Raw genomic sequence first — 72,089 nt, 5'->3', positions numbered from 1 at the left:
GTGAAAGCTATGTCTTGCTTGTGACGAGTAGAATCCGTCTTGCCTGAAGGCGCCTGCATATAGCGCCGGCCCATTACCTTAAGTGCTCGTTCGATTTGTTTTATATTATTTATTTGGTTTTCTTTTAAAAAAAATTCATCAATTTGGTTTTTCTCTTTGTTTTTTGATGGTTTTCTTAATTTCTTTCATGATTTTCGCTGGTTTTAATTTTCTTCCCTTTTTTTTCTTTTTTTCGTTATCTACTCTGGTTTTTATGATTTTTTTAATGTGAACCTTTTTACATACACATTCAGCATGTTTACAATACATCTGAAACATTTTTTGTATACATGTTTAACATCTTTCAAAATACATGATTAATTTTTTTGGAAAATTTGGTTTTTGATGTCTACTTTTCCTATACACATTGAGCATTTATTGTATAGACCAGGAAGGTTTTTTTATATACACCTTTAATATTTTTTAACTACATGATTGACAATTTCTAAACATATATATTCTCTATGTCTGCTTATACCATAAACATTGTACTTTTTTTATACATCAGAAATTTTTTATTTTTTTAATATTTTCCAAATACATGGTTAATTTTCTTAACTTATTTGTTTTATGCATACATTTTCAATAGACATTGTACATTATTCGTTTACAATAGAAACATTTTTTTATACATGTTAAGCATTTTTCAAATGCGAGATAAACATTTTTATACCATTGAATATAATGTGATTTTATCATAGATACATGAAAAATATTTCGAAAAAAAGTAAACAATAAAGGAAAGAATGAATGCAAAAAATGTGCGAAAAAGGGAAGAAAAAGGGCCCAGAGGGCCTTCGGTGCACGTTTGGGCCGGCCAATCTGAAGCCTGCTTGAGGCGAGATTTCCTACTATCTTGCGTCAAGCAAGGCATTGGCGTGCCATTTAGGCGTCCAGTATCCTTGGTTCTATACGAATTTTCAGTTTTGAGCGGGTGGTCTTCAATTGAAGAAAGAAGGGTCAAAATCACTAATTAAGGAGTACTCGTTGTAAAGAACATTTCATTTTTTCAGGTCACGACAAGTGGCGTACATGCGGCGCGCCATTTGTCGCAACCTGGGAGTTTTCCCTTTTTTTATAGATCCGTTTATTCAAAACGTGTTATCTCTTAAACCGTGCGTCCAAATCTTGAACCGTTTTCATCATTGGATTCCTCACGTCGAGATCTTCAAAATTAGATCCCAAGTTAATAGGTTTTGACGAACTCTTTTTCATGAAAAAACCGAGCGAAAAAAACCGGGCGAAAAAACCGAACCGGGAGCACGGTTTTTTTCCCTTTCCGAAAAAGTCACGCCCGTGCCTCTCGTGAAAGCAAAACCGTAACTCTCGTGGAAGGAAAAAGAACAGAAAACATTTTTTTTCGTTTCCGAGAGGCACGGCCGTGACTCTCGTGAAGGCACAACCGTGCCTCTCGCGAAAGCAAAACCGTGACTCTCGCGAAAGAAAAAATAACAGAAAACGCGTATTTTTTTCCCTTTCCTAGAGGCACGGCCATGACTTTTGCGAAAGCACAATCGTGCCTCTCGTGGAAGCAAAACCGTGACTCTCACGAAAGAAAAAAAAACAGAAAACGCGTTTTCTTTTTCCCTTTCCTAGAGGCACGGTCGTGATTTTCGCGAAAGGACAACCGTGCCTCTCGTGGAAGCAAAATCGTGACTCTCACGAAAGAAAAAAAAACAGAAAACGCGTTTTGTTTTTCCCTTTTTCGAGAGGCACAGCCGTGACTCTCGGAAAAGCACAACCGTGCCTCTCGCGGAAGCAAAACCGTGACTTTCGCGAAAGAAAAAAAAACAGAAAACGCGTTTTTTTTCGTTTTCGAAAGGCACGGCCGTGACTCTCGCTAAAGCACAACCGTGCCTCTCACGGAAGAAAAACCATGTCTTTCGCGAAAGGAAAATAAAAGAAAACGCGTTTTTTTCACGCAAAAAAAATCAAAAAAAAATTGATCGAAGAGCTAAGAAAGAGCGGGGGAAAACCAAAACGTCGAAAAAAACCTGAAAAAACCCGTTAAAAAAGCCGAAAACGTGTGCGGAAAAATAAAAAAAATGAAATCCGAAGGGAGCGTCCACAGCGCGACACGTGGCGAATGACTGAGAGCACGTCAAGTGGCGCTGATCGTTGCGAGGCTCCTGAAGGAGCGCTCGTTAACTAGTTGCTCCCAAGAAGGGTTGTATGATTTTCAATGTGATTTCACTTTTAACTTATCATTCCGCGTAGTTGTCTTTTCATTGTACTGCAAACTATTTCCTTTAATACTTATCATATCTAAAATGCTTTTGAGTGTCTTTCCTAAATACAGAATTGGACACTAGTGCAAATTACTTCCTAACCACCATAAGGACATTTCTTAGGTGGACCATTACTTATGGTCCGAATGACAGGCAGTGCTCCAACCAAATGATAAAAGAGCAGCGGTACTGAAAGTGCGTTATATCGACTAGAGGGGGGGTGAATAGGCGATTTTTATGAAAGTCTTCAAAACTTGGAAGTTATGAAGACAAACAGTGAAGATTATGCCTATTACTATGCAGCGGAAGTTAGATTACACTAGGCCAGCCATGGTCATGTATTCAATAGAGTGAAAGCACAGTGACAAACAGCTTCAGTGTAATAAGGATCAAGTAGGAAGAAGTTATGAAGCCAAACAGATCATGCATTCACGTTGTGAAGACAAATGATAAAGCAAGCACGCAATGACTTCACAATGAGTAACAGCAAGAGAAGGAAGTGAAGATGAAACCAGTGACTCGTTGAAGACAATGATATGTTGGACCAGTTCCAGTTGCTGTGACAACTATACGTCTGGTTGGAGCGGCTAGGTATTTAAACCTTAGGACACACAGTGCCGGACACCCAGTCCTGAACACACAGTTCAGGACACCAAGTCCTCACCGTAATCTCCTTGAGCTAAGGTCACTTAGTCCTCGCCCAATCACTCTGGTAAGTCTTCAAGGTAGACTCCCAAACCTTCACAGACTTCGTTCACTGGCAATCCACAATGTCTCTTGGATGCTCTGAACGCGACGCCTAACCGTCTGGAGGATTCACAGTCCTCAAGTGTAATAAGTCTTCAGATCACACAGACAAGAAGACTTAAGTGATGCCCAATTTACTCTGGCTCTGGGTGGTTAGGGCTTTTCTCCTCACTAGGAATTTTCTCTCAAAGGCTTCGAGGTGGGTTGCTCTCAAACGACAAAGCCGTGCACTGAAATCTGAGCAGCCAACTGTTTATGGTTGTGGGGGTGGGCTATTTATAGCCACTTGGCAACCCGACCTGATTTGTCCGAAATGACCCTGGGTCACTAAGGAACTGACACGTGTCTCAACGGTCAGATTTCGAACTCTCATGGCAACTTTACTTGGGCTACAAGCAAAGCTGACTTGTCCGGCTCTGGACAAGATTTGCTCTCATTGTCTTCACTCGAAGACATAGGTTTTTGATTTAGGCATCACTTAAGTCATTCTGACTTGTTCTCCTGGACCCCACTTAACAGTACGGTGGTTCCTATGACTCAACAAAAATAAAAAGAACTACGAAAGATCTAAGTCTTCGAGTTCCATAGGCTTCATAACGTGTCTTCTGTTGTCATAGTCTTCAATGTGAATATCTTCATATACCACCTTTGACTTCAATGTCTTCATTCATTTTTAGGGGTCATCTCTGGTAGTAAACCGAATCAATGAGGGACTTCTACCTGTGTTTTCCTGCAATTCTCACAAACACATTAGTCCCTCAACTAGGTTTGTCGTCAATACTCCAAAACCAACTAGGGGTGGCACTAGATGCACTTACAATCTCCCCCTTTTTGGTGATTGATGACAAACTAGTTGAAGTTTTCAACGGGGAATATAAAGTGTGAAGTCTGTAAAGGAATTGTCATCATAAGTTGCAAGTGCTCCCCCTGAAGATGTGCATATAAGTTAATTTGCTTTTGGAATGCAAATGCACATGGCAGGTTGTACTTGTGGAGATCAGCTTCAGCTTATGATGACAATCTACTATGCATGTGAAAGTATATGAAGATAATGACATGCATAATGGGAAATGGACGTCTGCAGAATGAGATGAGTGCGGAATTTATCGTCGCACATGCGGAATTTATCTTCGCAAAAGGAGTGGTAAAACAAGTAGCAGACGACCATCGAGTTTTCGTGTTTACAACTCAAAAGAACCAAATGAAGCAAAACAAGAGTTGCAAACACGAAGCAAGTATAACAAAACAAGGCACCCGCCCATATTGACCCGCTTGAAGACTATAAACATCATATGCTTCTCCCACTTTTGTCAGGAATGACCAAAAAGGTTTGAAGACATAGATTTTTCTACGCGTTCCCAGGCGCAGCAGGGTTGGTGGAGTTGTTTGGCGGTGCTGAGCTTTGACGTGCTGAAGCGGGTGGTGGTGAAGTAGCATCATCATCTTCATCAATGATCCTCGCAGTGACGGTGGCAGCAGATGAGGAATACTCAGAGTCTTCAAGTGACGGTGTGTTGCGCATCACAGCCCTCCTAGGAGGTGTGGTGTCAAATTTGAAGCGCTCTGTGAAGCCATCCTCTTCAAGTTCAGCTTCAGTGCAGATCATTGAGAGCCCTTTCCACGTACGACGGCAAGTCTCATGCGTAACGAAGGCATTCTTGGTGGCCAGGTTGCGAAGACGATTGACATCCACCAAGAGGCTCTTCATCTGACGTTTCAGCCAGTCGTGATGCCTATCTTGCTTTTGGTGAAGGGCCACAAGAAGCTCTCGGTCAGTGAGGACACGAGCACGCTTCTTGGGTCTTGGAGCGTTTGTGCTATCTGTGGCTTCAGTTGATGCTGGTGCACATGTAGTGCCAGCCATAGGATAGACCCTGGACATGGCTTCAACACCTTCAACATTCTGCGTGAAGCTCTGGTGTTCGGCATTCTGAAGACTTATTGGTTGCTTGGCAGGCTCAGGGTATATTGCTTCAGCAGAGATATCCACATCTGGCAGGAAGATGCGATGGTTTCGGGCTGAGGGCTGATACGAAATTGTAGAGTGCAGTTTGATCAGCCTCATCACCCAAGGGGCATAGATTTTTAGACCAAATAAGTCCGAGCCTGACGCAGCAAGTTGTCGTATGAAAAGATCCTGTGCATTGAAGCATTTGCCATGCATGATATAGAATATGAGAGTCTTCATTGCACTCTCAATCTTGGCATGTGGAGAGTGTCCCTTAATGGGCCAGAGAGTCCGTCGGATAATATGATATATGGTCCTGGGCAGGTACTCTAGGTCTTCAACGAAGAACTCAATTGGATAGGGTGCATCTTGAGGCAATGGCTTCATCATTGAGAGCATCTGACTCATATTGGGTTCAGGTCTCTGAAATATGCTCTCAATAGCTTCAGAATGAAGTTGACACCCTTCCTCGAAGAATTCGCCTGGAGTGGGCAGGCCAGTGAGCTCAATGATATTGAATGCATTGGCTTCATGATGGATATTTCCGGTCATCCACTCCAGGATCCAAGTCTTAGGATCTCTGTTGTAGCCTTTGATGTGGAGAGTGGCATAAAACTAAAGCAGAAGCTCTTCGTTCCAGTGCTCTTCATCAGTCACGAACGGTAGCAGACCCACTTGCCTGAAGCAGTCCAAAGCTTCCTCAAGACATGGCAGACCAGCAATAGCTTCAACCTCAAGGCGCTTGTGTGGGAAGATGCGACCTTGGTTGTATAAGATGCAAGAATAATAGCTGCGCTGTGAATAGCTCCAGAACCTGTCTGATATAATCCTTTCCCTTGAATAGGGGTTCTTGGAGCTATCGAAAAATGTGTTGTCTACCTTGAAGCTGTTTACATCAAAGGAGCCAGGTGCTGATGCAGGACCTGGGAACCTTGGAAGCCTTGGGACTGGCTTCTGGACATGAGGCCTGTGCTCTATGTGGTAGTCAAATTGTGGACCTGCAGCAGACTCAGGAACTGAAGTGTCTGGCTCAGTGGCTTCACTGTTCGCTGAAGCATTTGGTGGGGCGGGCTCCACATTGACTTCAGTGTTAGTAGTTTGAGGGACATCTTCAGGCACGTTCTCTTGGGGAACTGCATCTTGATGGAGCGAGGGAGTGAGTTCTGGAGGTGGTTCTTGATTGTCTTCGGCTGATGCAGCCGGAATTTCTGCAGACTGGACTTGAGGTCGTGGACCTTTGTGAAGCCTGCGGAACGCAGACGACGCTTGTGGTGTCGGAGTGGGCTGGGCCTGAATGTCTTCTTCCTCCTGAGGGCGATCCGCCCATGACTCATCTTGTGCAATTGGCGTCAGAGGACGACCAATGCTGATGGGTTCGCTTGTTTCAAGCTGAGGAAGGGCTGCATCACCTTGCACATTGTCCTGATGACCAATGTCTTCAGCAGCTAGTGGGTCGGCTGCTGGAATATCTTCAGCGTCAGGTGCCTCTGTGGGAGCAGGCTCATGAACTGTTAGTCTTCTTTCTGCATTGGGGTGAATGACAGAAAGGGGTTCAACCATCAAGGGCTCTGTGGGAGCAGCCCTAGACTTCTTAGTCTTGCGCTTCTTTTTACTGGGGGCAGAAGGAGAGGCTTCAGAGCTCTTCCTTTTTCTGGCTTCAGCTTCTGCAGCTCTTGTCTTCTTTAGCTCAGAAGCTGTTGACCGGCTCTTTGGCTTCGAGCCAGTCGTGGCGGTTGGGAAGACAATGGAAGTGGCTGCTTGTCTTGATGCCTCTGGTTCACTCACAGCAGGCTGCTTCTTCTTCTTTGCGGCCATCTTGGGGTCGATGCCTGGACGCCCAAGTGCCTTGCGCTTTTCAGCCTCGTTGTAGGCTTGAACACATTTGTCAGCCAATGACTTCATCCTTTCACGCGAGCCTTGAGCTTCAGCACGCTTCTTCAGAAAGTTTTCTTTGAGATCATGCAGCATGATTTTGAAGCTTCTCACTTCCTGCACGCTGAGACTGGCCATGTGCTTCTTGAACTGAGCTTTTTCGTGATCAATTTTCTGCTTCAGCTCAACAATGCGCTGAGCAATGGCCAGTTCTGAAGCAATTGCGCCTTGGAAGGCGACGCTGAGTCCAACAGGCAGCTGCAGATCATTGAAGCTTATATCTGGTGTGTCAAACCATTCATCGATGAAGCTGTGGATGATGGCGACATCAAAGAGAGGCAGATTGTTGAAGATTTCCGCTTCCTCCTTGCTTTTGATGAGCTGTTCTAGTGCGTCATCGCCCAGATCTTCATCGCTTGATAGATCAATGGCTTCACTGCGCAGAATGGCAGCAGCAGTGAGCTCTTTGCCTGTGTGTTGCTGGGGCTCCCTATCCTTCAGGGGCTTGGAGATGCGGGATACATCTTCAGACTGCACACTGACTTCAGGAGGTGCAGTTTTCAATGGCTTCGCCCTTGAGATTTTTGAGGCAGGGGCCGGCTTCGAAGCTTTTGGTTTCTTTGTCTGCTTTGGCTTCGGCACAGCAGGAGCTTCATCGGACTCAGAATCAGCTGGAGGGTCATTCACAGCAGTCCCTTGGACTAAGATGTGGGTGATCAGGCCCTCAAGATTGGCAAACGGACCGATGATATTGGGTTCCGTGTCGCGTGTGCCATCTGCCCTTGGTGAGGAGGGACCAGGATTGAAGTCAAGCCCAAATTTCTTCTTGTTTAGCTTTGCAGACTGTTGAGCAAACTAAAAGTTGCGTTTGAAGAGATTGTCGTCACGACACCAGAGAAGTGACGACGGATGTGCATCATCAGGCTGTGGTCCTCGGACCATGCATGGGTAGAAGCCTTGAGCAATGGCTTCATCTCTAGTTCTGGGTACAAGGTTCTTGTATAAGATATCCCCCCATGGACTCTTGATTGCATTCTTTTCAGCATACTCCTGGGTGACGAAGCGGTATTTGAACCACTGTTCTGCCCAATAGCGTCGAATCCATTGGATTCGGGTTTTGCGCTGCCCATAGCTCTCTTCTGGATCTGTTTTGTACATTTCTGCCAAGTCTTCAAGCAGATCCTTCGAAGTTCCCTCACGTCTCTGTCTGCCCCCCTTTCTTGCTGCTGCAACTGAAGCCATAAACTTTAACTTGAAAGGCTTCAAAACTTTCAAAGGCTTCAAAGGCTTTCTTTTTCTGGACAAACAGGAACTGGCTTCAGGAGAGTTTATGTGATGCTGTAGGAATTCTGCAAATGAATGCAGACTATGAGAACCGAAGGATTCTCCCACGGACATGTACCTGTGACAGCATTAAGGTGCGAGGGAAGGGGAAGAGGTCATATGCATTCTCAGAAGGTTTTGAAGATTAATCAGTTTAGAAGACATTGACCTCATTGTGCGAAGACATTCACTTATAGATAAGAAGTTGGTTCCAGATTTGTACGAACCCATAGATCAGTACAAGTGAGGAATCTAACTACTTTATGAAGCACAAGTGAATATACTAGGCATGTTATGAGATGCAGCGAGAGATCTAACTGGTGTGAAGAGAAACTTCTTATGGTTGAAAGTGACAGAACCAAGAGATCAAAAGAGGCTGTAAAAAGAAGTTTTATTTACCACACTGGAACTGCTAGACGGAAGGAAGTTGATGCCGAGCAGTTCAGTCCTCCGTGCCCTAACTTGGCGACGGAAAACACCTACGGCGACGGCGGAGAGGACGATGTCCGCGGTCGGCGTGAGGACGGCGTTGGAGAGGTTGCGGCAGCGAAGCGCTTCGTCTCCGGCGTCGTCGAGTGCTAGCGGTGGCGCTAGGGTTCGTGCGAGGATGGAAGAAGGAGATAATGATTGCGATAAGTGTGAATTTATAGACTCAGAGGCGGCACTGTGCTATTACGCAGGTGCCCCTGGCGGTTCGCATTTGAGGCACGCGTGGCCAGTTAGCGGAAGTTTGGGGTTTGTTCCACGTCCCACGCACGCCTAAATTGTCGGACGGTCGTTCCTGCTTCTCCGGATCTTATGTGGAGGAATGAGTATTAAAAATGGACTTTTATGGTTGTCTCTATGTCTTCAGCTGACAAGGACACAGTGAAGACATTCGACAGTTTCAACAGAATGCATATGACTTGGAGAGATAGAGTTTGAGATAGAAAGCATAGAGAGGTTAGGGTCCGATCACATTCACTTAGTTCAAAAGATTCAACCAAGAAGACATAGCTATAAGTGAATGTTGTAGAGGACAGAACACTTAGAGCATATATATATATATATAATCATCGTAGTGAAGATAATCATGAAGACATGTTAAGTTCGAAGCCAAACCAATGTGAAGATATTGCAAGGTAACGCCATGAGTTAAACACTTCAAAATGGAACGTTTGGTGGTGGCGTTACCCACCGTATAGGAAGTATTAGACCCAGACACGGCGCACAATTATTGTGGCGCTCCGAAGTCAAATTCCACATTAATGTATTCACACTTAGAATGTATGTCTTCATTGATTGAAGATATACTTTACTTTGTGCGTTGCACATCTAAGTCATCAATATGCATAAGTGTTAGGATGTGTGCCTGATCACAGGACATTTGAGGACTCCAAGATATTTAGCTCACACCGTAAGTTGCAAAACCTCTTCTCATCCAAGGGCTTGGTGAAGATATCTGCCAATTGCTCTTCAGTGTTGACGTGTATGATATCAATGTCTTCCTTCACAACATGATCTCTGAGAAAGTGATGGCGAATTTCAATGTGCTTTGTCTTCGAGTGCTGAACTGGGTTGTTGGCAATCTTGATGGCGCTTTCGTTGTTGCAGTAAAGTGGCACTTGCTTCAGATGAATGCCATAATCCTTGAGTGTTTGCTTCATCCACAGAAGCTGAGCGCAGCAAGATCCAGCAGCAATGTATTCAGATTCAGCAGTGGAGAGAGATACACAGTTCTGCTTCTTTTAAGACCAACATACAAGTGATCGTCCCAGAAAGTGACATGTGCCTGATGTAGACTTGCGATCAACTTTGTCACCAGCATAATCAGCATCCGAAAATCCAACCAAATCAAACTCTGAGCCCTTTGGATACCATAATCCTAGAGTTGAGGTGTGAGCCAAATATCGAAGAATTCGCTTCACAGCTAAGTGATGCGACTCCTTTGGTGCCGCTTGAAATCGAGCACACATGCAAACACTAAGCATGATATCTGGCCTAGATGCACATAAATAAAGCAAAGACCCAATCATGGAGCGGTATACCTTTTGATCGAACTCTTTACCACTGTCGTCAGGACCTAGATGATGTTTGGCTGGCATTGGTGTTGTGAAGCCTTTGCAGTCTTGCATACCGAACTTCTTCAGGCAATCTTTGAGATACTTCTCTTGAGATATGAAGATGCCATTGCGCTGTTGTCGGATTTGAAGACCAAGAAAGAACTTCAGCTCCCCCATCATGGACATCTGATATTGCTCTTGCATCATATATCCAAACTCTTCACTGTACTTCCGATTGGTGCGGCCGAAGATAATGTCATCCACATATATTTGGCACACAAACAGTTCACCATCGTATGTCTTCGTGAAAAGAGTGGGATCCAGGGAACCAGGTATGAAGCCTTTGCTCTTCAGAAAGTACTTGAGTGTATCATACCAGGCCCTAGGGGCTTGTTTGAGTCCATACAGTGCCTTGTTGAGCTTGTATACCATATCAGGATGTTTTGGATTTTCAAAACCAGGTGGTTGTGCAACATACACTTCTTCTTCAATCTTGCCATTGAGAAAGGCACTTTTCACATCCATTTGATATAGAAGTATGTTATGATGATTTGCATAGGCCAGCAGTATGCGTATGGCTTCAAGCCTAGCCACAGGAGCAAAAGTTTCATCGAAGTCAATGCCCTCTACTTGAGTATATCCTTGAGCAACGAGACGAGCTTTGTTTCTGACAACTTGACCATGCTCATCTTGCTTGTTGCGGTATATCCATTTGGTGCCTATTATGTTGTGCTTCCGTGGATCGGGACGCTTAACCAGTTCCCATACATTATTCAGCTCAAACTGTTGAAGCTCTTCTTGCATAGCTTGAATCCATTCAGGTTCCATGAAGGCTTCTTTAACTTTCTTGGGTTCTGATATTGAGACGAATGCGAAATGCCCACAGAAGTTTGCTAGCTGAGTTGCCCTTGAATGAGTGAGTGGACCAGGTGCATTGATGCTGTCAAGTATTCTGTCAATCTGCACTTCATTTGCAACACGAGGATGTATAGGGCGAAGACTTTGCTCTTGCTGATCTGCGTTGTTGTTTGGAGGAATGTCTTCATGCTGAGCATTGTCTTCATGTTGATCAGGTGCTGAGATGATGAGTTCTTCTTCAGGATGAGCTTCAGAAGGCATAATCTCTCCAGTTCCCATAAGCTTGATTGATTCACTAGCTGGGACTTCATCTAGCACATTTGGCAGTTGCTCTCTTTGTGAACCATTTGTTTCATCAAACCGCACATCCACTGTTTCGACCACTTTGTAATGGAAGAGATTGAAGACTCTGTAGGAGTGTGAATCCTTTCCATATCCAAGCATAAAGCCCTCATGTGCTTTTGGTGCAAACTTTGAGGTGTGATGTGGGTCCTTGATCCAGCACTTTGCGCCAAATACTCTGAAGTAACTGACATTTGGCTTCTTGCCAGTTAGGAGTTCATAAGATGTCTTGTTCAGAAGCTTGTGAAGATAAACACGATTGATCGTATGGCATGCAGTATCAATGGCTTCAGTCCAGAATTTTCTTGGAGTCTTGTATTCATCTAGCATTGTTCTGGCTATTTCAATGAGTGTTCTGTTCTTGCGTTCGACGACGCCATTCTGCTGTGGCGTGTACGGAGCTGAGAATTCATGTGTGATGCCTAAGGTATCAAGATATGTATCAAGGCCAGTGTTCTTGAATTCAGTGCCATTGTCACTTCTAATGTGCTTTATCTTGGCGCCAAAATTGTTCATAGCTCGATTGGCGAAGCGTCTGAAGACATCCTGCACTTCAGTCTTGTAAAGGATTATGTGTACCCAAGTATATCTAGAGTAATCATCAACGATGACGAAGCCATAGAGGCAAGCAGTAGTAGTAAAAGTTGAGTAGTGAGTGGGACCGAAAAGATCCATGTGGAGCAGTTCGAAGGGTTGTGTAGTAGTCATGATTGTCTTCGAAGGATGTTTTGCCCTTGTCATCTTCCCTGCTTCACAGGCACCGCATAAATGATCTTTCTTGAACTTGACGCCCTCGATGCCTATGACATGCTTCTTCTTCGCAAGGGTGTGGAGGTTCCTCATGCCAGCATGCCCAAGCCTCCGATGCCAAAGCCAGCATTCTGAAGCTTTTGCAAGAAGGCATACCGCAAGTTGTGGTCCTGCTGAGAAATCTACCACGTACAAATCACCTTTCTGATACCCTTCAAACACTAGAGATTTGTCAGATTCCATTAGCACCAGGCAGCGATATTTTCCAAACATTACAATCATATTCAGATCGCAAAGTATTGAGACAGACATTAAGTTGAAGCCAAGGGATTCAACAAGCATGACTTTATCCATGTGTTGATCCTTTGAGATTGCAACTCTACCTAGACCCAATACCTTACTTTTACCAGTGTCAGCAAATGTGATGTGGCTCTTGTCGGATGGACGTAATGTTGAGTCCATAAGAAGGCTTCTTCTGCCAGTCATGTGATTTGTACACCCACTGTCAATAATCCATTCTGAAGATTTTGAAGTCGCTGGTGTCGTACCCTACAGTACAGTTAGGGGGATAGGCTTCACGAAGAGAATTGTGAAGCATAAACATTTGACGAACCAGTGGGTTATGAAAACTTAAATCCAGATTAGGACTAATAGGGAGAGTAGCATGCGATTCAGGAACGAAGTACATATTGATCCCATTCGGGCATTTTATCTTGCGCCCTACAAGATTTTTAAGGTCCCCAGCAATAGCATCAGAAGATTTTGTTTTTCTGCTGGAGACCTTTCCCTGCAAAAGAGAGTTAAGCTTTCTTAACCACCCACATCTTCAAGGGTGGCTTAGAAGCAATAAGTCTAAGTGCAGCATCTGAGAATTTTGGCTTTGAAGCCTTAGCAAACAGTCTAGCAGGTGGACAATAATACTCATAGGAATAAGCAGAATAATTTTTGGTCACATGAACACGGTTCGATGAACCGTTCTCATACTCATGTGCCTGAGTATGGTTTCCCTGCAAAACATTTGTGTTAGTGTGACTCAGGTGAGTCCTCTGTTTGTATGAAGCCATTGGACCGTATGAAGCCTTTGGTCTGAGATTTGTCTTCTTCAAGTGAGGTGTCATGAAGACATTCACAGGAAGATTTTCCAGGCACTTTTTGGAAACCCAGATCTTCTTCATAGGCGGTCCATTCCTGCAGTTAGTACCAATGTACCTGGCAAACACTTCACCATTCTGATTCTTAAACAGTTTATAGTTTGCATCAAAGGATTCATCAATGATAATGGGGTTAGCACAAGTGAAGCCAGATAAGTTGGATGGATCTGCTGAAAGTTTCTTTGCAGCAACCCATATGGTTTTGGGGTACTGCTCAGGTTTCCAGTAAGAGCCATCTGCATTGATTTTCCTCACAAATCCAACACCCTCTTTCCTAGGGTTTCGATTCAGGATCTGCTTCTTGAGGACATCACATAGTGTCTGATGTCCTTTAAGACTTTTGTACATCCCTGTTTCAAGCAATGTCTTCAACATAGCATTCTCATCAGCAATAGCAGTGGTATCCTCAGCAGAGGGGTTAGTTACCACGTCAACAGTTGAAGATATTGCAACAGCAGTAGAAGTGGAACATTCAGCAACAGAATTAGCATTATCACGCTCAATGCATTTAAGACATGGTGGTTCAAATCCTTCCTGAGCGGGACTGATTTGTTTGGAGCGAAGTGACTCATTTTCCTTTTGAAGATCTTCATGAGCCACCCTCAATTTCTCAAGTTCTTGCTTCCTTTGAAGATAATCATAGGAAAGCTTTTCATGAGTTGTTGAGAGAGTATCATGACGATCTTCAAGTTCCTGATACTTAACGTGAAGGTTTTTTATGTCTTCAATTAAGGATTCAGATCAAGTCATTTCAGCACCCAACAGATCATCGCTTCTGTCTAACAGTTTTTGAATATGTTCCATAGCTTTCTGTTGTTTAGTTGCAATTTTAGCAAGTGTTTTGTAGCTAGGTTTTGAATCACATTCAGAGTCATCGTCACTAGATGTTTCATAGTGAGTAGTGCGTGTGTTTACCTTGGCACCGCGTGCCATGAAGCAGTAGGTAGGAGTGGAGTCGTTCTTGTCATTTGCGTTGGTGTCGGTGATGCAGTCATTATCTTCAGTGTTGAAGATGGACTTGGCGACGTATGCTGTAGCCAGACTCGCAATGCCAGAATCAGACTCCTCCTCAGACTCCACCTCTGCCTCCTCAGATGCGGACTCCTCCTCTGAATCCATCTCCTTTCCAACAAACGCACGTGCCTTGCCAGATGAGCTCTTCTTGTGTGATGAAGACTTTGATGAAGACTTAGAAGAAGACTTTGAGTATTTCTTCTTCTTCTTGTCGTCAGAATCATATTCCTTGCTCTTCTTCTTCCTTCTGTTCTCATTGTCCCACTGTGGACACTCAGAGATGAAGTGTCCAGTTTTCTTGCACTTGTGACATGTTTTCTTCTTGTAGTCATGAGCAGAAGCTTCATCATTCCTTGAGCTTGATCGTGAAGATTTTCTGAAGCCTTTCTTCTTGGTGAATTTTTGGAACTTCTTCACTAGCATTGCAAGTTCTCTTCCAATGTCTTCAGGATCATCAGAACTGCAGTCAGATTCTTCTTCAAATGAGGAGACAGCTTTTACCTTCAAGGCACGAGTTCGCCCATAGTTTGGACCGTAGATATCTCTTTTCTCAGAAAGCTGAAACTCGTGTGTGTTGAGCCTCTCAAGTATGTCAGACCGATCGAGTGTCTTGAAATCAGGACGTTCTTGAATCATCAGGGCCAGGATGTCAAACGAACTATCAAGTGATCTCAGCAGCATTTTGACGATTTCATGTTTGGTGATTTCAGTGGCGCCGAGGGCTTGAAGCTCATTTGTGATGTCAGTGAGTCTATCAAATGTGTGCTGGACATTCTCATTGTCATTTCGCTTGAAGTGGTTGAAGAGATTGCGAAGGACACTGATTCGTTGATCTCTCTGGGTTGAGATGCCTTCATTGACCTTGGAGAGCCAGTCCCAGACCAGTTTGGATGTCTTCAAGGCACTCACACGGCTATACTGTCCTTTGGTCAGATGACCACAGATGATGTTCTTGGCAGTAGAGTCCAGTTGAACGAATTTCTTGACATCAGCAGCAGTGACACCTTCTCCAGCCTTGGGAACGCCGTTCTCGACGACATACCATAGGTCGACGTCAATGGCTTCAAGATGCATGCGCATCTTATTCTTCCAGTAGGGATATTCAGTTCCATCGAAGACGGGGCACGCAGCGGAGACTTTGATTATCCCTGCAGTCGACATAGCTAAAACTCCAGGTGGTTAAACCGAATCACACAGAACAAGGGAGCACCTTGCTCTGATACCAATTGAAAGTGCGTTATATCGACTAGAGGGGGGTGAATAGGCGATTTTTATGAAAGTCTTCAAAACTTGGAAGTTATGAAGACAAACAGTGAAGATTATGCCTATTACTATGCAGCGGAAGTTAGATTACACTAGGCCAGCCATGGTCATGTATTCAATAGAGTGAAAGCACAGTGACAAACAGCTTCAGTGTAATAAGGATCAAGTAGGAAGAAGTTATGAAGCCAAACAGATCATGCATTCACGTTGTGAAGACAAATGATAAAGCAAGCACGCAATGACTTCACAATGAGTAACAGCAAGAGAAGGAAGTGAAGATGAAACCAGTGACTCGTTGAAGACAATGATATGTTGGACCAGTTCCAGTTGCTGTGACAACTATACGTCTGGTTGGAGCGGCTAGGTATTTAAGCCTTAGGACACACAGTGCCGGACACCCAGTCCTGAACACACAGTTCAGGACACCAAGTCCTCACCGTAATCTCCTTGAGCTAAGGTCACTTAGTCCTCGCCCAATCACTCTGGTAAGTCTTCAAGGTAGACTCCCAAACCTTCACAGACTTCGTTCACTGGCAATCCACAATGTCTCTTGGATGCTCTGAACGCGACGCCTAACCGTCTGGAGGATTCACAGTCCTCAAGTGTAATAAGTCTTCAGATCACACAGACAAGAAGACTTAAGTGATGCCCAATTTACTCTGGCTCTGGGTGGTTAGGGCTTTTCTCCTCACTAGGAATTTTCTCTCAAAGGCTTCGAGGTGGGTTGCTCTCAAACGACAAAGCCGTGCACTGAAATCTGAGCAGCCAACTGTTTATGGTTGTGGGGGTGGGCTATTTATAGCCACTTGGCAACCCGACCTGATTTGTCCGAAATGACCCTGGGTCACTAAGGAACTGACACGTGTCTCAACGGTCAGATTTCGAACTCTCATGGCAACATTACTTGGGCTACAAGCAAAGCTGACTTGTCCGGCTCTGGACAAGATTTGCTCTCATTGTCTTCACTCGAAGACATAGGTTTTTGATTTAGGCATCACTTAAGTCATTCTGACTTGTTCTCCTGGACCCCACTTAACAGTACGGTGGTTCCTATGACTCAACAAAAATAAAAAGAACTACGAAAGATCTAAGTCTTCGAGTTCCATAGGCTTCATAACGTGTCTTCTGTTGTCATAGTCTTCAATGTGAATATCTTCATATACCACCTTTGACTTCAATGTCTTCATTCATTTTTAGGGGTCATCTCTGGTAGTAAACCGAATCAATGAGGGACTTCTACTTGTGTTTTCCTGCAATTCTCACAAACACATTAGTCCCTCAACTAGGTTTGTCGTCAATACTCCAAAACCAACTAGGGGTGGCACTAGATGCACTTACAGGTACAAGGTTGATAATGCTCCACCTAGTACATAGTATATTAGATGCACGCCTTGAATGGGAAATGGGTCCATACAACCCTTGGTAACTTACCAAGCTGACCAAGCTGACCACTTGGTAGTGCTATATTTGCAGCACGGTGCTATGGTGTTTCTTTGCAATTTTTTGTTGATAGCTTACCAAGTTGACCACTTGGCAGTGCTATGTTGTTTCTTTGCAAGCAAAAACCTGGGCGCACCCCACCTGCATATTCTACCCATCAACTAATTTCATTTATTTTGAACAACACCCATCCAATGATCGGAGATCCATGCAAACAGTGAGTTATTTCACTTGTAAGTTTTGAGTGCCCTCAAAAGAAAATTGTAGTTTGATTTTCTCCACATGAATAATTGCGGACACCTCAATAGTGCTATACACATGTGCTGAATTTAATGCTTTGTCTTAGCAGTCGGTACTAATGAAAACATTAATGACGGTTGAGGAAGGTGCACTGATGGACAATTAAATTGGCCATTAGTGCAAAGTGCGACACAAATTTGACTAGGCTTAATTACGATACAAAATAGTTAAAACATCTTTTACATGGGCCCAATCAAACATAGATAAAACTGCCCCCCTCATAAAAAGTACAACTGTCCCTAAAAATGTAAATGCACCTACAACTTTGAAGTTGGGTGTGTAGCTTGGGTTTTCCTAAACTCTAGTCTGTGGCTCAGTCTACATGCGAGGCTATGGTGTCGGCGGCGTGGACTAAGATCACCATTCTGCCCTCCTCCCGGTGATGCTGATTGGTGTGAGCAGGGTGTGTGTGGAGGTTCGGTCAGGAGGGTTAGATCTTGGGCCAGGTCTTGGACGATGTTGTGGACAATGACGACTGTTTGCCTATATGCATGTAATAGTGTAGTTGTTTGCCTATATGCATGTACGTATGCATGCTTGTGATTGGTTTGTCAAAATCCTAGAGATCAAGTCCAAAGCTAATTACATGTTGCAACCTTCTATGTTACTCCCTCCATCTTAAAAATCAATTATTTATTAGTTTGACCAAATATATATAAGAAAATATGAACAACTACAATATTGAGTAAATATGCTATGAAAATAACTCTAATTGTGGATATGTCAATATTGATTTGGTATTGATTATCTTAATGATTTCGTATATATGCTTAATCAAATTTAAAAACTAGACTACTTCACTCAATGTATACACCATCTATTTGAGGACGGAGGGATTATTTGGGAAGATGTTGTGGGGCGAACAATTAGAAGTAAGCTAGGTGTCTATATAGTTACTTTATGAGAAGGTATTCTTCTAGTAAAAAATGTTGCTTCGAGAAGGAAAACACGCAACTTATAATTTTGGCCTTCTAAAACAAAGGTTGATTGGATACCTAATTTGATGTCTTGATCCACTAGTTGCAGTTTTATAAACTGCATTTAGGGTGACATATTAGGAGTCAGATTTATGTCAAAGATGGATGTTCACACCCATGCCAAAATTAAGTAAGGAAACTGCTTGAAAAAAATTGAATGTTTAAGTTAAGAGATTGTGCTACTTGGTTGATTTGGCAAAATTTTTGTTGATCCAGGATGATAAATAAGTACTTACCGTCATTGCAACTCATGCACTACCATAACTATGAGCGTCGAGTCGGTAAATTCCACACACAAAAGTTAGTACAAAAATAAGCTGCTAAGTTTCAACGTGATGTGGTTGCAAGAGAACTAATTACCAGGAGATGGTATGGTTGAATGTGGACCATCTAGACAACTAGTTTAAGATGATGTACCTGTATGTGAAGGCAAACACAAGCTAGTCTTAAGGGACGATTGTGTCGTTATATACAAGATTTTTATATATCCATGGACTATGTGACGTGTCACACATTCACATTAATTTGCATAAAGGTTGTGAATAATATCTGAGACATTCATTCTACTTTTAGGAAGTTGTGATCCTGTGAGAACATTTAGAAAATCATATCAAATATCAACCACTACACTTTACACCACCGGTAACAAAGCAACATGCCCAAGGCCACCATCTACTGAAGTAGTATATATACAACTACTCTACTATGTATGTTGTTGAAAATTCACTAGAAAGGATATATATAGATGAAATATGTGTTAGATGGTGTGTTTCAATATGGATGTATGGATGCGATGCATGTAGGGTGTTAATTTTATTTGTTGGAATTGTAGGCATTGGGAAAGACCTAGTAAGTGCCATGCAAGATCCTTGTAGTTGCTTGCGTGCATGAATGCTAGCATGCATGTGATTGGGTTGTGCCATTGATCCTAAAAGGGTCCAACATATATATTAGGTTACCAGCAATGCTGATGCTTGTGGAGATCCCACAAAAGATGGTTTGGAATTACGAATTGCTAGGATTTATAAAGTTCAACGGAGGATGTTATAGCATGACTAATAAAAATTAAATAAAGGAAAGGAGCTCTCTTGTGCTAGCTCATAGAGATCTAGTGCTTAAACATGCCGCCATTACACAATTTCTTTTTTGTCCATCCAAAATTCGGAAGTTGTTTAAGCTTTCATAATAGAATTAGAGGCGTTGTTTCTTCTCCAAAGAAGAAGAAGGAAATCCGCTAAAATTGACCAAACAATGAGAACCACGTCTAAACACGAGATTCAGCCACTAAAATTCTTCCGTCTAGCCAAACTTTCTCCATCAATTAATGTCGAGAATTAAGTAGGATGTGTCACTAAATTCAAGAGATGCCATGGGGATGGATGCACTACAAACCATCAATCGTCTTAAATCTGTACGATGCTAGGAAAGAGTCACCGCACCTCAATCAAACCAAACAAATCTAGAGTTTTTACTGGAAGCAAATCCAGCCGTCAAAAGGAGATTCGAGGGTCCGGTGGGACGCCAGCACTACTGTCTCGTTACGTCCGTCCCCACCCCCACGCCGCAATCAACCTCGCTTCCTCCGTCACTGTCGCTCTCCCTCATGTCATCTACTACGAGGCCGCAGCGCCGCGCACACGTGCCCCCTCCCTCCCATGGGTGACACTCTGGTCCAGCCCAATCGAGAGAGGAGTCAAGTAGGATGACATATTAGGAGTTATATTTATGATAAAAAATGGTTGTTCTCACTAATGCCGGAATCAAGTAAGAAAACTTCTTGCGAAATTTAAATGTTTAAGTTAAGAGATTGTGCTACTTGGTAGATTTGTTTGTTGTATTGGAGTGATAAATAAGTTGTTACCCTCATCACAACTCAAGCACTATCATAACTGTGAGCACTAAGTTGGTAAATCCCACAGAGAAGAAGTTAGTGCAAAGAGGAGCTGCTAAATTTCCACATATGTGATGGCAAGAGAACTAGTTTACGAGGAAATGTTATGATTGACTGTTGAGGAGCTAGGGTAAGATGACGGCCCCCCATGTGAAGGCAAACACAAACTGACTTGTAGGGTACCCTTGTTTATTTATATATAGTATTTTTATATATCCATGGACAATGTGATGTGTCACACTTTCACATTAATTTGGAAAATAGTTGTGAATAGTATCTTCGACATTCATTCTATTTTTATAGGAAACTGTACTATGAGAACCTTTAGAAAACTATCTCAAATATCAACAACCAGACTTTACACCATCACTAATAGAACAACATGCCCAAGGCACATACACACTATCCACTGGGGTAGTATATATACAACTACTCTACTATGTGTTGTTGAGAAATCATTGGAAATGATATTTATAGATGAAACATATGTTAGAAGGCGTGTACCGATATGGATGTATGGATGTGATGCATGTTGGGTTTTGATTTTATTTGTTGGAATTGCAGGCATTGGGAAAGAGATAGGCAGTATGTCCGAAAATTTCTGTAGTAACTTGCCTGCATGACTGTTAGCATGCGTGTGATTGGCTTGTGGCTTTTTTCTTGAACCGGTCCAACATATATTATAGGTTACATGCCAGTCGTCTGAAAGAGGTGAATACCAGCAAAGATGGCTCAGAACTACGAAGTGCTAGGATTTACAAAGTTTAAGAAATGATCTGCGGGACTAACAAAAAATTAAATAAAGAAAATGTGCTCTCCTGTGCTGGCTCATAGAGATCGATGCTTACACATGTCATTGTTATCATACTTGCACAATTTCTATTTTGTATATCCAAAATTCAAAATCTGTTCTAGCTTCTGTAACAAAATCAGAGGCAGTGTTTGCTCTCCAAAGAAGAAGGAAAAGCTTGTAACTTTGACCTAATTAACAATGAGAACATCACCTCAACACGAGATTCAACCACTACAATTCTTTCATGCAGCAAAACTCCTCGCTTCCTCCGCCTCCGCCTCTGCCGGCCAAATGGCGGCGCTCCGTCCGCCGCGCCTCCTCCTCTGCCCGGGCTCCATGCCGACCCGGCCTCCTCGCCTCCTCTGCAAAGATAAGGTAAATGCAGACTAATTTGCAGGGGACAGATGTGTTAGTTATATATGGTTGAATGTGGATGAACTAGACACCTAAGGTAAGATGATGTTCCTGCATGTGAAGGCAAACACTGACTAATTTGCAGATGATGTTCCTCCTCAAGGCATTCATGTCTTTTCTTCTGGGCAAATCAAAGCATGCATGTTATTGATAAGTTAATTTTTTGGCGCTAGTTATTGTTTGGACATGGACGGTATGTGTTGAACGCTTGGAAGAAAAATATATAGTCCGTGTTTCACTTTTTTTGTTAAAAGATGTCAACGTGTTAAGTCCAGTCCAAAATAATATATTTCTATTTATCATTTTGTTGCATACTTTCTAGAATTTAGTTTCTGTATAATGTAAACCAAGAACACTCTTACATATGTTTTATTAGTTTTAATTGTTTTTAGAGACTTATTTATGCATTTTTTTAAGAAAACCCAATTTTTGGGACAACATGCGGAGCATCATCTAGTTTTTATATGCACAATACATATAGAATGAGCATGTGTACGTCACAAATTTTTTCTCATCTATTTGACTTTATTTGTTAAATTCATAGGTGATTTGTTGCATTGCTCTTACATGTCTTGCTCTAAACTAGTAAGATACTACAACTAAGGGAGGTAAGCTTGCATGTTTCTGATCTAAACGGCTCCAAAGTATTCCCCGTTCATTGCATGCGTGTACAAGTGTGTGGTGCATGGACGTGCAAGTTACTCTTCTACTCCCTCTGTTCCTAAATATTTGTCTTTTTACAGATTTCGAATGGACTACAACATACGGATGTATATAGACATATTTTAGAGTGTAGATTCACTCATTTTACTTCGTATGTAGTCACTTATTGAAATCTCTAAAAAGACAAATATTTAAGAAGGAAGGGAGTATTTTGCGAAGAATAAATTTGAGGCACCAAAAGCTACTTGGTTTATGTATGCTTGGATCGACCTGTTGTGTGCTGGTGAGCTTTCTCCAGCTTGGTGTGTGTCCACACCCAGCTGGTTAATCTGTAGTGATTCGATATTTGCTTGTAATAAGATTGAGGTTGTTGGTTGTGTGCATCATGATGAGGCGGAGGCTGGGATCTCTCTTTCTTGAAAAAAATGTTGTGTGACTACCGATTGATGAACTATAAGTTCAGCTTGTATTTTTTGTTGGGCGTTTTTTGAGATTTGCACTGAGTTTGTAGGGGATGCGATATGGTGTTGTTGTCACTGTCATCGATCTACTCTAATTTACAAATACATGGCCACTACTGGATCCATAAACAAAGAAAGCCAAAATCCTATTAGTGTCACCCATGGTGTTGTTGTCACTGTCATCGATCTACTCTAATTTACAAATACATCGATCTACTCTTCTTCCATGTGTCTTGGCTTGTACTGCATGATACAAGAGGAAGAAGACGATGCCAGCCTTGTATATCAGTATCTGTGTCTTTGTCGGGAGGACATCGAAGGTCGTTGTGCTTTCATTGGAGGTCTTTTTTTTTAGGGCTTGCTTTCTCATATGAGATGAAATGGATGTATGCTTAGTATTACGCTTCTGTGATGAGTCTTCCAGACCATGTTTCTGGTCTAAACGGTTTCAAAGTATTCCCCATGCCGAATGAATGTATTCATCCACCATCCCAGCCAGTTATAGCCAGGACCAAGGAGTACAACGTTAGCACAAGTGCTCAGATTTAGGTCTCGGGCTACATGTCTTTACGATCGTGAGCCCGCATGCAGTTGGGCTGAGGGACTAACTTAGTAAAGCGCCGTGGTTGGAAGTAGTAGATTGGATCCATAAACAAAGAAAGCCAAAATCCTATTGGACGCCTTTAGCGTCTGATACAGTGTTTTTTTAAGCAACCATATATTTCATTAGACAATCTGTTCACAGAGATTACACATATGGTCATCATACGAGACAGAAATGCTTGTCAAGCAACTTTCCACAAGAGGTAAAACTACTATTCCACCCTTGCAGAAACTCGTGCCTCGCCGAAACATAGTCCACAAACGTCCTCCGCCGCCACCATGGCAACGCCGGAAAAAGATGAGAACATGCGTCATACCAAGATCTGTGAGAGCACCATCGCATACAAAGATGCTTTTTGAGACGATGAAGCGGGTCGCCGCAAGCGACGAGACCGAGTCTTTGTGGGACTTACGTCGGGGATCTTTCCCGTGGTCACCAGATCTCGATGCCGTCAACTTCATTCGATGTAGTTGAAGAAGAGGAACGCCGCCGCCTGCCGTCATCCACACACCCAACTGCAAGACAGTAAACACAACTATAGCAGCCGACATGACCGTCACCCGCGAGAGTGCCGTCGGCGAACCACCAGACACGAACCTCGCCGGATCCAAAGATCGGAGAGACGACCGGGCCACCTGCTCCCCGACGCCACCGGTTACAGCGACGACATCTAGATGGAGGAAGAGCAGAGGCAAATTATTCCGACGCGGCGCCATCTCCTCCATGGAAACAACGACTCAAGGAAGTACTAGGCCAAACCTAACTACAGACCTATGCCAGAGCACCAGGGTCCCCACCCCCTTCGGCCGCCGGAGCAGCGGACGGAGGAGGCAGGGACCGGCGGCAGCGGCTTGGAGGCCGGTGTGGTTGGGGGCAGATGGATCGCTCCGATCCGCAGGGCTGGGAGCGAGCGGAAACTGTCTCGCGGAAGTTGTTAAGAGATAGACTTACTGGGTAGACGCGATGTGTAGTAACCAATATGCCAGGGAGTCTCTTCGTAAATCATTCTATCTATTCTTCTTCTTCACTCATGCCCCAAATTGTTTTTTTTCTATTTTTTCATTTTCCTTTTTCTTTTTCTTTTTTCTAGTTCCTTTTCCTTTTTTGTTTTTATTTTCTGTTCCATTTTTTTTTAATTTTTTCCTTTTCAAATTTGATGATATTTGTTTTCAAATATGTGAACTATTTAAGGTTCGATGATCTTTTTTGTAAAACGGTGAACTTTTTCCAATTTCGGTGAACTATTTTCAAGATTGAAGAACAAATTTTCAATTTTTGAACTTTTTTATTTTGATGATTTTTTTTTCAAAATAGATGAACTTTTTCCCAAATTCAATGAACTTTTTCCAAGTTCAATGAACAATTTTCAAAATCAATGAACTTTTTCCAACATTGATGAACTTTTTTCAAAATCAATGAACTTTTTCCAACATTGATGAACTTTTTTTCAAATTTGTGAACTACTTTCGAATTTAATGAACTTCTTTTCAAATTTTATGAACTTTTTTCAAAATGAGTGAACCAGTTTTCAATTTTTTTTCATGTTTTTTTTAAATCTATGAACCTTGGTTCAAGGTCAATAATTTTTTTCCAACTTTTTGAACTTTTCCCAAAATTTGGATGAACTTTTTACTATCTTTGTTTTTTTATTTTGAATACTTTTTTTTGAATTATTGATTTTTATTCTGAAAAATTCAATGCTCAATGGTTGCCCTGTAAGGGTTGACCGGTCAAGGAGAAACCGATCGATCAGGGAAGCCGCGGGAGGCGCGCTTGTCGTGAGCCGGCCCATGTACCTAGGCACGTGGGCACTGGTTTTATCTACTCGCGCATAAGGCGCCAGTGAGGAGGTCTCACAAATAAAACTATGGCACGGTAAATGCTACTTGTGCCTAGAGAAGAACTTGTGTAGTACTTTTCAGGAAAACTTGCTAATTTTTTATATTGATTATCAATTATGTTTTTCTTCCAGGCGATCAACGGCCCGAGATAGCGCGGAGGGTTAGAAAACAAACATTGGTGGTATGCACTACAAAAGTACGAATGCAGTGGCTCGTGATAAGAAACCAAAAGGTTACATTGCTTTATATATCGACATAATATTTTGCCTTTTATCCGCATTATTTTTTCCTTTGGTGGGCATGGACAATTAATTAGACATCGGTGTAAATAGACTTCCCTACACCCTAAGTACTGTACGGACTAATATGGCATTTCTTAGGTGGACATTACTCATGGTCCGAATGACAAGGACGGCCGCAAATAAAGAGTAGTAGTAACCAGGTTGATAATATTCCTTCTGGTAGTAGACTGGAACCATAAACTATGGCACCGTAAATGCTGTACCTAGAGAAAAACTTATGCAGTGGGATATTGAAGTAACCTTTTTAAGGCATGGGATGATTGAACCCTCCCCTTTACCGTTGTTCTATACGATTTTCAATCTTTAGCAGGCAGCATACAACTAGAGGGAGAATGCTAGTATGATTTATATGTGTTTGTACTTTTTACTTATCGTTCCGTGTCTAATTATCTTTTCATTATACTGGAAACAGCTTCCTTTAATAATTATTATCAGATCTAAAATGCTTTTGATTGTCTTTTCTAAATAAAGAATTAGACACTAGTGTAAATACACTTCCTAACCACCGTACGGAACATTTCTTTGGTGGACCATTACTCATGGTCCGAACCAAAATAATAAAAGAGCAGCAGTACAAGGTTGATAATGCTCCATCTAAGTACGTAGTACTAGATGCAATGGTACCAGGCAGGGCCGTCTCCAAAAATTTGGGGGCCCAGGACGAAATGTAAAGTAGGGTCCTAAATTTTGATGTACTCATATAACTGAAGTTCTAAGCTTATCATTTATAGCAAGATAAGAAACAAAAATGGTCATACCTTGAAATTTGAACGAGCAATTGTCTCCAAAAATAGCTGCATCAATCCATGTGAAGTATAAACCTCCGACTACAAGTGTAAAGAAAATTATCGTTTATCAATATATAGGAATGGCTAGTGCTAAAATTTATTAACTGTCAATGTATTCTATAGAAAAAAAACAATGTGGTCATTTTGTGCACCAAAATTCAGAAACGAAGAGCATACATGTAATAGTGTTGGCAGGAGTGTGTCTCTTGATTTTTCGGTTCAGAAGATGCAGACCCGTTTGGGTCTTCTTTACTGGAATTCTGAAATCGGTTATGTGAATTCTGAAGCAAACCTGCCTACAGCAAACAGATCTGGAGCACTCATGTGGGGATCGTGGCTTGGGGAACTAGTCAACTAGCAAACAGATATTGCGAGGATACAAGATGAAGATTGGGGAGGGACGGAGGGCAACGACTGCCAGGGCGACCAGGCGAGCGATCGGATCGGAGGAGCAGCAGACGGAACAAGCCCTAGTGATAATCACTATAAGAAATATGTCAACTTATGACCACCACTATTGGTCACTGAATGGTCACAAATTTCCATCTATGACCTTTTTGTGACCAAAAACATAAGGTCAAAAGCTGGGCGTCGTAAACTGACTATAGTGACCTTTTTTTCTGGAATGGTCGCAAACGTTTATGACCAAAATAAGCCTATTGTTCTGTTTTGGTCACTAGCAACCTCCCCAGGCCACGTAGGCATCCAGCGTGGCAATCTGACGTGGCACAAGATTTAGCCCGGTCCAATTCGATTTTCTACATGGGCCTAGCCCAACAATTCGGTCTTTTTACTGTATATTTTCTCTATTAATTTTCTCTAGCTACATGGGCCTGGCCCAACAATTTAGTCTTTTTTATTTTGGGCCATGGCCTTTTTTAGGACCATTTCATTAAGCCTATTTTTCTGGTTTTTCAGAAATGCACAAGGTTCTGATCCACTATAGTTTGGGCCGCAGCCTTTTTAGAGCCCAAATATTATTTTGTCAAGTAGAACATTTAGTATTTTTCATTCATAGATTTCAATTTACACATTTGAACAACAAAATATCAATAAATCTTTCTATTAACTGATTAAATCCAAAGATCATCCAGTCAAATACTCACAAGAGCAAATACACGTATGCACGTCCAACTTCCACATACAATCAAAAACAGATACACAAGGGTGGCACATCGCCAGCTTAATTCCTACAAGGCCGCGATGGTGGTATCTACGATGTGCGGGAGAAACGTTCAGGACATCCTCTTCCTCTTCTTGTCACCTGCGTTCTTGAGCTGCAAGAGGACACAACACCATTAAGCACAGTTGGTCAGACCATATTGACAGGAATCACAAATGTTGGCACCCAGTGTATACTATGTAAGTGCTGGTATATTTTTACTAGCAAAACCATCACTACTGTGCATGCATGCTTGGTTTATAAGCTTCATCCATATAGTTGGCACCATCACTGCATATTGTTGCTACCGATGTACACAAGTGTGCACATACACAGCATGCTGCATGCATACGCTCGCATGCCAGTATAAAGCTGCATCTCGATGCTTTTCATTGCTGATCAAGAGATTGTAATATTTTAATAATCCACTACATGCGCCACATAGCTACTCCTACCTAGGTAGCTATACGTAGGTGTACTAGCAGCCAGCCCAAAGGCGAGTTGATTAACAATTCAACATACACTAGCTAGCCAGCAAGCTACTGCTATGTCCTATCCTAGCAGCAGCAACGACTTTTGTTTGTCATGCATTTAAAGAAATGCATGCATTTCCAGTAAATATAAATGTATGCATGCTGCCATTGGCCTGGACCACACTAGAAGAAAAAATGCTCGCAGCGACCAGCAGATAGATCGACCTAGGTGTGCGCTTCTTTCCAGTCGCCAATTCTAACTGCCATCGACTTGCAAGCTTTACCTACGTGGTCACCATGCAGTAATGGCATGCGCACCAAAAGGAAGAGAAGAAATCGAGCATACAGTTTCATGTCGAAGGATCGACATGCCAGAAGAGGTCAGGCCACCGAGGTACAGGTACTCCCTGCGCTTGGTGATGATGGCGGCGCCGGAGAAGCACCCTAAAGCGATGGCGGTTCCGACAAACCCTGTCACGAGGATGCTGGTCGCATAAGAGCAACATGCAAGTTATGTCAGCCAACATAAATAGCAAGGATGAGAAACGAATGTGAGCATTGAGCAGCAACAAACTAGAACTATAGGTACATAAATAGCAAGTTATTGTCCAAGTAACAAAACAATCAGTCATATCAATTTTGTAGAACTGTAGGTACACAAATTCAGAACCACCAACAAAAATGAAGGCCCAAAAAGTCCATGCTCAGGCCCAAAGTTCAATAACAATAACCCAGACACAGGGTCCAAACCCCACCGCGAAGGGCCCAGGTACAATAGACTAATCTAGAAGCAGAATTTGGCACCTACACAACCTAACTAATAATGCTTGCAAGAACAACCAGACAATGATGGACAAGGACATATAATCAGCAGATATCCAATAATCCAATCACAGGCATTCACAAACAGTACGTGTCACACTCCCATGACATATGGTTTTGTTACCACAGGGTTTGCTCATAAACCATTCTCTATAAGACAGGGACATGTGCAGCAACAATAAAAGCAAATTCGTGTTTACCTTGGGTCAAAGTCTATGGGGAGCCCAATCAGAGGTCCAACCGAAGCCCCATCCAGGAGGGGTCACATAGCTCTTTACGTTGTATCAGAATTAACACATATTTTAGATTACAGAAATAGAATCCTGAACACACCAGTAATAATCGACTTCTGACTAGCAACGGCAAACAGATTCAGGCACAAGCAATTTTATAGCAGGATGAGAAATCTATGTGCAGAAATCATGAATGAAATTATAGTAGTAGCACAAAGGACCCTCACAGACATTTGTAATAGTACGCAAAGGTAAATAGAGTTCCCAGCAGACAATGTATTCCAGTTATTAAACAAATGCTCACCAAGATAATCAGTACAGTGGTGAACCAAACACAGTAATAATCCAAAGCTGATACTAATAAGCAGCAGGAACCTCCCTACTTTTGTGATATAAAACTAATATCAGACCAATTTTGTACCAAGTTGTACATAATCAGTGATGTACAGCATGGGAATGTCCAACAGTCAGTTGTTAAAAATGTTGAACAACCTTTTAGTTAACTATAAGAGGGCTTGTAGGCTTGATTAGCGTCCGAGCTCTATATTGTTTACCACTCACTCAGACTCAGCTTGATTAGGTCTTCCTTGTCTAGTTCAAGCAAGACATGAGTTATTCTATTTTTGGCAACAAGTTTTGAGCTACTCGTATATACACAACAAATTAACACTGGACATTTTTCTACTCTGCTTAAAGCAAATACTACCATTCTTCTCAGGAATAAGTGATATGCTCACAACCTGAATTGCAGTATTGTCCTAACAGCAATCTTAAAGACACTTAATGCCTTATCGAGCCCGGTAAACTTACAAGGGTAACGCTGCAACAAGTAGTACATGCTTCCCAGCACCAATCTCACTGAAGAAGTGCCAGTCCTCACCTCATCAATCACTGTGAGCTCAAGATCAACAAAAACAGCACCGGGGACATGCTTCCCAGCACCAGTCTCACTGAAGAAGCTGTTGACGCTGATGAAGGCGTGCAGCAGCAGTGCCCTTGGCGTTGACCTTGAACCCCAGCGCCAGATCCTGCTCCCCAACCGGCGATGGTGTATCCCTCGACGGATCTGCATCCATAAGGCGAGGTGAGAGAGGGGGTCAGCTACAGCCTCCTGTGGATCGATCGGATCGGAGGGGGAAAACAAGTGGGGACGAGGGGCACCCACCCGGGCTGGTCCGGCGCCGCGGGGCCTAGGCACGCCGCCAGGACGGCAGCTGCCTTGTCGGGAAGGACGGCAGCGGCCTCCGGGCGCGGTCGTCGTAGGCGCTGTGGAGCTCGTCGCCTCGCGAGCTGCAGGGCGCGGCGGCCGCTGCTGAGGGGCGCGGGGAGGGTGGGCTTGCTGGAGCTTGTGGTGAGGAGCCGGGGACGGCGGCGGGATTGGAGATGAATCACGGGGGAGCTCGAGTGGATCTCCAGCCAGCGGGATTGGAGAGGAATCGGGGGAGGGGGAGGAATCGAGTGGATCTCCGTCTAGGGAGTGGAGGTGGAGGACGTGGTTGTGGTTGTGGTCGCCGGCGGTGTTGAAGTGGTGAGAGCTGCCCCCGAAACCCTAGCGGTGTCGTCGCCGCCAACCGGTGTCGGCGCCTGCTGCAGGGAGGATGCGGATTCGGAGGAGACCGCGGAGCGGCAGGGGCGGACGGAGACGGCGTGGAAGGGTAGCCGCCACGGACGCGCCCCCATGACGGGGTGGTGGGTTGGTGCGGGGAGGAGGAGGAGGCGGCCATGGTGGACAGCACAGGATGCTGGGGCAGCGGGGTTGTGTTGATTGGATCTGGGGGATCGAGGCAGGGGGCAGAGGGCGGAGGGTAGGGAGAGATGGTGAGGGGACGGAGGGACGAGGTGGGCGGTGGGTGAGGAGGACGGCGAGGTCGGCGGTGAGTGAGGAGGACGGCGAGGTCGGCGATGGATCGGGAGGCGGCGGGGTGAGATTGGATCGGGAGGTGGCTGCGGCGGCGAGCAGATGGGGGGAGAAGGGTGCGATGGGGGAAGGGGTGTGATGTGAGCTAGGGTTTGTGCTGCGGTGGGGTGGATGGACGGATGGATATGGGATGGTGAGATGGATGGATGGATGGATGAGTGCCATGTCATCGATCCGTGGGAATGGTTCTCATTGGTTCAGAAAATCAGTGATTTAAAAGAGTTTCCAAGTACAAAAACTAGAGGAATTTTGTGAAGTAGCTATCAAAAATATTTTGCAAAAGGGTACCACACAAATTTTCACTAGAGTTATACCACATTTTATGGATAAGGACCAATTTGTACGCATTTCTCATCTTTCTAGCTATTTTTAATCATTTTTTGAGTGCCCCAAATGATGTTTTTTTTGTGAAGAACTTATCAAATAATTATTGCAAAAATGCACCAAATCATTTTTCAAAAATACTAGGTCATATTTAATGCATAATTGACCAAATGGTTGGGTGTAAAAAGTTTTGATCCACCTCTGGTGAAAAAGACAAATTTCCGCCGATTCAGCTGGAAGCGGGTTAAATCTGAACCGCAGCTACCTCATAGTTTGCTCTTTATTTTTTCAAAAAATCATTTTTAGGTACATAAGTATCTATTTAATCAGAGAAACACCAAAAAAATTATAAGATTCAACCACTAGCTAGGAACGGTCATTCCCGTCGTATTGACCGCATTTTGAAACGGGCATAAAAAATTCAAAAAAAATCAAAAAATTGGGAAACCTTCGCATTGTGTCATTATATGTGGCCAAGTTCCCAGGAAAAATAACAAACTTGTAATACGACAATTATTTAAAAAAGTGTTCTCAGAAACGAGCTATCACGTGTGGAGATCAATGGCTTTCAAGCCAAATGATCAATCTTATGGCCACATTCATGGCATAGTTGGTTCAAATGATCTCATATTGTGCACAAGGGAACATATTGGAATGGCAAACAATGTTGCCTAAGGAAGTTTTCATTTTTGTTGGACGAAAAAAACATTTTCCATTTTTCGAGTGCCCAAAAGGAGGTTTTTTTGTGAAGGACCTCCCAAATAATTGTTGCAAAATTGGACCAAATCATTTTTCTAAAATACTAGGCCATATTTAATTCACAATTGACAAAATGGTTGGGTGTAAAAAGTTTTGATCCACCTCTCGTGAAAAAGACAAATTTCCGCCGATTCAGCTGGAAGCGGGTCAAATTTGAACTGCAGCTGTCTCATAGTTTGCAATTTATTTTTTCCAAAAATAATTTATAGGTACATAAGTACCTATTTAATCAGAGAAACACCAAAAAAATTCCAAGATTCAACCACTAGCTAGGAACGGCCATTCCCGCCGTTTTGACCGCATTTTGAAACGGGCATAAAAAATTCAAAAAAAATCAAAAAAAATTGGGAAACCTTCGCATTGTGTCATTATATGTGGCCAAGTTCCCAGAAAAAATAACAAACTTGTAATACGACAATTATTTTAAAAAAGTGTTCTCAGAAATGAGCTATCACGTGTGGAGATCAATGGCTTTCAAGCCAAATGATCAATCTTATGGCCACATTCATGGCATAGTTTGTTCAAATGATCTCATATTATGCACAAGGGTGCATATTGGAATGGCAAACAATGTTGCCTAAGGAAGTTTTCATTTTCGTTGGACGAAAAAACCATTTTCCATTTTTCGAGTGCCCAAAAGGAGGTTTTTTCGTGAAGGAACTACCAAATAATTGTTGCAAAATTGGACCAAATCATTTTTATAAAATACTAGGCCATATTTAATGCACAATTGACAAAATGGTTGGGTGTAAAAAGTTTTGATCCACCTCTCATGAAAAAGACAAATTTCCGCCGATTCAGCTGGAAGCGGGTCAAATTTGAACTGCAGCTGTCTCATAGTTTGCTATTTATTTTTTCCAAAAATAATTTATAGGTACATAAGTACCTATTTAATCAGAGAAACACCAAAAAAATTCCAAGATTCAACCACTATCTAGGAACGGCCATTCCCGCCGTTTTGACCGCATTTTGAAACGGGCATAAAAAATTCAAAAAAAAATCAAAAAATTGGGAAACCTTCGCATTGTGTCATTATATGTGGCCAAGTTCCTAGGAAAAATAATAAACTTGTAATACGGCAATTATTTTAAAAAAGTGTTCTCAGAAACGAGCTATCACGTGTGGAGATCAATGGCTTTCAAGCCAAATGATCAATCTTATGGCCACATCCATGGCATAGTTTGTTCAAATGATCTCATATTGTGCACAAGGGTGCATATTGGAATGGCAAACAATGTTGCCCAAGGAATTTTTCATTTTCGTTGGACGAAAAAACCATTTTCCATTTTTCGAGTGCCCGAAAGGAGGTTTTTTTGTGAAGGAACTACCAAATAATTGTTGCAAAATTGGACCAAATCATTTTTATAAAATACTAGGCTATATTTAATGCACAATTGACAAAATGGTTGGGTGTAAATTTTTTTGATCCACCTCTCGTGAAAAAGACAAATTTCCGCCGATTCAGTTGGAAACGGGTCAAATTTGAACTGCAACTGCCTCATAGTTTGCTATTTATTTTTTCCAAAAATAATTTCTAGTTACATAAGGACCTATTTAATCATAAATACATGGTTTGTTGGCGATACGTCGAGGTTTGGGCGGTGGCCGAGGGCCCCAACTCTAGAGCGCGTAAACTCGCATGCCCGTCGCGTGGTCACCGCGTGACCGTAATGTTGCCATGTGTTATGGGCGGGCTAGGCATGTCTAGTGGGTTGGGCACTCCCCAGGTTGGTGCTAGGAAGAAAATTACAACATAAGATTCTCACGAGGAGACCGATCGATGCTCAAACATGAATTAGCAGCCAAGTGTTTGATTAGCGGTACGGGAAATGCACATGGCCAATGGGCGTGAGTTTTGGCTGAGGATGATCATATACTAAGGAGAATGTCTTCACAAATTTTTAGCTCAAAAGGAGGATCCTAGGTGGTACTTGCTTTGCAAAGTACCATGCTGGACAAAAATATGAATGTTGAAGCTGGGCTCAAAATAATGAATGGAGTGAGCTGAAATTTTGTCGAGGATGGTTATTTGGGCATAGGAAAGCATTGTAGAAAATTGATACCATTTGGACATGCGAAAGTAGTACTTCCTTCACAATGCTCTTCTATGGACAGAAACTTGGGAAAACTAGTGAGAGAGATTGGATGAATGAAATGAGCTCAAAATTGGTGTAGGTAAGTTACTTAGGTATGGTCATGCTCTGGTAAATTTTCAGATCATTTGGGTAAGCCTAGCTAGTACTTACTTCACAAAGCTTCTCTCGAGGTAGAAACTTTGAAAATTTCCCGAAAAAGATTTACTAGGAAAATTGAGCTGAATATTATCATGTGGCAATGATTTGGGTATGGAAGAGTGCCCGAAAAGTTTGAGGGTAATAGGAGGGGTCTATATAACACTTGCTTTGCAATGTGCCAATTTGGCCATAAAATATAAATTGAACCTAGGCTCACATAGATGATTTTACTGAGCTGCAATTTGGAGGAGGTTGATAATTTGGGCACATGAAGGAACTGTATAAATTTCATGTCATTTAGAGATATAAAAAAGGTACTTCCTTCACAATGCTTCTAGGTGGACAAAAACTTTGAAAATTTGCCGAGGAAGATTTGCTAGGCAAATGGAGCTGAATTTTGTCATGCAGTAATAATTCGGATAGGAAAGACTGCCCAAAAATTCCGAGGGCAATCAAGAATATATAAATAGCACTTCCTTCATAAAGTGTTGTTGTGAACAGAATAGGAAAATGAATATTGTTGAATTAGTTTTGAACTAGGCAAGGAAGGATTTTTACATATTTGATGAAGATATGCCCCAAAGAATTTATGAGATTTTTTTGGGAATTTTGGGAATGATAGAAATATAGGTTGCTTCACAACCTAGGGCAAAAACTGCCACATGGACATGACACATAGGCAAAACTGATGAGATGGCGCCTAGTCATCACAACCCACCACAATCTACAAGGCTATGACCATCTATATTGGTCATTAACAACTAGAAATAAGGCAGCGGACTAGCACTGTTTGCTTTGTGACCATTTCGTGTAAGGAAATTACGACCTTTCTGACCAAAATGGTCGCAATGGTTTAGGGTTTGGACCCCCCTGAACAGCTTTTGACCAATTGGTCTAAAATGGTCATAAATTTATGACCAATTCTTCGAGGGTCACTGATAGAAGGTCATAAGTTGACATATTTCTTGTAGTGAATGATCGGCCGAGGTCGCGAGGCGTCTACGAGGGCTTTGCTCGATCTGCTTCGGCGTTCTCGTTTCACTTGCCTCCTAGCTCGGCTAGACCTAGCGACTTGGGGGCCCCGGAATTTTTGGGGCCCTGGGCGGTCGACCAATTTGGCCTGCCCCATCGACGGGCCTGGTACCAGGTTGTATATTAGGTGTGCGCCTTCAATGAGAAATGAGTCCATCCGTCCATGCAACCCTCGCAACGGTGCCATGCTCTTTCTTGGCAAGGAATACCCGGGTGCATCCCTCCTGCATATTCTACCCATCAATTGATTTTATTTATTTTGAACAACACCCATCAAATGAACCGAGATCCGTGCAAACAGCGAGTTATTTCACTTGAGTTCCCTCAAAAAAAAACTTGTAGTTTTGATTTTCTGCACATGATTAACTGCGGACACCTCATTAGTCAGCTATACTCACATGCTGAAATCAATGCTTTGTCTTGGCGGTCGGTACTAATGAAAACATTAATGATGGCTTAGGACGGTGCACTGACGGACAATTAAATTGGCAATTAGTGCAAACCGCGACACAACCTTGCCTACGCCTAACTACGGTACAAAATAATTACTCATGACACAAATGCAACTATCCCTAAAAAAACATAGATGCAACTGTCCCCTCATAAAACAATGCAACTTAACTATCCCAAAAAAACATACTACCTCTCTCTCAGTTTACAGGGCGTGCGCGTGCCCCTAGATTTGTCAATTTGACCAACCTAATACAAGTCATATATATTACAAAAAATATATCAATATAAACTTCAGATGTTCTATTTTCAAACCGTATAATTTTTATGTTATATAGTTTATATTAAGGTGATAAAATTAGCAACCTAGGTATACGCGTAGGACTTGTAAACTGAAACGAAGGTAGTAGATGCAACTACAACTTTGAAGTTGTGGGTGTAGCTTGGGTTGTCCTAGCTCTGACCTATGACTTAGTCTAGATGTTTGGTTGGTGATGCGAGGCGATGGCGTTAGGGGCGTGGATAAAGATCACCCCATTCTGCCCTCCTCCCAGCGATGTTGATTAGTGTGAGCAGGGTGTGTGTGGAGGTTCAGTCAGGAGGGTTAGATCTTGGTCCAGGTCTTGACGATGTTGCCGTAACAATGTAGTTGTTTGCCTATATGCATGTACGCAACTACGCATGCATGCTTGTGATTTGTTGGTCAAAATCCTAGAGATCAGGTCCAACGCTAATTACATGTTGCAACCTTCTGTGTTACTCCCTCCATCTTCAAATAGGTGGCGTATAAATTCAGCTTAAAATCAATTATTTATTAGTTTGACTAAATATATATATATAAAAATATGAACAACTACAATATTGAATAAATACATTATGATAATATCTCTAATGGTGGGTATGCATATATTGATTTGGTATTGATTATCTTAATGATTTTGTATATATGCTGGATCAAACTTAAAGCAATGACTTTTTCACTCAATGTATACGCCAACTATTTTAGGATAGAGGGAGCATTTGGGAAGATGTTGTGTGGGGGGGGGGGGGATTACGAACAACTAGAAGTAAGCTAGGTGTCCATACAGTTACTTTATGAGAAGGTATTTTTGTAGCAAAAAATGTTGCTTCAAGAAGGAAACACACTTGATTTATAATCTTGACCTTTTAAAACAAAGGTTGATCGGATACTTAATTTGATGTCTTCATGCACTAGTTGCAGTTTTATAAACTGCCCTTTAGGAGTGAGATTTATGTTAAAGATGGATGTTTACACTCATGCCGAAATTAAGTAAGAAAACTACTTGAGGAAAATTGAATGTTTATAAGTGAAGAGATTGAGCCACGGTGTAGATTTGTTAATTTTGTTTGCTGAACTCGGATGATAAATAAGTACTTACCCTCATCGCAATTCAGGCACTATCATAATTGTGTAGTTTGCATAAAGGGTTGTGAATAATATCTCCAACTAGAAGTTGTCCTATGAGAACATTCAGAAAATCATCTTAAATACCAACCACCACACATTACATCACCGCTAAGAGAGCAACATGCCCAAGACCATTATCCACCGGAGTATTATATATACAACTACTCCGCTATGTGTGTTGTTGAAAAGTCACCAGGAATGGTATATATAGATGAAACATGACATGTATTAGTTGGTGTGTATCGATATGGATGTATGGATGCGATGCATGTAGGATGTTAACTTTATTTATTGGAATTGTAGGCATAGGGAAAGAGCTAGGCAGTTTCACTGAAACAGTTTGTAGTTGCTTGCCTGCATGAATGTTAGCATGCGTGTGATTGGATCGTGGCCTTTTTCTTCTAGAGTAGGTTAGCTGTCAATCTGATGTTTGTGGAGATTCTACAAGAGATGGTTTAGAATTACGAACCGCTAGGATTTGTGAAGTTTAATAGGGATGTTATAGCATGACTTATTACAAAATTAAATTAAAAAGTGCTCTCCTGAGCAGGCTCATAGGGGTCGGTACGTACACATGTCCAGCGAAACTTTGTTCCATCAATTAATGTCGAGAATTAAGCAGAACGCGTCACTCGAATTCAAGAGACACCACGAGGGTGAACTTACAACCATCAACCGTCTTAAATCCATATACGAGGGCAGGAAAGAGTCACCTCAAACCAGTGGCGAATCTACATAGAAAATGGAGGGTAGGCTGGACTGCCTATGTCATGTGAATATATATTGTTTTGGATTGACAAATGACTGGATTGAGCCTTTAAACTGGTATTAGAAACTATTTTGCAAAGCTGGATGGGGGCTTAAGCCTGTTAAAGCCCCTACAGCGTGTTTGGCAAAAAATGGGAAAGGGAATGGGAGTTTAATGTAGGGAGTTGTATTGAGATTAGACATGGGATGAGTCGTTTTATTCCCAATCCTCTGTTTGGCGCATGATGAAAATTATGTATGAGAGTTTGATGAGAAATTGTATTTCCGTGTTTGGTTTGTGGGAATTGACAAGGGAAATTAACGTAAGTTATGATAAAGGGTTAAGATTGACTCACTAAAACAATTCCCTTCCAACTCCCACCCCCTCCCCTGTTAATAAAACGGTGGGAGTTGGAGTCTCAAGTCCCATGACTATTCCCTTATCAATTCCCAATCCCCCTAACCAAACAATAGATTTGAAGTCTCGTACCCCTTCAATTCTCATTCCCTAACTCTAAGGGCATCTCCAGCCGCGCCCCCAGGAAGGCCTCCCCAGGCGTTTTTTTGCGCCGGCGCCGAAAAATCGGCCCAGTCGCGCCCCCAGGAGCCCGATTTTCGCCGGCTTGGGCCGAAAACAGCGCCGGCGGACCCAGGCCGAACCCGGCGCGCTGGGGGGCACCCGGGGGCGCTGGGGCAAACTGTTTTGGCGTGAAATAGCCGCGGGCCCGCCGCGTCAACGACTCTACCCTCTTCTCGGCCCTTCGTCGTCCTCATCGCCTCGTTTCCCGTGGCCCGTCAAGCCGGAGCCCCAGGGCACGCCGGTCAGCGCGCGCACCCGCAGCTCCGGCGTCCGCATCAGCGCCAACGCCTCCCCACCCACCGGCCGCTTCGTCCTCGTCGAGCCCAAGCCGGAGCCCGGCCTCCCCGCGGAGTACGAGGAGATAGCCTGGCGCGGCTTCTCCGACGAGGACGCCCTGCGGTGGGCGCGGGACGACTACCTCCGCGACGAGATGGTCTGGCAGCGCCGGGCCCTGGAGGAGATTGCCGCCCGCAAGCGTGGGCGCGAGGACGAGCATGGCGTCGTGGTCCTCGACAGCGACGACGACGACGCCCCCGGACCGTCCAACCCGCCGCGCCAACCGGGGGAGGGATGCAGCAGGGACGGCGGAGGCGTAGGCGGGGGCGGCGGTGACGACGACGACGACGACGGCGGCGGTGACTACACGCGGTTCTACAGCCTCCTCGGCATGTAGAACCGCGTGGGCGGGCGGTGAGGTGGGCGGCGAGGGAGACGGCGGGGTAGCCCGCGGTAGTTTTTTTCCTTTTTTGTAAAATATGTTTAAGTTTGAACGAATTCACCGATGTTTGCGTTAAATTTGAGTCGTTTTTGCGCCGTATTTGACTTTTTTGACTAACCGTGGGCGCCGCGACCGGGGAGCCCCAGTGCGCGGTTTAGCTCCGATGCGCCAGAGAGGCGATTTTTTGCCCCTCCGGGAGGGGCCAACGGCTGGAGATGCCCTAACTACCCCCCAACCAAACATGTAGATTCGCCGCTGCCTCAAACCAAACAAATCCAGAGTTTTTCGTTGGAAACAAGTACAGCCGTCGGATAGGGATCCGAGGGTCGAGGGGCGCTGCCGGCGCCGCCACCTCGTTCCGTCCGTTCCCACCGCTCCGCGCCGCAACCAACCTCGTCTCCTCCGTCGCTCTCGCTTTCCATCCTCCTCTATCTACTACGACTACGAGGCCGCCAGCACGTGCCACCTCCCTCCCGTGGCCGTGGGTGACACTGACACTCCATTGTCCCAGTACGGTCCGGAGAGGCCGTCCGTTCGTCGGCGCGCGCGAGATGCTCCTCGCCTCCTCCGGCCAAATGGCGGCGCTCCGCCCGCCGCGCCTCCTCCTCCTCCCGCCCCGCCCGGCTGCGCTGCCGCTCCGGCGCCGTCCCAGCATGGGCGCCTCCTCGGCGAGGCGGCGTGGCGGCGCTGGCCGCGTCTGCGTGCCCCGGTGCACGGGCGCCACCACCCCTCCGCAAACCTCCGCCGGCGGCTCCGCGGTTAGTCCCCCTTGTCCGTCGCTCCAGCCCCTAAATTTCTACCAAGAGGCACCGTTTTCTCGTTAGGATTTCTAGAGCAAGCAGGTAGATTTAAAGCGGCCTCGAAATTAATTGTCAGGACAGACATCTCCCTTTTCCAGAGAAAGCAATAATAACAAGCTCGTTAAGCTTTTGGGCCGATTTGCCTCTGCCAAAAGAGGAATATATTTTTTCTCAGAAAAAGGGGTAGAATTTCTCTGGAACAAGAGACAAGTATAATTAATTCAGCCTGAAAAACTAGGGGAGGCAAAAGGGTAGCTTTCACCGGGTGCCAGTCATCGTGAGTCTCAGTGTTGTGAAGCAAGAAGATAAGCATGATTTGCATCAGGAGTACAGAGTTTGGACTCCATGTGTGAAAACAAAGGGGTGGAAAAGGGTAGCTTTTACCTGGTGTCAGTCGCCGTCGAATCGGTGCTGCGACAGAGCGCCGCAACAGAATCAGATAAGTCATGATCCATGGCCATTAACGGGGCGTATCTGAGCTGCGGTAGTCGAAAATAACACTGGTTCTCCGTACCTCTGCCGGAGTCTGCCTTTTATTGCGTGCATCGAATCACAAATGAATTCCATGGCTGGACATGGTCAGGTTTTAACTGTCTGCGTGATGAGTCTTTCAGTGTTGTGAATGCAGGCGAATAATAGTTTTACAAAGTAGGCATGTTTTGCATCAGGCGTACAGAGTTTGGGCTCCACATGTGAATTTTTTGCCTGAAACTTCCACGAATCGACATTGCAGGTACAAGTCCCAGCTCGCAGAAAGTGCTCGCCGTTGCTTGATAGTGCTCTATTGCCTGGTGGAAGTGAATTGGCTGTGCATGAATGGAAGGCCGTCCCAGATATTTGGAGGACAGCAGCAGAAAAATACGCTGACCGTGTAGCTCTGAGAGATCCTTATCATGATCCTCCCTCTGAATTGACTTATAAGCAGGTACTTGTTGAACTACCATAACCTTCTCTTCATGCCTGATTATCTACGACATTTTCTCTTGAAATAGACATAGTTAGGCTTACATTTTCTTTTGTTACTGAAAACTACTTAAAAGCTTGTGCAGTGGACTGCAAGTTACATATAAACCTCAATACTGTTTCAAATAAATAAATTGAACCCTTTGTGATTGATTAGAGCTAGGAACTATATATTTAGTTCCAATCCATTGTACAGTTGGCAATCCTTGTTTTTTAAATATATTTTGTTTGACGTACGTTCTTTATTCAGCTTGAACAACAAATATTGGATTTCTCTCATGGTCTGCGGGTAGTTGGTGGTGCTCCAGACGAAAAGATAGCCCTTTTTGCTGACAACTCATGTCGGTGGCTAGTAGCAGATCAAGGTAATTTGCCTTTTTTTTTGTTGGTTTCAAGATGTTTGACATGTAGTATGCTGAAGAAGTGAAGAGCACAAATCACCAGAAACTAAGCTTGCAGTTTCTACACGAGTCCCACTGTTACTTTCCTAGCATAGAGAAAATTATGGAAGCAACCAAATAATAATAGCTTTGCTATGGATTAGGCTGTTAAAAAAAAGATACTGAACTACAAATGTCAGCCTTTTTTCTTAACTGAATAAATGTCAGCTTAATGATGTGCTTACCATTTGTTGTGTTAGTTATCTAGGGGAGTTCATGTAACTGTCTTCAAATGGATGACCATATATGTTCATCAGTAATCATGCCGCTGACACATGCAATCCAGGAATCATGGCTACTGGTGCGATCAATGTTGTTAGAGGAACAAAATCTTCTGATGAAGAACTGTTCCAAATATACAGTCACTCAGAAAGGTATGTGTCAAGTCCTTTTGAAATGTGAATTGAAATTATTCTATTTTGCTTTTAATGATTGATTATGCAGTCTAGGAGCCGGTATAAATCTTAGTCACGCACAACATAAATGAAATTTCATTCACTTGTCCCTTTCTACCCTTTGAACTGTTGAGCCACAGGCCTGTCAGGATTTAGGACCTGGCTAATACAAGCCAATAAACCATTTTGATATGCCTATTTAAATTCTTCCTCTGATTTTGTTTGATGGAATGTTATAACTGGGAGAGGTGTGGACTGTTAAGGGGATATGGAATTTGAGGTGCAAGTTTGGCATGGTGTTGCCATCTATGGTTAAAGAAAAAACTGGATGGATTACCTTTCAGACCAGACTTCTCTTAGCTCGTGAAAAAGTACCAACATCTGCATTCTAATTTTGACATCTTGACATCTTTACTGGACCAAAATGTCCATAATATGCTATTATTATCATGCGCATGGCTGGCCACAAACTTAATCTCTCAAAGTATGCTTGCTTGGTTATTGCTTTGCATCTGGAATGTTTTACCTCAAACATAGCATGGCGTATATAGTACATTGACTCTAGAAATATGGATTTTTAGTTAATGTTATTATGATGAGTATCTTTATGCTTATGCTGTGTAATTTTTTATATGAATATCAGTTTTTTACTTTCATGTTATAATATGACTCTGTTGTTTTTTCCCCATCACAGTATTGCACTTGTTGTGGACAGTCCTCAATTCTTTAACCGGCTTGCAGAATCTTTCATTTCAAGGATTAATGCAAGATTCATTGTGCTACTTTGGGGTGATAAATCATCCCTAAATAGTAAAGCTGTGATGGACATACCAGTTTATGACTACAATGATATCACTGAACTTGGACGAGAAAATCGCAATGCATTATGCTACTCAAGCGAGCTATCCAAGCAAGGTATCTTTGCATGATGTCATAATGTGATATGAATCACAAGAAATGTTTAGCTGAAGATATATGGAGTACGTTTCTTCCAATTTGTTGGTACTTCACTTTCTTCTGCATTTCTGACATCGAATGTCACATAAGTTGCTAATCATTTGCTTCATGTAAGATGTCTTACCATCCAATAAGCTAAGCATCCCAGTACCAGTAAACAATTGATAGATGTACCTAGTCTTGTTAGTTTCGCAAGCTTGTTATTTAATGGTTGGCTCAGTCATTTAGTTATATCCAGAGCTTGGCACTCAAGTTCCTTGCAGCCAACACCAATTGGTTTCTTTCTTAATAGCTTTGGCATCTGTTGTTTTAAAGAGGAGCACTTAATTTTTGTTTCTTTACAGAATATGACGTCACTAGGAAACTCTAATGATTTTTTATTTCTTTAGAAAAAACTTCTTTTATTTCTGTACTTCCAAGCAATCAACTTGCATCCAATAATATGGTTCTTCTTCTTCCAACCATGTCCTAGTTTATTACAACATTTTCTTCCTTCAGGTCAGCAAGGTGTCTTCGAAGCTATTGGTCCAGAAGACGTTGCGACCCTAATATATACTAGTGGAACAGGTGGCACGCCAAAAGGCGTGATGCTTACACACCGAAATCTCTTGCATCAGGTTAAACATGCAGCAATGATGAAATTTTGTCAATGAACTTTTAGTAATACTATGATGTCTGCAATAAGCCAATAACTTCTACTTTGTTTTTCCTTGATGTAATATCCTATTATATGAACATGGGTACTTGTGCTGATCATGTTTTTCTGGATTTTCTAGAAGTATCCCAAGTCTGAAGCACCTTGATTTTTTTGAACTGGATTGCTAAGTTTTTTTAATGTATTCCTCTTTTATCCACATTAATCTTTACGCTATTTATGTTCTTCAGATAAATAACTTATGGGAGATTGTTCCAGCAGTACCTGGTGATAGGTTCCTAAGCATGCTTCCACCCTGGCATGCATACGAGCGTTCTACTGAGTACTTCATCTTCACTCATGGAATTCAACAAGTTTACACTACTGTGAAGCACCTGAAGGTATGATTTTGGTGTTTTCCATCATAAAATACTTCATTTTAGTTGGCAAGAGGCCTAGTGATGTCATTAAGAAGTTATTGCGACGTAGTAGTATTCATGTGCTCATGGGTTATGCTTTCATAGATTTAGCAGCCTACCGAAAGCTGCAAACTTAGTGATGGACATTGCATTAACATGTGCAGTCTACAGAACTCTAGACCTGCTAATTTTCATGCGAACTCAGTATCACGATGCGCCCCACAGGGTTTCTGTGTGGCGTGCAGTACTCTTCTTGTTCTACTTTTATTGTCTGACTGTTGTACAAGATGCTGAAATTGCTTATTCATGTTAACATCTTTATGTTCTTTTATAGGCAGATTTGCAGCACCACCAACCTCATTATATTATCTCTGTACCACTGGTCTATGAAACTCTGTACAGGTTAGTTTCTATGACTAGGATGTTAAATTGTGTATGCAAACTGTGACGTGTTCTACAGGCAGTGGTATTGCATAGTAGAATTTCTTCAGTTCTCTAGTGCCCTCAATGGGGCTCAACATATTCGCCTTTTGTTTGCTATCAACATCTATCTTTAATTATATCCTTTTTTTGGCTTGTTTGGGTTATCATATTTTTTATCCATGAAATCAATATTTCTTGTGGATCAGTAGTGATTAGCAACAGTATGTAAAAATCTTTGATCCATTATGTAATGTTTCCTCACTTTGTACAGTTCGATTCAGAGACAGATATCTACTAGTTCTCCTGCTCGAAAAACTGTTGCCCTTGCACTTATCAAGATAAGTTTGCTATTTATGGAGGCAAAGAAGATATATGAGGTATGAATCCCGAGTTAGCATGAGTCACCTCATTCTCTTAGCTTTGGTGACTGGAGGTTCTCTATAAATTAATGTCCCATTGGATTCTGTGTGTAGCTGAGTCAATTTTCTCTTTCTGTCTTCTTTTTCCGTTATTCTGGAAAGGGAACAGTCTTATCAAACAGTCCTGTCAAGCCATCATTCATTTTCTACATGTTCAATTATCTACGGGCAAGAATCGTCGCTGCTCTTTTGTGGCCTTTGCATAATCTGGCAAAGATGTTAGTCTACAAGAAAATCCATTCTTCCATCGGAATTTCGAAGGTACATTTATTTTGCCTGCGTGCCTATTTCTGTGCTACCTCGATAATCTTTGTGCAGTTTTGAGTGTGAGCTCACTAAATTTTTGCATACTTACTAATTCTACGGTTTCTGTGATAATTTGCAGGCTGGTATTAGTGGTGGCGGAAGTCTTCCGATGCATGTTGACAAGTTTTTTGAGGTAGAGGATTGGCAATAAATAAACTTCTTGTATTAACATCCTTTCACTGATATTGTTCTCTTCCAGGCTATTGGTATCAAAGTGCAAAATGGCTATGGTCTAACAGAGACTTCCCCTGTTGTAGCTGCTAGACGGCCATTCTGTAATGTAAGAGGTTCCACAGGACTTGTTTCTATATATTATATGCATTTATTGTCTGATCTTTTTGTATGTTGCATAATAAACTGTTGGTTTTATATTTAATAAGAAATGTTATAAATTGTTTTACTCATTGGGCAAAGCAACAGATAACAAGATCATATAGTGAGTTAAATCTTGCATAATTTGGTACCAACTCCTTAAAGAAAAAAGGGCAAAAAAAGAGGAACAACGTTATTGGTATTCTTCAGATAACACATTCTTGCTCCCAAAAAAGATATAAACTCAGATCTTGCCAGTGAAATGCATAAAATATTCTCGCAATATTTGTCCTTTTATAAAGGAACGTATCTTCATGCTGGATATTTAGTTTCTGAGGACAACAGAAGACGACAATTCTGGTGCCTATATTTTGTGCTAATCTTTTGCTTCTTGGCTTCCTGAAATTTTTTGTGTGTAATTTGAAGTCATTGCCAACTTGTAACATTTGGGTAGTATCATCAAAATAATCTCCACATTTCTCAGTAGACATCTGTGTGTGTTTTGCCTCCCATTTGTGCTCTTATACTAACATAAGCAGTTGATGTAACAAGGTTCTTGGCACAGTTGGCCACCCAATAAAGCATACAGAAATCAAGATCGTGGACATAGAGACCGGTGAGGTGCTCCCGGATGGTTCAAAGGGGATTGTGAAGATTAAAGGACTGCCAGTAATGAAGGGATACTATAAGGTTCTATCTATTCACTTTACCAATACGAATGAACTGTCAAATATAAAAGAAACCGGCCTTTTGTAAACATATTACTTGGAGATAAATATATTTACCTTGATGTCCGACACTTAGCTAAATCTCACAATCCATGTTAAGATACCATGCTCTGAACTTATGAATTTAAGTCTTCCTCTTCCATAGAAGGTTCTTATTTATCTCCTAAAACTTTGGTTGTCACAGAATCCATCTGCTACAAATAAAGCTTTGGATCTAGAAGGTTGGTTCAACACTGGAGATATAGGTTGGATTGCACCTCACCATGCCACAGGTCCTAGTCGAAAGTGTGGAGGGATGCTTGTTCTTGAAGGGCGTGCAAAGGATACAATAGTTCTCACTACAGGTATGTATTATGTAAGATCTAGTTACTGTTATCTCTGTACGTTGATTATGACATTCGACTTCTTTCTATACTGATGTTGTACTCTGGAAATCAATTCATTCGTATGTAGCTGGATATCATGTAACTCTAGTTATATTTGACGGCACTTGAATGTTTACTAGATCTGATTGTGCTTGAATGTTCCAATTTTCAGGAGAAAATGTTGAACCTGCTGAGCTTGAAGAAGCAGCAAGCAGAAGTAGCTTGATTGATCAGATAATGGTTATTGGCCAGGTAGGGCAAGAAGCATAGCCACACAATTGCTAGATAAATCATAGTATGTGTTATATTATGATCATTACTATGGCCAATTGACGCTCCTTGACGTGCCCTGTGGGAAAATATAATTTCTCAAGTGATAGGGAAAGTGGTTTTTGGAACCACCAGACCGTTATTTGAAACCATGTGCTGAGTTTTTGTTCATGAAAACATTTATCATAATATGATTAGATTTAGATATTGCAGTGATGAAATAGATCATCAGTACCACTGGTGAAGTCATGAACTTTGTTATTTGTTCTTTACATAGGATCGGCGGCGCCTTGGTGCTATTATTGTTCCCAATAATGATGAAGTCGTAGCAGCAGCAAAAAGAAAGTACAGCTTTGATGGGAATAACGGACTAGCCAAAGATACGGTCATGAGCTTGCTATATGCTGAGCTGAAAACTTGGTAAGAGTTAAGCGCCTTGCTATTTGATTTGTTCAGATAATCCTATCTTCCTTGATAATTCATTGGCTATCATAATGGAGAACTTTTAGCTAATCTGGAGATGTTCCCAAACCGTGGTAGAATTAAATCATTCACTGTATTTTAGGATTTTAAATCTTGTCATTGTGAACCGAGTCTCGTCGGTCAAATATCGCAAGACTTGAATTAGTTTGTTAATTAATGTCAGGATGGCTGGTTGCTCATTCCAGATTGGCCCTGTTCTTGTTGTCGACGAACCATTTACGGTAAGATCAGCACACTGGGAGTTTTCGCTGGCTAATTATTGAGTAGCTACTCTACTTACAAGCTTTGCGTGATTTCTCTTGTTCAGATTGATAATGGTTTGATGACACCAACCATGAAAATAAGAAGGGACAAAGTGGCGGCCAAGTATCAGAGTGAGATTGAAGCCTTGTACAAGTGAGATGTTTGTTAAAAGAAAAGAACAAGTGAGATGTGGACCCAGGGCAGGGCAAACAACGCGATCACTCCGGGCTGTGCTTTGTTTGATGCGAATCTTTACTGAAACGGTGCTGCTAAATCTCAGTCGACTGAGACTTCATGTTATATTCATGAAGATTCGTGCAAAGTTTTTCTTTCTTTTCCTTTTATACACTATGTCACTTGACTGAGACTTTGGACCGAGACCTAGCCTCACCCTTACTGAGAATAGGTGTGAAATAAAAGAATATGCCACCGTCCCACCTTTGGCGACCACGGCAACGAACTCTCCTTCCTCTTCCACTTTACCCATCTCTTCGTATTCCCATTCTATGCCGACCACTTCTTCCTCCTTCTCGCTCGGCGGGGCTGCCGGCGTCTCCTTCACCTCGCCGCCACCGGGCTGGTGTTCTGGGAGGAGTCCAGGCATCGCCGGAACAGCCGGTGGCGCCTCCAGCGGCATCTGCTTTCCATAGATGGCGGCCATAGCGATCCGTGTAAAACACTCCATCATGTCGTCCATGGCGCCCGCCTGCTGGCCGCCCCCGGCCGCGCCTCTCTTCATGGCCTTCTTCTTCGTGGCCTTTTTGGTGCCACGTTTCGTCGCGGGCTTGGCAGCGGTGCTCTGAGCCCGCGGCGGCGGTGCCACCTCCTCCGCCTTGGCAGCGGCTTTCTTGACGAGCTTCCGGCTGTGGAGGATGTCAGTCGTCGGCGCTGTGGCCGGGGTCGTTGTTGCGCAGCACGGCCCACATGTTGGCGCCGGCGATCGCTATGCCTCCTCCCGCTCCGGCCATCTCGATCGAGTCAAGAAGGTGGCTGATGAACTCTAATTAAGCTAGCGTCCTTGTGATTGCGGGAGAACTAACTATGTGCCGATCACGTACGATGCGGTCCTATATAAAGGACGGGAGCGGAACGAGACGCATCAGTCCGATTCGGTTTGGAGCAGTTCGTGGTGCTCACTGCTCGTCCCGGACTCGGACACGCACCTAGTTTTTTTTACTGGATGAAACCGATGTCGTGCTGGATAATTGCATTTATTAGGAGTATAATGTTAAAAATATGGGAAAAAGAAATAGTACAATGCAATACACGGCCACAAAACAGAGGAGAAAAAATACAACCAGCCACACGACCCCAGAAAAGGCAAATAGAAAAAAAAAAACTACCCGACAGAAAACCAAAGCATAACAAACTCGCTAATGCAACAAGAAGTGACCCTGGTATTGTTTTCTCTTAGAGAAAAAGGCGGGAGATAGGCGCCGGTCGACCGGCCCAAATTTTGGCAGGTCACCGGGCAGCCCTTTGATCCCTCCACGTCAGTTTGATTGGTTTCATTCCCCTCACATGTCTTCCTCTCAGAAAAAGATAGTGGCCACCCTCTCTCTCTCTCTCTCGTCCCTCAGCGTGAATTCCTGCTCTCGCTGTGTTGTCTTGCCCCTGACGCAATCTCACTGCCGTCAAACGCAACAAAAAAAACCATTGACTGTGCATCCATGGGTAGTAGCAAAAAACAGACATTAGATGTATAAAAATGTGAACACCGTAGTAGCAAAATCGATAATGGTTGCAGCAAAAACACATAGTCGTGGGTCTTGGCGTGTCATGAAAAAGGATGTAATAGCTAACGACGTTGATAGTAGCAAAACTCAAAATGATAGTAGCAAAAAATGGTACAATGGTTCCACCAAACAAAAGACATGGTAGCAAAAAATTTGGTTGGTTCCTGCAAAAACCAAACAAGGTGGTAGCAAAAATTGGTGCACTAATTGTACCAAAACAAAAACATGGTAGCAAAAAATTGGGTTGGTACTAGCAAAAACATGAACATGGTAGAAAAAAAGGCTAGTTCCAGCAAAAAAAGGCGATTGTAGCAAAATTTGGGGTTGAAAAAAGACCCTAGTCGGATCTCCAGCACTTGTCACCGTGGTTACAAACGCCCTGAACACCGGCCACCGCGGATCTCCAACACTTGTCGCCATCGTCTCCGGCAACGGTGGATACTAATTGCAGTACTTATCGCCGTCATCTCCAATCTTGTGTCCGCATCCTAGCACCGCTTAGTTGTCAATCCCAGCACCAGGTGGCGCCATCGGGTGCAGCTCAACCCACCATCGATTGCAGCACCACAACCTACAGGGTTGAAGATTGCAACGGTCTTAGGAAACTTCTGGTAAGGTTTCTTTTTTCTTTTTCCTTTTTCTTCTCCATTTTTTCGGGCTGGGTTTTGTCCCAATTTTTCGGTTTTTCTATTTCTTCTACTTTGTATATATATATATATATATATATATATATATATATATATATATATATATATATATATATATATATATATATATATTCCTTTTACTCAAATCGACAAACAAAAAAAAATCAAACTCATGAACTGTCTCTAATCTGCAAATGTTTTATTCAAATTCATGAACTTCTTTGAAAATCACAAACATTTATTTTTCAAATTTTATAAACTTCTATTCAAACACTTGAACTTATTTCAAATGCAGAAACATTTTTAAACCCACAAGTATTTTTTTAAACCCATTTTTTTAAATCAATGGTTGACCGGTCAACCAAGTGAGCGGAGGGAAACAACGGAACGAAACCCACAAGCCGGTTAGAAGGATAGCAAAAGCGAGTTGCTCTTGGTGGTGCTTTTGGTAACATTTTATTTAACTCCTGCTGAAAATAAGAGGAAAGAGATCCTATACGGGCCCAAGGCACAGTGGGCTCGGCGCAACGATCAATCACTCGCTGCCCCGCTATACTAAAGCGTCTTTGCGTTGCGCCCAAATTCTGTTTTTTCTTCTATATTCCTCCCCACCAAGCCCTACATCTCGGTTGGGACATCCTATTTAGTGCGCTGTGCGATGGGAAGCGATGAAACGAACACCCCCTCCCTGCCATTTTAGGCCGGGCCATGTGCAGGGCGGGGCGCCCCTTTTTTCTGTTTTTCTGTTTTTTCTTATTTCGAAGGATTTCAAGAAATCTTCACAAAATATTAGAAAACTCCATGAATCTAAAAAGTGTTCAAGGATTTTAAAAAAAATCAAGAATTCTAATAAATGTTTAAAAAATTGAAAATCAAAACGGTCCAAATTCTAAAAAATATTTGTGAATTAAAAAATTGTTAATCAAATGTTTGATAATTCAAAAAATATTTTTGAATTTTGGAAGTAAACATTTATTTTGAATTTTGAAATTCGGTATTTGACGAACAAAATTTTGAATTCAATGAACTTTTTAAAATTTGATGAACATTATTTGAAATTTATGAATATATTTTTAATATATGATGAATTTATTTTGAATTTCAGGAAATATTGAATTCAACTAAATTTTTTTGAACATGTGAGCACTTTTTGAATCTTATGATTTTCTTTTGAATTTGATGAATTAAAAATGTTAATGATTTTTAGAAATTTGTTTTTAATTTTAAAATATGATCGTGAAATTAAAAGGGATATAAAAAAGGAAAAGGAAAAACAAACAATAGAAAAGAAAATAACAGAAAGATGAAAAAGAAAAGAAAAAAAACGAAAAGAGAAAAAAAAGGAAAGAGAAATGAAAATACCGGTGAATCTTGCACCACTTGGGCCGGACCAAAGCAGGTAGTGTGTGTTTGGTCGACAACTGTCCACCTACGCGGTAAATAGGTGACCCCCTCTCGGTTATCCAATTGTGGCCGCCGTTGTCGGGTTGCTGTTGTTGTTGAGGAAAGGTTTGTGCTCGCTGCTGCTGCCGGTGGAGCATGGGCCGCTGCTGGCCATCTGTCAACACTTGTGTGTTGCCTCTGTAACTCCATGTGCTAAGAGCATATTCACTCGCCCCCAACGCCCTTTTTTATCGCTGGCGCTAAAAAACAGCCCAATCACGTCCCGAGAAACCCAATTTTCGCCGGTTAGGCCCGAATTTGACGTCGGCGGACTCAGGCCGAACCCCACGCGCTAGGTGGCGCCGGGGGAAGTGTTTTTGGTGCAAAAGCCCGTTGGGGCCGCCGAGTCAGTGACCAGCCTCGTCTCGTCTTCCTCATCATCTCGTTTTCCGGCGGGGAATCAATGCCAAGGCTGCCGCCGGTCAGGCTTCCATTGATTCCTCATGAGCGGCGCAATGCGGCGAGCATCCCCCTCCCGCCCCGCGTACACACGTTTGCCCCCCCCGGCCGCTATAAAAGCCGCCCCTTCCTCATCGGTGGACGCACTCGCCCGCAGTCCCTCTTTGCCGCCGCCGACCCCATCTCGTCTCCCTCTCTTCCCGTCTACAGCCGCTGCGCGTACGCCTGCAGATGGGAGAGCGGTTCCCCGATGATGGAGCGGCGGCCAACGGCTTTGGCCGCCTCCACCTGCACGAGTGGGAGGCCCACCTCCTCCACAAGGCGAACTACCCGGCGCCGCCGGACATGCGCGTGCTGGGGCGGTGGAGGCTCAGCGCTGGAGGCGTCCCCGTCCCCCCGCAGCCCGACGTCGTCCGCTTCCACGGTGAGATCGAGCGCGTTCTCGCCCGGAGTACAGCGCCAGCAACCACGCCCACTGGGCGGCATACTTATAACGCCCCCATGAGGAGCAGCTCGCCTCCACCAACAACGCGCCGGTGGGGGGGCGCCATAACACCGACGGCCGCCGTCTGTGGTGGGGCGTCCCCAGGCGCATGCTCCACCTTGTCCTCGAGCACCTAGAGGGCGGCAACAAGCCGCCACTCGAGTACCCGGCGGCGACGAGGGCGGCGTCATCGTCCTCGAGGACAGCGACGATGAGGCACCGCCGCCAGCCAAACCGGACGGCGGCGGCGTGAAGGAGGAGGACGACGACTACAGCGCCTTCGGCAAGCTCTTCGGCCTGTAGGCGGCGCGACAGTAGTAGTAGTAGTTTTTTGTTTTGTTTTGGACTATGTTTTCAATATGTAAAAAAACTAACTATTTGTTTGCACATATTCGATGTGAAATCTCAAAAGCGAGCTAGGAAGAGGAATAAAAGAGGGCCTAAGATATACCTGGCCATGGGCAGCCCGGCCCGGTCGGCCCGACCCGACCCGGCCCAAAAAAGCCCAACCCGGCCCGGCCCGACCTTGTCCATGGGCCGGGCTCGGGCCTAGGTTTTGAGCCCGAAGCCCGGGCCCGTCGATTTCGCCATTTAAGGAAGAGGCCCGGCCCGTGGCCTGACGGGCTTTTATTGTGATGGGCCGGGCTCGGGCCTGATTTTTAGGCCCGACGGCCGGGCCGGGCTCGGGCCTAGGTTTTTTGCGTCGGGCTTTGGTTGGCCTGGCCCGAAGCCCGGCCCGGCCCGAAGCCCGGCCCGGCCCGAGGAATGGCCAGGTATAGCCTAAGAGCAATGGGGATGAGAACATAGAGGAAAGCCTAAGTTATCGGTTCTTCACCTCTTGTGCCGAGGTGGAAACCCCGTTTGGTATTTTCCCGATGCTTCTCATTCCTATCGTTCTTAAGCGCTCCTTCCTCTTCCTTTTTGTTTGCTGAATCTTTTAGCAGAAAAACTGGACCTATATGTGGATATATTGAGATGGTATGAGATGTCCATTGCGAGACATGAGGATGAAGAAAAGATGACCTAAGAGCAGTGGGCATGGGAACATGATGGAAGGCTAAAGCCCTTGTTCCTCGTCTAACACTAGAGGAGGCTTTGGTTTGAGTTTTTGTGATGCCTTCCATGCCTATTGTTCTTTGGTGCCCCTTGCTCTTCATGGGATACACAACATAAAAAGGATTCATAGAATAACATGATTTGGTCAAGTTCATACACCCTGCATAGTAGGAGGGTTATTTTCCATGTTTTTTGGCATGCCTTAATCCATCGGTTAGATAAGATGCTGGATTGTTAGCTGGTTTATACTACAGCCACAAAGTCAAGGTTTTGTCAATCAAGGCGACAATTAGATCAGATATTGACATAGCTAACTTAAATCAGTAAGTAGATTTTGACATTAAACTGAAAATTAGGGTTGTTACATGATTAATAACTCAAACGCCAAATTAGCTAAACTGCTTGAAGTTTCAAAGGCCCACAAGCTACTTAAACAGGGTTTGATAAACAGGTAGTTTCAGTGGAAAGTTGCCCACAAGTCGATCCATTTGAGAGGGCTGGAATTTATTGGGATGCACTGAAATGTAATATCATGAAAAAACATTGACTCGTCCGTTTGCTGTTGCAAAACACACCATTATAAAATCTGGACATCTGAGGATATCACTAATTCTTATCTGAAGAACATTGCACAGTTTAAACAGATATTCTCTAGAATTAATGAAGCCCAAATTATCACACTAAATCAAAGGAAGTTTTGAAGTAATAGTATTTGAATGGTAGATATCAGCCAATTGATGCATGTCAAGCATGATATGAGGACTGAGGAGTTTAGACAGAGTCACATGGTAAATGCATGCAAGCGTATTACTCTTATCAGTTAATCACATCAATGACACACCACTCTGACCACTCTAGCTAAGACTACGAGCAGAAATCGGAGTGCAAAAGATGGTGATTGGCACACAAAACATGAAACAAATTGGAGTGGAAAAGATGGTAATTGGCACACAAAACATGAAACAATATCAATATGTTCATTCAGATTATTTTTATCATTTCCTAAATAGTTCACACATGGGATATAGCAAACTAATGGATAAAATACACAGACTACCAAGAAACAACCATGACCGCAACAGGAGCTTCGAAAATTGTGAACTCCGATGGAATTTGCAGTTTTGTACAATTCATCATAAATTGGTGTTGTTTTATATATATTGTTTAGATGTGCAGGATAAGGCTTATTTCCCCACTCTGGAACTTTGCAGTCTGTTGCATCTCGACCTGGGTGATTTAATCCTTGGAGGGATGGTGGCCGAGCTACAAGGTTGAACTGGGAAGTACTTCGATGGGTGGAAGAAGCACCATGCTATCTTCGGCACCTTGTTCTTCCTTTGTGTCTGAACCTTGGTCTTAAAATACTATGTGTATAATGAGTTTAGACTGAATATGTGATCTATCTTCATGTGTTTTCCTCCTAGGGATCAAGGGTGATGGTTTCTTTGGAGATATTTTTTCCCTATATTTTCTCATGCAATGTAGTTGTGTGCAACCTGCAGAATTTGGATACTAAATTACTTCAAAAATAATAGGACTAAACTTTTTTTATTTATAAAATGGTCTATAGACATTTTGGTTTTGCAGATATGAGATCCCTCTAATCATGTTGTAATCACATTCTGTCATCTGCAATAATGCAACTCATGTCCGAAGTACCTTGTGTTCCAATTAATTGTCACGTTGGTTGTTCTTTGCCCACTGTTATGTAATTTTTCGAGGGTTTAATTTGTCTAATTTCATATTATTTTTAGCTTATAACTTCTTATTGCTACATATTTTGACACTATAAATGCATAGGCTGATACAGATGTTCTAAAAAAAGGCTGGTACAGATATTATGTACCAGTTTCGGATATGGGTAATAAAGGTGAGCAAAAGAGATCTTTACGCACATGCCCTTAATTAAGAGTAGAGGACAATAGGACAGGCCGGTGATTATGTGACCGCATTATCATTGACTGTAGAATGGTGCCTCCATGCACTGGGTGTCTTCATTGCTTTCTCCTCTAAGGTTCTGCATATGGTGCACCGCCAATTATTTATACCTCAAAGCTGAAACACTTCATCCAACAATTCAAGCTTGTCCTCCGAGAGCCTTGTCTCACTAGATTTGTACGCACTGATAGTAAGCCGGGAAGAGGAAGAGAGAGCTCAAGAGCAATGAGAATGGGAACATGGAGGAAAGCAATGCTTTTTTGTTTGCACCTGTAGTATCGGAGGTGCAAATATTTGGCATGGATCCTTTCCTGATGCCTCCCATTCCTACCGTTCTTGTGCACTTCTTCCTGTTCCTTTTCGCTTACGTGATAGCTCTGATGGAGAAACCATAGACATGTGTCCACATGTTTAGATAACATGAGACCTCGTATGTGAGCCCGGAAGAGGAAGAATAGAGGGCCTTAGAGTAGTGGGAATGGGAACATGGAGGAAAGCCTAAATTGCTCGGTTTTCACCTCTAGTGTTGGAGGTGAAAATCTAGTTTGGTGTTTCCCAATGCCTCCCATTCATATTGTTCTAAAGCACTCCTTCCTCTTCCTTTTTTCGCTTGCTTGGTTGCTTTAGTTTAGAAACCAACTATATGTTTGCACATATTCGATGTGAAATCTCAAAAGTGAGCTAGGAAGAGGAAGAAAGAGAGGGCCTAAGAGCAATGGGGATGAGAGCATAGAGGAAAGCCTAAGTTATCGGTTCTTCACCTCTTGTGTTGAGGTTTAAATACCGTTTGGTATTTCCCGATGCCTCTCATTCCTATCGTTCTTAAGCACTCCTTCCTCTTCCTTTTTGTTCACTAAATCTTTAGCAGAAAAACTGAACATATATGTGGATATGTTCGGATGGTATGAGATGTCCATTGAGAAACATGAAGAGGAAGCAAAGATGACCTAAGAGCAGTGGGCATGGGAACATGATGGAAGGCTAAAGCCATTGTTCCTTGTATAATACTAGAGGATGCTTTGGTTAGAGTTTTGGTGATGCCTTCCATGCCTATTGTTCTCTGGTGTTCCTTCCTCTTCCTTTTGAATCACACAACATAAAAATGATTCATAGTATAACATCATTTGGTCAACTTCATACACCCTGTATAGTAGAAGGGTTATTTTCCATTTTTTTGGCATGCCTTAATCCATTGGTAAGATAAGATGCCAGATTGTTAACTGGTTTATCAACCTCATTGTCAAGGTTTTGTTAGTCAAGGCAACAATTATATTAGATATTGGCATAGCTAACTTAAATCAATGAGTACATTTTGACATTACTGACAATCAGGGTTGTTACATGATTGATAACTCAAACTCCAGATTAGCTAAACTGCTTGAAGTTTCAAGGGCCAACAAGCTACTTAAACAGGGTTTGATAAACAGTTCATTGGCAAGTTGCCCTGAGTAGTTGTTGTCTGGGGGTGCAAGTCGATCTGTTTGGGAGGGCCAGGATTTCTTGGGCTGTACTGAAATGTAATATTTATTAACAAACATTGATTCATCCGTTTGCTGTTGAAAAAGCACCATTATAAAATTTGGGCATCTGAGGATTTCACTAATTCTTATTTGAAGAACACCGCACAGTTTAAATAGTTATTCTCCAGAATTAATGAAGCCCAAATTATCACACTAAAACAGTTCTATTAATACCACGCTTGTTCAAAGGGGAAAGTATAATACTTAAATAGATCAAACACATTTTTTCAAAGGGGGGGATTAATAATTGAGTGGACAAAGTCCATGAGCTGTGAGACGAGAAAGGAGATAACTATTTAAACAAGTTAGCCTAACCAACAATTTAAAATATTTACGGGAAGGACACACGGAGGAAATCAGAACTTTAGAAAATAGGGCAAGAAGTTCATTCAAAGGGTAAAGTAATACTTGAATAGACAACACATTTTATCAAAGGAGGGAATAATAATTAATTGTGTGGACAAAGTCCATGAGCTGTGAACGAGAAAGCAGATAACTATTAAAACAACAAGACGGACACGCGAAGGAAATCGGAACTTCAGAAAAAAGGGCAAGAAGTTCATTCAAACATACTAAGCAAGAGGACAAAACAGAAATACAGTGACTGAACTAATTTCACGTGTAATTCCTGAGAATAATGTTAGCATACCAGGAAGAGATAAATGAGCAGAATTCTGGAGAGAACTGATCTGCAGGTGCAGAAGGTGGTGGTTGGTCAACAATTGTTTCCAATATTTTATAGAAGCTTAACCACTTCTCCCTCTGGAGGAGTATAAGGGAAGGACCATTGGCGCATTCAAGTATTACCAAGCCCAAACTCCACACATCACTCTTCTAGTCATAGGAGCTACCACTAATCCACTCAGTTCTTGTGGCTCGTCTTCTGGGGGCATCTCAGTTCTTGTGGCTCGTCTTCTGGGGGCGTCTAAATACAAAGGATAATATGGCTCAGAAAGGTTGGTCGGTGGCTGCTTCAAACGCTGGATGTGACCTCTGCCCGACACTAGAAACGGTTGATCACCTAGTCCTTCATTGTCGTCCGGTAAACGCCCTCTGGAACAGGCTAATGTTGGGCCCTTTGGCACGTGACTCCCCTGATATCAAGTATTTTGTTTGCCATGCGGTTGATCAACTTGTGTTCAAGCATAAATGGAATGTTGCTTTTGCGGCTTGTGCTGTCACACTTTGGCAAGCTAGGAATGATCGAGTCTTTAATGCAAGTGCTGGACAGAGTCATACATCAGGTTCCACTCTGCTGATTTGATCCGTCTCTGGTCCAATAGAACTACAAAGTAGTGGGAAAAGGACGATTTGCGGATTTGGGCTAGTATAATCGAAGGCTAGATCATGATCATGCATATGTTCCTCTCCATCTTTTCTCTTCTCTTCTCTTTTCTCTCTTTTTCTTAGGCTGCTTGTGGCCTTGCACCTTGGTGCACTTCACAAGTTAATGTAACTGCACTTTCTTCAGGCTTGCGTTTGTTTAGAAATATAAGGTAGACCCTGCGCCGCCTTTTCATTGTCAAAAAAAAAATGTAAAAAAACGATGCAAGTCTAAATTTCGCCGAATCTGTGTCATGTTTGGTCGAATTTTGGCCGAGTATGTTTCTAAAAAACTTTTTAAAAGGCGTCTGGGGACGACCTAGGGGTGGTGGCTGGGAACCTGATCGGCCCCACGCCGAATTTATCGCCGGTTCGCCCCCGGGCGGCGCTATTTCAAGCCCCTGAGGGCCCGAACGGTTGGAGATGCTCTAAGTTTGGTTTTTCAATAGCGCTGGAGCAAGGTTTGGTTAGCAACGGGACTAACCAGTTGGGTTGTTTGGTGTGGCCTGTTTTGCCTGTTCATAAATTTCAACAATTCTAATTACCTAAGACAAAAGTTATGTGTGTTGTTCGGAATCTACCTGTCCTCAGAAGAAAAACCATAGAGATTGTAGAATACGTATATAAGTGTGCAAACAATTAAACATGGCGTGACGAGTTAGTCATGTATGGTATGTACTCCTGTAGTGGCTTCCATAGAAGAATTGTTAGACCCAGACGGGATTAGGGAGATCGAAAAACTGCTGTAGTGTTAGATACCCCTGGTTAAAAAGATCTCTTGTGTGAAATCTCATGCCTAGATCATCCACTTGTGCCTTGTCTTTTTAAAAACCCTCAAATCATGAGTATTGCCACGAAATCCCCAAAACATTTTACCATATATACTACCTCTGTAAACTTTATATGATGCTTTAGGTCACTACTGTAGTGACCTAAAACGTCTTAAACTTTTATAAGACATTTTAGGTCACTCCTTTAGTGACCACCTAAAACGTCTTATAAAAGTTTACAAAGGGAGTACTTTATATTTTATATGTCATATAGATGGTCAAATTTTGATCCGAGTACGATGAGACCGAATAAACCCAAGTGTATGTCGCTTACAAGTTTGGCATGATTTCTCTTATTTAGATTGATAACGATTTGATGACACCAACCATGAAAATAAGAAGGAACAAAGTGGCGGCCGAGTATGGAGTGAGATTGAAGCCTTTCTACGAGTGAGTTGTTTGTTCAATAAATAAATATAAACAAGTGAGGTGGAATAAAAACAAGACAAGCTATAAGTTAAAAAAATAGTGTATACTACATTTAACCGAGCTTCATAGTATTACTGGAAACCCAAACCAAGAACTTGCCACAAGAAAACAAATCGATCTTCTAATTACATCAATCATTATCATAGCTATTTAAGTGGCTGGCATGTGCTTGGCATGTTGGGATCATGCATCAGACAGGGGATGCGAGCCGGCACCACAGAGCGAAGAGCGCCACTGCAACGGCCGCCCTGCATATCCTGCCGGCTACAACTCGGCAGCCGCCTATGATCTCCTCATCCTCACTCATCTCTTTTTCATCATGTTCTTCTTCTTCATCTTCATCTTCACTCAACACTTCTTCATCTTCATATTCACCCATCTCTTCATCATCATCATCATCTTCATATTCACTCATCTCTTCATCATCATCATCATCATCATCATCATCATCATCATCATCATCATCATCATCTTCTTCGTCTTCACTCATCTCTTCATCACCTTCTTCTTCATCTTCACTCTTACCATGTTCTTCTTCTTCTTTACTCGGCAACGCCGCTAGTGTCTTCTTTTCCATCTCCTCTTGATCTGCACCTCACCATTGTCCATGGTGTCTGACTGCTTGCCGTCCTCATTGTTAATCTGCATCTCACTGTTGTCCACGGTAACCGCCTGCTGCTTGCTGTCCCCGTTATTGATCTGCACCTCGCCGTCATCCACGGAGGGCGCCTGCTTGCTGCCCTCGGCCTTGACCTCGCCGTCGTCCATGGCGGCTTTCTTGTTCTTTGGGGCGTAGGCGGCGCCATGTCCAGGGTCGTCATCTTGAAGGACAGCCCACATATTGGCGCCACCCACCGCGACGCCATCCGCCACGGCCGCCTTGCCCTTGCGTGCCCGCCGGGCCACCTTACCTTTGGCGACCACGGCAACGAACTCTTCTTCCTCTTCCCCTTTACTGCTCACCTCTTCTTCCTCTTTACGGATTACTTCTTCCTCTTCCTTGTTATCCTCTCTCGGTGGCGCGGCCGCGGCCGCCGCCGGCGTCTCCTTCTCCTCGTGACCGCCGGGCTGGTGTTTCGGGAGTCCAGTTCCCACGTATCGCTGGAAGAGGGGGTGTACTCCTGAAACATCTGGTGGTGCCTCCGGCGCAACTCTGTTCCGCGCGGCGATAACAATCCGTGTAAAACGCTCCATCAGCATCGCGTAGTCCCTGGTGCCCGCCGGTGCCACCTGTTCGCCGTCCCCGGCCGCGCCTCCCGTCCCCTTCGTCGTGGCCTTGTTGCTGCCACCTTTCGCCGCGGGCTTGGCGACCCTCTCAGTCTCAGCCGGCGGCACCGCCTGCTCCGCCTTGGCAGCGGCCTTCTTAACGTGCTTCCGGCCGTAGACGACGGCGTCGTCCACGCTGTGGCCAGGGTCGTTGTCGGGCAGCACGGCCCACATGTTGGCGCCGGCGATCCCCATGCCTCCTCCCGATCCGGCCATCTCGATCGAATCGATATGGGACGAGAATAGTACACGCGCGTGGGCTTGGCTGGAATCTAAGCTCTACGTACCGTCGTTGCGACTGCGAGAGAACTCTATTTGCCGATCATGGTGGTACACTATACGGTGGTATATAAGGGCACCCGGCCGGCGGCGCATGCAGTTGGACTCGGCTTTGGTGTTCTGCTCCACGGCCCCGGAGTCGGACACGGACGTATGTTCATCTATTGATTGATCGGTGGAGTCCTAACTTGAAGACACCATTAATATGCGGATCATCTGTGGGGTTCGTCAGGGTGACCCCTTCTCACCGTTCTTGTTCAACATGGTGGTCGATGCCCTGACATCCATCCTGGATAAGGCCAAGGCTGCTGGCCATATCCACGGCTTAGTTCCCCACCTTGTAGGAGGAGGAGGAGGGGTCTCCCTCCTTCAATATGCGGATGATACCATTATCATGGTTGAGGGATCCGCACTAGATATCACTAACCCGAAGTTCCTCCTCCTGTGCTTCCAACAAATGTTGGGCCTAACCATCAACTTCGATAAGAGCGAAGTGATGGTCCTCGGGTTTCCCTTGGAGGAAGCACAGGCTATCGCTAACCGACTAAACTGTCGGCTGGGTTCTTTCCCCACGACCTATCTGGGGATCCCCATTAGTGATTCGCGCCTCACCGTGGCTGATCTTCGCCCCACGGTGACCCGTATGCAGCACCGCGTTGAGCCTTGGAAAGGACACTGGCTATCTAAGGCGGCTCGTGTGATCCTTATCAACTCTTCGCTCGCTAGCCTCCTTTGGTTTCTCATGAGCTTCTATAGCCTCCATGAAACCCTGCATCAGGAGATCGCCAAATACCAATCCAGATTCTACTGGGCTGGCGACGGGGATAAGCAGAAGTACCACATGGTCAGCTGGCCAGATATATGCAAACCCAAGGACCAGGGCGGTCTTGGGATTTTGTCCTCCCGGCGCATGAACATTGCCCTTCTGACCCGTTGGCTCTGGCACATTGCCAATGGAGATGGGGGTCTCTGGCTCACCATAATCCAGAACAAGTACCTGCGTGGACAGCCTCTCGCATTTTGTCAGCGCGCTGGCGGCTCCCAGTTTTGGCAAGCCGTCGTCCAGCTGCTGCCTGTTTTGCGCATTGGCACTTCCATCTCGGTGGGTACTGGGTCCTCGACCTTGTTCTGGCTAGATAGATGGCTGGGCGACACCCCCCTTGCCGCTCGATTTCCAGTCCTCTTCGACATTGTTGTAGACCCTCGGGTCTCTGTCGAGACGGCCCTTACTGACTTAGGGCGCCTCGCTTTCCGCCGCCCCTTTGGCCCCCTTGAGGTTGCGGCTTGGGATACCCTCCTCCAGGACATCGCCCTCCTACCTATAGACGTTACCGACTCTCCGGACACCATCTCCTGGCGACTGGAACCCTCCGGCCGCTTCTCCACCAGATCCCTTTACGCGGCTATCGCCCCATCGACGGCCCCCGAGCCCTTCAGTTTGATTTGGGGCATCCGCCTGCCCCTGAAGATCAGGATTTTCCTGTGGCAATGGATCCGAGGCCGCCTCCCGTCCGGCGTGGAGGTCCTTAAACGCCATGGACCTGGGGATGGGATGTGCCCCATGTGCGGCACGGTAGAGGATACCAACCACATCTTCTTCTCGTGCTACACGGCACAGTTCCTCTGGTCCTGTTTTCGCGAAACGGTTGGGGGACAGTGGTGCAACACCAACGTCCCTGACCTGCTTGCGGAGATTCAGGCTTCTCCCCCTCGCTACAGGCATATTAGATGGCTTTGTGTGGGGATCCTTGCCTGGACGCTGTGGACTGTCCGCAATAAGCTAGTCATCCAGAAGGTGCCTCTTCGGCGTGCTACTGACTCCATCTTTAAATTGTGTGGATACTTGCAGCTCTGGCGGCAGCTTAGCCGCCCACAGGACCGGGATGTCATCAGCACCCTCCTCGCCGACCTTCGATCGATGGCCTTCCGCTTGGCGCCCCCGCTCCCCCCGCCACCGCCGGAGCCCGACTAGACGTTGTATCTCTCCCGGCGCGCGTGCCTTTTTGTTTTTCTTTTGGGCTTGTTGAGCTGTGCCCTCAGCATTAACCCTCTCTCTACTTATTTGTCTGGAACTTTCGTGTGTGTGTGTGGTTCTGAACCTGGTTGGATGTTGGCTTGGGCATTTGCTTTATATATAAGGCGGGGCGAAAGCCTTTTTCGGTAAGACACCATTACTTACTCCCCCTCGGATTAGTTAATTGATTGATGAATGAATTCGATGCCACACTGTACTCCGAGTCCGAGTCCAGGTAGTCAGAGCATCTTAGCCGGATTCGGCAAATCCGATCCCTCGGACGCTCACGGACGTGACTGGGCGTATCCACGGACAATGACTGGTCACGTCTTAAATTTACCATGTTACATCCGAGTCCCTTATATTTCAACTTCTAGATTCATATAAAGCATGCAAAAAAAATATAGCCTACATACTATCTTAGCTAATCTTCGTTGTCGGAGATGTCCACGACGTCGTTGCTGGACGCCGGGTGGATGGGCGCATAGGAGGGCTCCGGCTCCTCCTCCTCCTCTGCGGCCTACTCCGCCTCCATCTCCAGCCGACGACGGCGTCTGGCCTCCGCATCTGACTCCGTGCGGAGGGAATCGACGATGGCTTGCTGCTCCGCATGTATATTCGCGTCCCCAGCGTCTCCCCACATCCTCAACCTCCTCTTCCTCCTCCAAATTCACTGCATCCGGAGGTAGCCCCGCGGCCATCTAGGCTTCGTGCCTTGCCCGGATTTGCTCAAGAAACTGCAGTCGGCGCTCCCCGTTAGAAATTGGTAGCTCCTCACCCGGCAGCATAGGGGCATGGCTACTAGTGGTTGCAGTCGGGGAGTGAAAAGTGGCGGCGACGGCGGACGGGAGCACTAGTAGAAAAAGGACCTAATGTGACACACATTAGTCCCGGTTCGATTTTGGCCCGGTACTAATGGTACCATTAGTGCCGGTTCAAACGGCTATCCATTAATGTCGGTTCGTGTTGAACCTTTAGTACCGGTTCGTGCCACGAATCGGTACTAAAGGGGTGGTGGCAGGCTGGCGTCAGGCCGGGGCCCCACGATCACCTTTTGTGCCGGTTCGTGGCACAAACCGTTACTAAAGGGCTAACCCCTTTAGTCCCGGTTGAAGACACAAACCGGGACTATAGGGCAATTTTCAAACTCTAACCTGTTGGGGAACGTTGTAGAAAACAAAAATTTTCCTACGGTTTCACCAAGATCCATCTATGAGTTCATCTAGCAACGAGTGATTGGATGCATCTACGTACCTTGTAGATCGCGAGCGGAAGCGTTCAAAGAACGGGGATGAGGGAGTCGTACTCGACGTGATCCGAATCACCGGAGATCCTAGCACCGAACGGACGGCACCTCCGCGTTCAACACACGTACGGTCAGCGTAACGTCTCCTCCTTCTTGATCCAGCAAGGGGGAAGGAGAGGTTGAGGAACATGGCTCCAGCAGCAGCATGACAGCGTGGTGGTGGTGGAGCTGCAGTACACTCCGATAGGGCTTCGCCAAGCTCTATGGAGGAGGAGGAGGTGTTGGAGAGGGAGAGGGAGGCACCAAAGGCGTAGGTGTGAGGCCCTTCCTCCCCCCACTATATATAGGGGGCCTAGGGGGGCGTCGGACCTAGGAGATGCAATCTCCTAGGGGGGGGCGGCGGCGGCCAAGGGGTGGGGGGCTTGCCCCCCAAGCAAGGGGGCGCCCCCCTTTAGGGTTTCCCCACCCTAGGCGCATGGGCCCTAGGGGGAAGTGGCGCCCCAGCCCACTTTGGGCTGGATCCCTTCCCACTTCAGCCCATGGGCCCCTCCGGGATAGGTGGCCCCACCCGGTGGACCCCCGGGACCCTTCCGGTGGTCCCGGTACAATACCGGTGACCCCAAAACTTGTCCCGATGGCCGAAATAGCACTTCCTATATATAATTCTTTACCTCCGGACCATTCCGGAACTCCTCGTGACGTCCGGGATCTCATCCGGGACTCCAAACAACATTCGGGTTACTGCATACTAATATCTCTACAACCCTAGCGTCACCGAACCTTAAGTGTGTAGACCCTACGGGTTTGGGAGACATGCAGACATGACCGAGATTGCTCTCTGGTCAATAATCAACAGCGGGATCTGGATACCCATGTTCGCTCCCACATGCTCCTCGATGATCTCATCCGATGAACCACGATGTCGAGGATTCAATCAATCTGTATACAATTCCCTTCGTCAATCGGTATGTTACTTGCCCGAGATTCGATCGTCGGTATCCCAATACCTCGTTCAATCTCGTTGCCGGCAAGTCACTTTACTCGTACCGTAATGCATGATCCCATGACCAGACACTTGGTCACTTTGAGCTCATAATGATGATGCATTACCGAGTGGGCCCAGTGATACCTCTCCGTCATACGGAGTGACAAATCCCAGTCTTGATCCGTGTCAACTCAACAGACACTTTTGGAGATACCCGTAGTATACCTTTATAGCCACCCAGTTACGTTGTGACGTTTGGTACACCCAAAGCACTCCTACGGCATCCGGGAGTTACACGGTCTCATGGTCTAAGGAAAGGATACTTGACATTGGAAAAACTCTAGCAAACGAACTATACGATCTTGTGCTATGTTTAGGATTGGGTCTTGTCCATCACATCATTCTCCTAATGATGTGATCTCGTTATCAATGACATCCAATGTCCATAGTCAGGAAACCATGACTATATGTTGATCAACGAGCTAGTCAACTAGAGGCTTACTAGGGACATGTTGGTGTCTATTATTCACACATGTATTACGATTTCCGGATAACACAATTATAGCATGAATAAAGACAATTATCATGAACAGGGAAATATAATAATGATGCTTTTATTATTGCCTCTAGGGCATATTTCCAACAGTCTCCCACTTACACTAGAGTCAATAATCTAGTTACATTGTGATGAATCGAACACCCATGGAATTTTGGTGTTGATCATGTTTTGCTCTAGGGAGAGGTTTAGTCAACGGATCTGCTACATTCAGGTCTGTATGTACTTTACAAATATCTATGTCTCCATCTTGAACATTTTCACGAATGGAGTTGAACCAACGCTTGATGTGCCTGGTCTTCTTGTGAAACCTGGGCTCCTTGGCAAGTGCAATAGCTCCAGTGTTGTCACAGAAGAGTTTGATTGGCCCCGACGCATTGGGTATGACTCCTAGGTCGGTGATGAACTCCTTCACCCAAATTGCTTCATGTGCTGCCTCCGAGGCTGCCATGTACTCCGCTTCACATGTAGATCCCGCCACGACGCTCTGCTTGCAACTGCACCAGCTTACTGCCCCACCATTCAAAATATACACGTATCCGGTTTGTGACTTTGAGTCATCCAGATCTGTGTCGAAGCTAGCGTCGATGTAACCCTTTACGACGAGCTCTTCGTCACCTCCATAAACGAGAAACATTTCCTTAGTCCTTTCCAGGTACTTCGGGATATTCTTGACCGCTATCCAGTGTTCCTTGCCGGGATTACTTTGGTACCTACCTACCAAACTTACGGCAAGGTTTACATCAGGTCTGGTACACAGCATGGCATACATAATAGAACCTATGGCTGAGGCATAGGGGATGACACTCATCTCTTCTATATCTTCTGCCGTGGTCGGACATTGAGCTGAGCTCAATTTCACACCTTGCAACACAGGCAAGAACCCCTTTTTAGACTGATCCATATTAAACGTCTTCAATATCTTATCAAGGTATGTGCTTTATGAAAGACCTATGATGCGTCTTGATCTATCTCTATAGATCTTGATGCCTAATATATATGCAGCTTCTCCAAGGTCCTTCATTGAAAAACTCTTATTCAAGTAGGCCTTGATGCTGTCCAAAAGTTCTATATCATTTCCCATCAAAAGTATGTCATCTACATACAATATGAGAAATGCTACAGAGCTCCCACTCACTTTCTTGTAAACGCAGACTTCTCCATAAGTCTGCGTAAACCCAAACGCTTTGATCATCTCATCAAAGCGAATGTTCCAACTCCGAGATGCTTGCACCAGCCCATAAATCGAGCGTTGGAGCTTGCACACCTTGTTAGCATTCTTAGGATTGACAAAACCTTCCGGCTGCATCATATACAATTCTTCCTTAAGGAAACCATTAAGGAATGCCGTCTTGACGTCCATTTGCCATATCTCATAATCATAGAATGCGGCAATTGCTAACATGATTCAGACGGACTTTAGCTTCGCTACCGGTGAGAAAGTCTCATCGTAGTCAACCCCTTGAAATTGTCGATAACCCTTAGCGACAAGCCGAGCTTTATAGATGGTCACATTACCATCTGCGTCTGTCTTCTTCTTAAAGATCCATTTATTTTCTATGGCTCGCCGCTCAATGGGCAAGTCAGTCAAAGTCCATACTTTGTTTTCATACATGGATCCTATCTCGGATTTCATGGCTTCTAGCCATTTGTCAGAATCCGGGCCCGCCATCGCTTCTTCATAGTTCGAAGGTTCACCGTTGTCTAACAATATGATTTCCAAGACAGGGTTGCCGTACCACTCTGGTGCGGAACGTGTCCTTGTGGACCTACGAAGTTTAGTAGCAACTTGATCTGAAGTTTCATGATCATCATCATTAACTTCCTCTCTAGTCGGTGCAGGCACCTCAGGAACATTTTCTTGAGTTGCGCCATTTTCCGGTTCAAGAGGTAATACTTCATCAAGTTCTACTTTCCTCCCACTTACTTTTTTCGAGAGAAACTCTTTCTCTAGAAAGGATCCATTCTTGGCAACAAAGATCTTGCCTTCGGATCTGAGGTAGAAGGTATACCCAATAGTTTCTTTAGGGTATCCTATGAAGACGCATTTTTCCGACTTGGGTTCGAGCTTTTCAGGTTGAAGTTTCTTGACATAAGCATCGCATCCCCAAACTTTTAGAAATGACAGCTTAGGTTTCTTCCCAAACCATAATTCATACGGTGGCGTCTCAACGGATTTCGACGGAGCCCTATTTAAAGTGAATGCGGCAGTCTCTATAGCATAGCCCCAAAAAGATAGCGGTAAATCGGTAAGAGACATCATAGATCGCACCATATCTAATAGAGTGCGATTACGACGTTCGGACACACCATTACGCTGAGGTGTTCCAGGCGGCGTGAGTTGTGAAACTATTCCACATTTTCTTAAGTGTGTGCCAAATTCGTGACTCAAGTATTCTCCTCCACGATCTGATCGTAGGAACTTGATTTTTCTGTCACGTTGATTCTCAACCTCACTTTGAAATTCCTTGAACTTTTCAAAGGTCTCAGACTTGTGTTTCATTAAATAGATATACCCATATCTACTCAAGTCATCAGTGAGGGTGAGAACATAAAGATAGCCACCGCGAGCCTCAACACTCATTGGACCGCACACATCAATATGTATGATTTCCAATAAGTTGGTCACTCGCTCCATTGTTCCTGAGAACGGAGTCTTGGTCATTTTACCCATGAGGCATGGTTCGCACGTGTCAAATGATTCGTAATCAAGAGACTCTAAAAGTCCATCTACATGGAGCTTCTTCATGCATTTGACACCTATGTGACCAAGGCGGCAGTGCCACAAGTATATGGGACTATCATTATCAACCTTACATCTTTTGGTACTCACACTATGAATATGTGTAGCATTACGCTCGAGATTCATTAAGAATAAACCATTCACCATTGGAGCATGACCATAAAACATATCTCTCATATAAATAGAACAACCATTATTCTCGGATTTAAATGAGTAGCCATCTCGTATTAAACGAGATCCTGATACAATGTTCATGCTCAAACTTGGTACTAAATAACAATTATTGAGGTTCAAAACTAATCCCGTAGGTAAATGTAGAGGTAGCGTGCCGACGGCGATCGCATCGACCTTGGAACCATTCCCAACGCGCATCGTCACCTCGTCCTTCGCCAGTCTCTGTTTATTCCGCAGCTCCTGCTTTGAGTTACAAATGTGAGCAACTGCACCGGTATCAAATACCCAAGAGCTACTACGAGTACTGGTAAGGTACACATCAATTACATGTATATCACATATACCTTTTGTGATGCCGGCCTTCTTGTCCGCTAAGTATTTGGGGCAGTTCCGCTTCCAGTGACCACTTCCCTTGCAATAAAAACACTCAGTCTCGGGCTTGGGTCCATTCTTTGGCTTCTTCCCGGCAGCTTGCTTGCCGGGCGCGGCAACTCCCTTGCCGTCCTTCTTGCAGGTTTTCTTACCCTTGCCTTTCTTGAACTTAGTGGTTTTATTCACCATCAACACTTGATGTTCCTTTTTGACTTCTACCTCTGCTGATTTCAGCATTGCAAATACTTCAGGAATGGTCTTTTCCATCCCCTGCATATTGAAGTTCATCACAAAGCTCTTGTAGCTCGGTGGAAGCGACTAAAGGATTCTGTCAATGACCGCGTCATCCGGGAGATTAACTCCCAGCTGAGTCAAGCGGTTATGCAACCCAGACATAGTGAGTATGTGCTCACTGACAGAACTGTTTTCCTCCATCTTACAGCTGAAGAATTTGTCGGAGACTTGATATCTCTCGACCCGGGCATGAGCTTGGAAAACCATTTTCAGCTCTTCGAACATCTCATATGCTCCGTGTCTCTCAAAACATTTTTGGAGCCCCGGCTCTAAGCTGTAAAGCATGCCGCACTGAACGAGGGAGTAGTCATCGGTACGTGCCTGCCAAGCATTCATAACGTCTTGTTCTGCAGGGAGAACAGGTGCGTCACCTAGCGGTGCTTGTAGGACATAATCTTTCTTGGCAGCTATGAGGATGATCCTCAGGTTCCGGACCCAGTCCGTGTAGTTGCTGCCATCGTCTTTCAGCTTGGTTTTCTCTAGGAACGCGTTGAAGTTGAGGACTACGTTGGCCATTTGATCTACAAGACATATTGCAAATATTTTAGACTAAGTTCATGATAATTAAGTTCATCTAATCAAATTATTCAATGAACTCCCACTCAGATAGACATCCCTCCATTCATCCAAGTATAACATGATCCGAGTTAACTAGGCCGTGTCCGATCATCACGTGAGACGGACTAGTCAACGTCGGTGAACATCTTCATGTTGATCGTATCTTCTATATGACTCATGTTCGACCTTTCGGTCTTCTGTGTTCCGAGGTCATGTCTGTACATGCTAGGCTCGTCAAGTCAACCTAAGTGTTTGCATGTGTAAATCTGTCTTACACCCGTTGTATGTGAACGTTGGAATCTATCACACCCGGTCATCACGTGGTGCTTTGAAACAACGAACTGTCGCAACGGTGCACAGTTAGGGGAAACACTTTCTTGAAATTATTATGAGGGATCATCTTATTTACTACCGTCGTTCTAAGTAAACAAGATGCAAAAACATGATAAACATCACATGCAATCAAATAATAATAGTGACATGATATGGCCATTATCGCATAGCTCCTTTGATCTCCATCTTGGGGCTCCATGATCATCTTGTCACCGACATGACACCATGATCTCCATCATCATGATCTCCATCATCGTGTCTCCATGAAGTTGCTCACCAACTATTACTTCTACTACTATGGCTAACGCGTTTAGCAATAAAGTAAAGTAATTTACATGGCGTTTCTCAATGACACGCAGGTCATACAAAAAATAAAGACAACTCCTATGGCTCCTGCCGGTTGTCATACTCATCGACATGCAAGTCGTGATTCCTATTACAATAGCATGAACATCTCATACATCACATATATATCATTCATCATTCATCACAACTTTGGCCATATCACATCACAAAACACTTGCTGCAAAAACAAGTTAGACGTCCTCTAATTGCTGTTGCAAGTTTTACGTGGCTGCAATAGGGTTCTACCAAGAACGTTTTCTTACCTACGTGAAAGCCACAACGTGATTTGTCAACTTCTATTTACCCTTCATAAGGACCCTTTTCATCGAATCCGCTCCAACTAAAGTGGGAGAGACAGACACCCGCCAGCCACCTTATGCAACTAGTGCATGTTAGTCGGTGGAACCGGTCTCACATAAGCGTACGTGTAAGGTTGGTCCGGGCCGCTTCATCCCACAATACCGCTGAAGCAAAATAAGACTAGTAGCGGCAAGAAAGTTGACAACATCTACGCCCACAACAAATTGTGTTCTACTCGTGCAAAGAGAACTATGCATAAACCTAGCTCATGATGCCACTGTTGGGGAACGTTGCAGAAAACAAAAATTTTCCTACGGTTTCACCAAGATCCATCTATGAGTTCATCTAGCAACGAGTGATTGGATGCATCTACGTACCTTGTAGATCGCGAGCGGAAGCGTTCAAAGAACGGGGATGAGGGAGTCATATTCAACGTGATCCGAATCACCGGAGATCCTAGCACCGAACGGACGACACCTCCGCGTTCAACACACGTACGGTCATCGTAATGTCTCCTCCTTCTTGATCTAGCAAGGGGGAAGGATAGGTTGAGGAAGATGGCTCCAGCAGCAGCACGACGGCGTGGTGGTGGTGGAGCTGCAGTACTCCGGTAGGGCTTCGCCAAGCTCTATGGAGGAGGAGGAGGTGTTGGAGAGGGAGAGGGAGGCACCAAAGGCGTAGGTGTGAGGCCCTTCCTCCCCCCCACTATATATAGGGGGCCTAGGGGGGCGCCGGACCTAGGAGATGCAATCTCCTAGGGGGGGGGGGGGCGGCGGCCAAGGGGTGGGGGGCTTGCCCCCCAAGCAAGGGGGCGCCCCCCTTTAGGGTTTCCCCACCCTAGGCGCATGGGCCCTAGGGGGAAGTGGCGCCCCAGCCCACTTTGGGCTGGATCCCTTCCCACTTCAGCCCATGGGGCCCTCCGGGATAGGTGGCCCCACCCGGTGGACCCCCGGGACCCTTCCGGTGGTCCCGGTACAATACCGGTGACCCCGAAACTTGTCCCGATGGCCGAAATAGCACTTCCTATATATAATTCTTTACCTCCGGACCATTCCGGAACTCCTCGTGACGTCCGGGATCTCATCCAGGACTCCAAACAACATTCGGGTTACTGCATACTAATATCTCTACAACCCTAGCGTCACGGAACCTTAAGTGTGTAGACCCTACGGGTTCGGGAGACATGCAGACATGACCGAGATTGCTCTCCGGTCAATAACCAACAGCGGGATCTGGATACCCATGTTCGCTCCCACATGCTCCTCGATGATCTCATCGGATGAACCACGATGTCGAGGATTCAATCAATCTGTATACAATTCCCTTCGTCAATCGGTATGTTACTTGCCCGAGATTCGATCGTCGGTATCCCAATACCTCGTTCAATCTCGTTGCCGGCAAGTCACTTTACTCGTACCGTAATGCATGATCCCATGACCAGACACTTGGTCACTTTGAGCTCATAATGATGATGCATTACCGAGTGGGCCCAGTGATACCTCTCCATCATACGGAGTGACAAATCCCAGTCTTGATCCGTGTCAACTCAACAGACACTTTTGGAGATACCCGTAGTATACCTTTATAGTCACCCAGTTACATGGTGACGTTTGGTACACCCAAAGCACTCCTACGGCATCCGGGAGTTACACGATCTCATGGTCTAAGGAAAAGATACTTGACATTGGAAAAACTCTAGCAAACGAACTATACGATCTTGTGCTATGTTT

General features: G+C 44.1%; 1 protein-coding gene and 1 long non-coding RNA gene across 2 annotated transcripts; one reads left to right on the top strand and one right to left on the bottom strand.

Moving 5' to 3' along the window:
- Window positions 1–27,100: 27,100 nt before the first annotated feature.
- LOC147977137 (uncharacterized) lies at window positions 27,101–28,784 on the bottom strand. The gene is made up of 3 exons (XR_015602196.1): window positions 28,709–28,784; window positions 28,033–28,171; window positions 27,101–27,328 (listed from the first exon to the last, which is right to left on the bottom strand). It is a non-coding gene; the product is annotated as an uncharacterized LOC147977137 (long non-coding RNA).
- A 10,559-nt stretch (window positions 28,785–39,343) lies between these two features.
- LOC125553146 (putative acyl-activating enzyme 16, chloroplastic) lies at window positions 39,344–47,549 on the top strand. The gene is made up of 18 exons (XM_048716929.2): window positions 39,344–39,690; window positions 40,466–40,657; window positions 40,946–41,060; window positions 41,422–41,509; window positions 42,225–42,445; window positions 42,986–43,104; window positions 43,373–43,522; window positions 43,875–43,942; window positions 44,235–44,340; window positions 44,485–44,643; window positions 44,768–44,821; window positions 44,888–44,968; window positions 45,553–45,690; window positions 45,913–46,072; window positions 46,266–46,345; window positions 46,641–46,783; window positions 47,010–47,067; window positions 47,154–47,549. Exons 1-18 carry the CDS (start codon window positions 39,484–39,486, stop codon window positions 47,244–47,246), a joined length of 2,232 nt encoding a protein of 743 aa, XP_048572886.1. The 5' UTR covers window positions 39,344–39,483; the 3' UTR covers window positions 47,247–47,549.
- Window positions 47,550–72,089: the final 24,540 nt, after the last annotated feature.

The sequence above is a fragment of the Triticum urartu genome, chromosome 4A (assembly GCF_056163025.1).
Source record: "Triticum urartu cultivar PI428250 chromosome 4A, HENAU_Tu73, whole genome shotgun sequence".
Lineage (NCBI taxonomy): Eukaryota > Viridiplantae > Streptophyta > Magnoliopsida > Poales > Poaceae > Triticum > Triticum urartu.
The sequence above is the reverse complement of the archived record's forward strand: the minus strand, read 5'-3'. Positions and strand labels throughout refer to the sequence as shown.

Coding starts and splice junctions, on each gene's coding strand:
- LOC125553146 (XM_048716929.2), top strand. CDS start 39,484: ATGCTCCTCGCCTCCTCCGGCCAAATGGCGGCGCTCCGCCCGCCGCGC. Junction 42,446..42,985: donor AAGCGAGCTATCCAAGCAAG/GTATCTTTGCAT, acceptor TTCTTCCTTCAG/GTCAGCAAGGTGTCTTCGAA. Junction 47,068..47,153: donor TTGTCGACGAACCATTTACG/GTAAGATCAGCA, acceptor TCTCTTGTTCAG/ATTGATAATGGTTTGATGAC.